Source organism: Lepidochelys kempii, chromosome 23 (genome assembly GCF_965140285.1).
Source record: "Lepidochelys kempii isolate rLepKem1 chromosome 23, rLepKem1.hap1, whole genome shotgun sequence".
NCBI classification, from domain to species: domain Eukaryota; kingdom Metazoa; phylum Chordata; order Testudines; family Cheloniidae; genus Lepidochelys; species Lepidochelys kempii.
This window is the reverse complement of record NC_136402.1, coordinates 10884403-10955084: the sequence shown is the minus strand read 5'-3', so window position 1 is coordinate 10955084 and position 70682 is coordinate 10884403. Positions and strand designations below refer to the sequence as shown.

Genomic DNA, 70682 nt, shown 5'->3' with positions numbered 1-70682 from the left:
GCAACAATTTCCACAGGTTGCCTGTGCATTGTGTGCAGAGATACCTTCTTTTCTTTGCTTTTAACTTGCTGCCTATTAATTTCAGAAAGTGACCCCTAGTTCCCATGTTCTGTGCAGGGGTAAATAACACTTCCCTATTCACTTTCTCTACACCAGTCATGATTTTATAGACCTCTGTCACCTGCGCCGGTGCAGCTATGGCGATAGAGTGGTTTCAGTGTAGACTTGCCCCCAGTCTTTTTAATCTTTCCTCATATGGAAGCTCTTCCATACCCCTAATCATTTTTGTCACCCTTCTCTGCACCTTTTACAATTCTGGTATATCTGTTTTGAGATGGGGCGACCAGAACTACACGCGGTATTCAAGGTGTGGGCGCGCACACTGGATTTGTATCGAGGCATTATGACATTTTTCTGGTTTATTATCTATCCCTTTCCTCATGGTTCCCAACATTCTGTCTGGCTTTTTTAACTGCCACTGCACGGTGAGTGGATGTTTTCAGAGAACTCTTTACGATGACTCCAAAATCTCTTTCTTGAGTGGTAATTTAAACCCCATAATTGTATATGTATTGTTGGGATTTTGGTGTCCAGTTTGCATTTATCAATATTGAATGTCATCTGCCATTTTGTTGCCCAGTCCACCAGTTTTGTGAGGTCCCTTTGTAGCTCTTCGCAGTCTGCTTTGGATTTAACTATCTTGAGTCATTTTGTATCATCTGCAAATTTTGCTACCTCACTGGTTACCCCTTTTTCTGGATCATTGATGACTATGTTGAACTAGACTGGTGTCAACACAGATCCTTGGGGTGCCCCGCTCTTTACCTCTCTCCACTGTGAAAACTGACCATTTATCCCTGTTGTTTGCTTCCTATCTTTTAACCACTGACCCATGAGAGAACCTTCCCTCTTATCCCATGACAGCTTACTTTGGTTAAGAGCCTTTGGTGAGGGACCCTGTCAAAGGCTTTCTGAAAGTCCAAGTACAGTATATCCACTGGATCACCCTTCTCCACATTCTTGTTGACCCCCTTCAGAGAATTCTAGTAGATTGGTGAGGCATGATTTTCCTTTCCAAAAGCCATGTTGACTCTGCCCTAACAAATTGTGTTCACCTATGTGTCTGATAATTCTGTTCTTTCCTATCATTTCAACAATTTGCCTGGTACTGAAGTCAGGCTTGTCAGGGATCACATCTGGAGACTTTTATAAAATTCACTGTCACATTCTCTATCTTGTACAGAGGCCGATTTAAACATTAGCTTACATACCACAGCACTGCACATAAGTTTGTTTGGATGTCTCGTGAGAGCTGCAACCTTTGCACCAGGCAGGCAATTTACCATGCGGTTCTCCCACTCATCACAAACCCAACTGCTTATATGTCTATTGATTGAATCCCCATTACTATTACCTGGCTTTTCTTTGTAACTGGGCTTCCCGCCTCAGGAGGGCAGCCTCAGTGTGAGAGGATATCCTGACTTCATCTGGCAGGTGGGTCCCAACTATGGGATCATCTCCCTCTGCTCCAGCTCGATGTTCTCCTTCCCAGAAACTTTCACCCTCCTCAGCAGCACAGAGGCTGTCAGACTGGGGGTGGGACCACTCTACTGCATCCCTAAAAGTCTCCTCTCTGTACCTCGCTGTCTCCCTTGGCTCCACCAGTTCAGATCCTCTGGCCTCCTGGTCTCCGAGGGCAGTAGCTCCTTGGGCCAAATGCCCAGATGTGCTACCTGCCCACAGGGCTGGGAATCCTACATGCTGCGTTCAGTGCAATCAACTGGAGAGCATCACACTGCTGCTGCACTTCCGCCTGGTTTATTTTTACTCTTCCAGGGGGGTTAGTTTGTTTACTTTTGTTGGGGAGGGAGGGGGAGTTTATTGGCCTGAATTTACAGTATGTTTCTTAGATGTACTTGTCTTTAAACTTCCTTGCAAAACTCCCGTTTCCAAAGCTAACCTCTGATTTATATTGCCTGCTGTCTGTTTCCCCTCCCTGGTTCAGGCACGACGCTGGCAAAGCAGAGTGCAGAGTATCTGCAGGTCTTCAGGGAGTGGCGAGCGGAGAACAGCTTCTGGGTCACCTGGTTCACCAACACCAGCAATATCGCCATGGTAACTACTTTCAATGCTTCCTGGGATTGTTGTGCCCAGAGTTATCAGGAGAGAGAAATTAAGACCCTAGGAGTCAGGGGGAAGGGAGAGACCCAGGCATGTGACTGACCCCATCCAGCTGGGCCGGAGCCCTGCCTATGGCCCACTCCACCTCATAGAATCATAGACCTCAGGAGGTATCTAATCCAACCCCAACTAAATCATCCCAGCCAGGGCTTTGTTAAGCCTGACCTTAAAAATCTCGAAGGATGAATATTCCCCACCTCCCTAGGTAATCCTTTCCAGTGCTTCACCACCCTCCTAGTGAAATAGTGTTTCCTCATATCCAACCTGGACCTCCCGCACTGCAACTTGAGACCATTGATGCTTGTTCTGTCACCTACCACCACTGAGAACAGCCGAGCTCCAGCCTCTTTGGAACCCGCCCCCCCCCAACCCCCGCAGGTAGTTGAAGGCTGCTATCAAATCCCCCCTCACTCTTCTCTTCTGCAGACTAAATAAGCCCAGTTCCCTGGGCATTAGGGCTACCCCAGGAACTGTGTGCAATAGAAACCTCCCCGAGATAACGCGACACAACGGGACCTGTTGGATCCAGGTCACAGCAAAAGAGTTATCCAGCAGGTGGGAAGAGAAGATAAAAGGGGAACAATAAAATCACAGCGGGGACGGGACGGGACCTCAGACTCCCTGCAATAAGATACCTGGAAACACCTGAGAGACAAAGATTGAACCATGAGAAGTGATGGTCCTAGGCTAGAGAGAGAGATTCCTAGCCTGTGCAAGAAAACCTGGGAAATCCAAGCCCAACAAGACAAGGTAACAGGGGCCCAGGCTGGCAGAACAGGCGGGCTCAGTGATAAGCCAGTACATCAGGCCTCAAAGGGGGGCAACCCATCATGCTGGGGACTGGCCAAATCCAGTGGGCAAGGGGCATGGTGCGTGCCTTTTGTAACTCAAGAGAGGATGTTTTTAAGATGCTCTAGTTTAAACAGGAATTATTTGGGGGCAGGTCTCTGGCCTGTGTTATACAGGAGGTCACAGTGGTCCCGTTTGGCCTTAGAATCCATGCCTCATCCGGAGAAGGACGGATACTGCATGTGGACAGGGCAGTAGCTGAGAGATCAGAGGAGGGCTCTTGGTACCTGTTCATTGCCCTTGAGAAAGGTGTTGATGTAGTCTAGGGTCTCTTTCTCCTGCGAGTCTGGCCCCATGAAACAGGAGGCATTCCTAGGTGATGGTGAATCTGATCAAAGACAGAGCAGTGGTAATACCTGGGGCTGCCAAGCTGCAGGCTGGGTGACAGAGATCTTAGCAGAAACCCTTGCCCCCCGCTCCCACCCCAGCAGGGTAGCAGCCCCGATGCACAACAGGGTCTGGCACAGCCATCCCTGGTTTCCCCAACTCTTTGCTGCTCAGCCCAGCAAAGATCCAGTCAGAGCCCTGGTTCCCAGCGGCCACCCCACTTCCCTGCCCGCACCCAGCATGCAGGCTGAGCCTGGGGATTTGGGGAGCGCCACACCTGGAAGGAGGCATGATGTCAGGCTCTGAGTGGTGTCCCCGCTCTCCGGGCCATTGCTGGAGGGGGCAGAGGGACTGGCAGTGAATCGCTCTGCTCCCCGCTGCGGGAGAGGGAGGAGCTACCCAGTCTGCGCGGGATACGGGGACCCAGGGCCTGCCCGTTCTGCTTCCTCTGACTGCCTCTCCTGCCATTGACAGCCACGGGGTGTAACCTGGGCAAGCCCTGGGCTCCCATCATCAACCCCCCCACCCAAATGCCCTGTGCTGTGCCATGCGTCACCCCCCTGCAAAGGAGCCAGCAGATGGGGCTGCAACATCAGGGGGCATCTCATACTTTGGCCGGCGCCCTTCAATCCTAGGCTTAACAACCCACCGTGCACAGAGCATCCCCTTCGACTGGTGGAAAACATCTTCCGACCCTGTGTGTGACGGATCGGGGTGGGCAATTCAGTCAGTCTCCACCTGATGCTTCTGCTGCCGCCCCTAATGCCCCGGTCAGATGTCGGGGCTGCAGCTGCTGCCAGCAGGAGCGGCCATTCCCCCCTGCCTGGGTTTTCCTGTCTCTCCATCTCATGGCAGCCCAGAGTTGTACAAAGGTGATGGAGTCTTCTCCCGCCACTGACACCCTGGTCTTGCAACCCCAACCCCCAGGGGGCAAGCCCCACCGCAAGGCAGGGCCATGGCCCCGGCCATTTTTGCAGCCCCTCCGCCCACCCAGGAGGCACCCACTCACCAGCATGGAAGGGCTGAGGCACACACAGCTCCTGCTGCTGCTGTGGGCTCTTCCGCGGACTCTTCCTTCGAGGAGGTCTCGTCTCCTCCCAGGCACGGATGGGCTTCAAGGGGACCTTGCGGACTTCCTCAGCCATCCTGCAAGAAGCCAGGACAAGGCATTGCTTGTGAGAGGTGAGAGGCGACTGCCCCGTTCAGCATCAGGGCCAGTCCACGTATGGCCGTTCCACCAGTGCCTACAGCTGCCAGCAGGGAAACAAGCCAATGGATGTGCTCAAAGTCACCCAGGCAGTCAGCAGTACAGGCAGGATTAGAACCCAGGTCTCCGGACTCCCAGGCCCATCCCGCAGGCCAAACGGCCTCCCCCGGGTCACTCCCGCCTCTCCTTCTGCTGGTTCACAAACTGCCCAGCAGACAGGCTGCATCCAACCACTCAGGATTCTTCCTGCCCAGGGAAATTACCCTGATCCCTTCCCCCAGGAATATTGGGGCCGTGGCAGGTCCCAGGTGGGGGAGGGAAGCGGTGTGGGGTGCAGGGGCGGTCTGGTGAGCAGCAGGAGTTGCTCTGACACCACCATGAAGGGGAAGGAGCAGAAGGCGGGAGAGCAGCAGGCAGGCAGGCTGTGCCGGGGCAGAGCTTTGTGGTGATTTCGCAGCTCGTCTCTCCAAGGCCTGTGTGGGAGCAGCCACTGCAGAGAATCCCAGGCCTGATTCCCCCCACGCTGGGTCTCCTGAATGACCCCTGCCCTGGGGGGCTCCATTCCTCACCCAGTGTCTCCTGCTGATTCTGCAGCAGCTGCACGGCAGGCGTCCGAAGGCACCTCTCGTCCTCTCCAGAGCTCAGGGGGACTGTCCTGGCATCGGACTGTCCTGGGGAATGGAACAATGGCTCCGGGCAGCCCGAGAATGCCTGTTCCCCCGGCAACCTCAGTGCCATTCCCTCTGGAAGTGATGGTGTCAGCGAAGGTGCTGGAGGTGGTCAGGCCTCGTGGTTGGAGCTGGACTCAGGAGGCCGGGGCGTGGGTGGAGCGAGGCTGGAGCGAGAGCAGAGCTGGAGTAGGACGAGGGGCAGGGCCACCAGCTACCTCCCGGTCTGGGCACTTACCTGGCCCCACCATGCCAGAGGCTGAGCACACGGGTGTTGTGGTATTTAGGCTCTCAACTACCCCGCAGAGCAAGGACCTGCTCTCCCTCGTTAGCTGATGCCCGGAGCGGCGGGGACTCACCTGATCTCACACAGAAGACGTACAGAGGAGTGGGGAACTGAACACAGCTCTCCTGGGTCCCAGCCCAATGCCTCATCTAACCACCTGTGCTGCCTTCCCGTGCCGTGCCACCAGCCCTGACAACCCTCCTCCTTGTCTCCATCCCTTCCGGGCTCGACTGGTGCGACCCCTTCTGTCGAGCCGCCCCAGACTCCCTCCTGTGCGCATGCCGCTGCCCACTTCCTCACTGGCACCAGGCTAGACCGCCGGCACCGGGGCACTTGGCAGACGTGCGCTGCCCAGCCAGGAGCTCGGGGAAGGCTCGGTGTGGTTGGCGATGCAGTGGAAAAGCAGAGGTGGGCAATAGAAGATTCTCCTACCTGGAGTCAGGAGTGGGCACAAACCTGCGCGTAAATGGGCCACCCACTTTCTGCTGCCGGTGGCGGAGCTGGATCTGCTGGATCAGCGTTCCCCAGGGGCACCTGCCAGCTCTCGCTCTGCCAGAGCCAAGCCTGGCAGTGAGGGGATGAGGCTGTGCCAGCCAGCAGGGGCGTGTCACAATGGGCAGGCGAGTCACAGACCAGGCAATGTGTGACTCCCCAGCCATGGGATGCCCCAGCGCAGACTTGCTCTGGCCTCGCCAAGGCTTTAGAGCCTGTCCTTCCCCACCGGGGCCATGGGAGGGACCTTCCGCTCCCCACAGTCACAGACGTTAGGCCGGAAGGGACCACTGGGCTCCTCTAGTCCCAGCTCCTGCAGACCCCAGGCCAGAGCCCCTCCCTGCGTCCATGCCACTGGAGCCAGGGGGTCTCTGGATCCCCGAGTGGGAGAATCAGTTCCATCCCGGTTCCTCCTTCTCGTGACAGTGCAGAACGGGGATCCATGAACTCTCCCCACCCCCGGCTCCCAGCCCACCTGAGTGGCTCTTTCCACTTTCCCAAGCTGCCGGGTGCTTTGTCCATGGGGTGTAAAATGGTCCCATCTTTGCTTCGTCTCCCACCGCTGCAAGGACGCAGAAGCTGCTTTAATAGCAGCACACACACACACACACACACACCCCGCCCAACTGAGTCTCAGACCTTGCTAACTCTCAGAGCCACGGCAGCCCCAGGAGATGATTGCTGCGGGGGTCTCGGCCCGGGGAGAGGCAGTGACTCCTAGAAGCAGGGAGAGCAGCAGCACCATAGATCAGGGAGGTCTGGCACCCCAGGCACTCAGAGCAGATTGTCAAAGGCCAAACCCCTCTCACCACCGGCTCTGTAGTTCTCCCTTGCTTTCGGTCTGTCTTAGGCACCATCCTGGCCCACATCCCCCTGGCATCTGAGCACTACCCAACCTCGAATGCATTTATTCTAACTGCCCCCTTCAGGGCAGGGTCTGGCAGCTACTCCCACTGTAGAGACAGGGAACTACAGCACAGAGGGAAGAAAGGACTTGCTCAAAGACAAACAAAGCATCTGTGGCAGAGCTGGGAAATGAACATGGGTCTCCTGGGTTCCAGGATGGCACCTTCTCTTTTAACCTCCTGCCCCCTTCGTCCCTGGTTCAGTGGGAGCTGTGGGAGCTCTCTGGGGCACAGGAACTGGCTGGTGCCCAGATGGAGCTACATTGCCTTTTGCACAGATCTCGCTTTTGCCGAACATTGAAAATGCTGCTCCAACCATACCAGGGCCCGCCAGGATCCTTGCAGCTGGTCCGTGCTAAATTGTGAACTGTGCCCTGGCCTCCCAGAGTGGGGCAATGGGAGAGGGTGGGGCTGGCCCAAGGCGCTGCTGGATTGCGGCTCATGCGTACGGAGTCCCAGTGCTACAGAGCTCTGTGCCGGGATGGCGCTTTGTGGGGTTTTCTCAGCTCCTGTCTCCAAGGCCTGTGTGGGAGCAGCCGCTGCAGAGAATCCCAGGCCTGATTCCCCCCACGCTGCGTCTCCGGAATGGCCCCTGCCCTGGGGGGCTCCAGTCCTCATCCAATATCTCCTGCTGACTCCAGCAGCTGCAAGGCAGGCATCCTAAAGCACGTCTAGTCCTCTCCAGAGCTCAGGGGGACTGTCCTGCGATCGGACTGTCCTGGTGAATGGAACAATGGCTCCGGGCAGACGGAGAATGCCTGTTCCCCCGGCAACCTCAATGCCATTCCCTCTGGAAGTGATGGTGTCAGCAAAGGTGCTGGAGGTGGTCAGGCCTCGTAGTTGGAGCTGGACTCAGGAGGCCGGGGTGTGGGTGGAGCGAGGCCGAAGCGAGAGCAGGGCTGGAGCAGGACGAGGGGCAGGGCCACCAGCTACCTCCCGGTCTGGGCACTTACCTGGCCCCATCATGCCAGTGGCTGAGCACACGGGTGTTGTGGTATTTAGGTTCTCAACCCCCGCTCCCCACCCGGCAGAGCAGGGACCTGTTCTTCCTAGTTAGCTGATGCCCGGAGCGGCGAGGACTCATCTGATCCCACGCAGAAGACTTACAGAGGAGCGGGGAACTGAACACAGCTCTCCTGGGTCCCAGCCCAATGCCTCATCTAACAACCTGTGCCGCCTTCCCGTGCCGTGCCACCAGCCCTGCCAAACCCTCCTCCTTGTCTCCGTCCCCTCCGGGCTCAACTGGTGCGACCCCTTCTGTCGAGCCGCCCCAGACTCCCTCCTGTGCGCATGCCGCTGCCCACTTCCTCACTGGCACCAGGCTAGACGGCCGGCACCGGGGCACTTGGCAGACGTGCGCCACCCAGCCAGGAGCTCGGGGAAGGCTCGGTGTGGTTGGCGATGCAATGGAAAAGCAGAGGTGGGCAATAGAAGATTCTCCTACCTGGAGTCAGGAGTGGGCAGAAGCCTGCCCGTAAATGGGCCACCCACTTTCTGCTGCCGGTGGCGGAGCTGGATCTGCTGGATCAGCGTTCCCCAGCGGCACCTGCCAGCTCTCGCTCTGCCAGAGCCAAGCCTGGCAGTGAGGGGATGAGGCTGTGCCAGCCAGCAGGGGCGTGTCACAATGGGCAGGCGAGTCACAGACCAGCCAATGTGTGACTCCCCAGCCATGGGATGCCCCAGCCCAGACTTGCTCTGGCCTCGCCGGGGCTTTAGAGCCTGTCCTTCCCCACCGGGGTCATGGGAGGGACCTTCCGCTCTTATACCAATAAAATAAAAACCAACAGAATCTTATTAAAGGGAAAAAGGCAACATACCACATTTATTGTGAATACAGAAAGAATCATAGTAAGCAGTTCGTTATAGCTATAACATTCCATTCAATCTCATATTTATTCACACATTCATTCATACAAACACACACACACAGGTTCTGCAAGGTTGTTATCATTGTTACCAGCCTTAGAGTTGCTCATGCCAAGCCATTGGCAAGGTGGCCTGGACGTGAGGAGAGAGCAGGGCCTTGTCAGATGGTCATCTGATGCTTCTGGAAGTTGGTTTGCAGAATCAGACCCCAAAGTTCTCACTTTTTAGAGTCTATTTTTATAGGAATTTCTTCCTATGCCAGTCTATGGGAATTCCTTCATCATGCTGTTGCTGAATCAATCAGCAGATAGCACATTCCTGAGGGCTCCGAGCTGCTAGATGTTATCTTGTTCTTTGGTTCTCCCATTCTTCAGGCTGTTGGGTGGATTCCAGTCTGCCCTCCGGGGGTCCTCTGATTATTTCCACTTGACGCCTTCTTCAGCCCATGGACACTGGATTCTTAGGCTGGCACCTCCCTGATCATTCAGTTATTATCCACACCAAGTATCCATCCACATACATCCTCTATCTCTATTTTAATCACAATTGTGAATACAACAAAAGGGCGGGGAGTCTCTGGGTGCTGTTTCTGTTGTTCGAGTATTGCTTTGAGTCTCTCTCTCTGTGAATTGCTTTGAGAACAGACTCAGTCTTAGAATGTACGAACACAATTAGCAGCTTGCAGGTTTCACACATAGAGGGAGAGAATCAGCACCAAAAACCAAGAGACCTCTTAATTAGTAATACCCTGGACTTTAAACTATTGGGAATCAAACTCATTTGTGATTTTAATACAGAACTTCTTTAATATGATCCAACACCGCTCCCCACAGTCACAGACGTAAGGCCGGAAGGGACCTCTGGGCTCCACTAGTCCCAGCTCCTGCAGACCCCAGGCCAGAGCCCCACCCTGCGTCCATGCCACTGGAGCCAGGGGGTCTCTGGATCCCCGAGTGGGAGGATCACTTCCATCCCGGTTCCTCCTTCTCGTGACAGTGCAGAACGGGGATTCATGAACTCTCCCCACTCCCAGCTCCCAGCCCACCCGAGCGGTTCTTTCCAGTTTCCCAAGCTGCCGGGTGCTTTGGCCACGGGATGTAAAACGGTCCCGTCTCTGCTTCCTCTCCCACCGCTGCAACGACGCAGCAGCTGCTTTAATAGCAGCCCCCACTCCCCCGCCCCCGTACTGTGTCCCAGGCCTTGCTAACTGTCAGAGCCACGGCAGCCCCAGGAGATGATTGCTGCGGGGGTCTCGGCCCGGGGAGAGGCAGTGACTCCTAGAAGCAGGGAGAGCAGCAGCACCATAGATCAGGGAGGTCTGGCAAAGCGAGTGGCTGTCTGGGGTCTGGCACCTCAGGCACTCAGAGCAGATTGTCAAAGGCCAAACCCCTCTCACCACCGGCTCTGTAGCTCTCCCTTGCTTTCGGTCTGTCTTAGGCACCATCCTGGCCCTCATCCCCCTGGCATCCGAGCACTGCCCAACCTCGATTGCATTTATTCTAACTGCCCCCTTCAGGGCAGGGCCTGGCTGCTACCCCCACTGTACAGACAGGGAACCACTGCAGAGAGAGAATAAGGGACTTGCTCGAAGCCAAACAGAGCATCTGTGGCAGAGCTGAGAAATGAACATGGGTCTCCTGGGTCCCAGGCTGGCACCTTCTCTTCCAACTTCCTGCCCCCTTCGTCCCTGGTTCAGTGGGAGCTGTGGGAGCTCTCTGGGGCATAGGAGCTGGCTGGTGCCCAGATGGAGCTACATTGCCTATTGCACAGATCTTGCTTTTCCCGAACATTGAAAATGCTGCTCCAACCTTACCAGGGCCCGCCAGGATCCTTGCAGCTGGTCAGTGCTAAATTGTGAACTGTGCCCTGGCCTCCCAGAGCGGGGCAATGGGAGAGGGCGAGGCTGGCCCAAGGCCCTGCTGGATTGCGGCTCACACGTACGGGGTCCCAGTGCTACAGAGCTCTGTGCCGGGGCAGCGCTTTGTGGGGGTTTCGCAGCTCCTGTCTCCAAGGCCTGTGTGGGAGCAGCCACTGCAGAGAATCCCAGGCCTGATTCCCCCCACGCTGGGTCTCCTGAATGGCCCCTGCCCTGGGGGGCTCCAATCCTCACCCAGTATCTCCTGCTGACTCTCCAGCAGCTGCACAGCAGGCATCCTAAGGCACCTCTAGTCCTCTCCACAGCTCAGGGGGACTGTCCTGGCATCGGATTGTTGCCGGCACCCAGTGCCGAGAGGCTGAACAACAGCTTGAGTGGTTCGTTTCCCGGTGTGCTACACCCAGTAATCACAGTGGGGTGGAGAAGCAGAAAAGTTTATTTGAAGCTTCAAATAGGTACAGGGAGATTTGAATCTCAAATCCTGTACACAGAGCAGGAAGTTACACAGGCTTTTATACATTCTTTTTCCCAGCATACTTATCCAATAGCAAGCTGCCCCAAGTATCCATATAGCCAGCCAATCCAGTTCCCAGCTAGTTCCCTGATTCTCTGTATCATTTGTTAAACTCTACATAAAGCTGCTTTATTCAGCATTGTTCTTCCATATCTGCCCTGTGTGGCCTTGCTTAGTTTCAGGCAGTCTGACTCCGCAGCATATTGTTGCAGATTCTCAGCATAACCACTGTGTGTGCCTCCAGGCGGGGGTGTGGGGGGTGGGCAAGGACACTTGGGCCTAGTACGCAGAGCTGCTGCGAGTGCCTCCAGGCGGGAGGGGGGGCCAAGGACACCTGGGCCCAGTACGAGGTGGCTTCATCGACACTCGTGGTCTTCCATCCCCTCGAATTACCTTTTGGCCATGCCCCAGTGTCCCCAACAGGACTGTCCTGGTGAATGGAACAATGGCTCCGGGCAGCCCGAGAATGCCTGTTCCCCCGGCAACCTCAGTGCCATTCCCTCTGGAAGTGATGGTGTCAGCGAAGGTGCTGGAGGTGGTCAGGCCTCGTGGTTGGAGCTGGACTCAGGAGGCTGGGGCGTGGGTGGAGCGAGGCTGGAGCGAGAGCAGGGCTGGAGCAGGACGAGGAGCAGGGCTGGAGCAGCCTAAGACTGTTGCCAATGTCAGGCAGGAGCGAGTTCCTGGCCCTGGAGTCGTGTTGAGCAGACTGAGCTGCTGCTGTGAGACTGAAATACTTGCTCCGGGAGTCACGGGCCTGTTCCTGGCTTGTGGATTGGCGGGAGCCCGGCACAGGAGGGACTCAGGGCCTGACACATGGCTCCAGGGGGCGCTTGGCTCCCGGCCCCGCTGGGCACTGACAGGCCAGGTGCAGGGGGCCAGGCGCAGCACCAGGGAGGACATTGGGGAGGCAGGAGCGCTGAGGTGGGGCTGAGTGGGCAGGTGCTGAGGAGCTGCGGCCGGCTGGCCAGCAGGGAGGAGGAGCAGCACCCAGCTGTGGAGGGCCCAGCTGCAGCTCCACACGGGGCGCTGCCAGAGCCTGGCAGGCAGCTGGCTGAAGTGGCACTTTGTGATCTGGCGCAGGCGGGAGCTGGCTGCCCACATCCGAACGCTCTGCAGCGCCGGCGGATTCACATCTAAACCCAGATCTGGCTCCCAATTCACAGCTGGCCCCTCCCCCCGATCTGGAGTGGCTGAGACTCCAGCGCTCTGGGGAAGAGGCCAACAAATGCCAGCTCCTGGGGTGGGCTTCCCCCAGAGACAACCCCGTGCTGGGAAAGGAGGTTCCAAGAGCCGGCAGCTCCACCACTCACACTCCCAGCGTCCTAGGAATGAGCCAGGAGCAGAGTCCCAGTCCCCGTCCCCTGGCATTAATCCAGGGACTCCGCACTGGGGATGTGCACCTGGCAGCATGCAGCCTCCTGAGAACACACAGGCCAGGGTGCAGGGCGAGGGCTCCCAGAGAGAAACGGCAGGAGGGCAATGCTGGGAACCCCCAGGCCGTCTTCAGCTCAAGCATGAGGGCACCCCAGCATCCTGGAGAGCATGAATCTAGCTTCAGCTCAGCCTTTATGTCCCCCCGTTCTCTGTGCTAGATGGGTTGGTCTCCCAGAGAGACGAAAGTGCCCATCAGGGCTTATCCAACGTCAGTTTCCCGCTCTTGTGAAAAAAACGGTGACTTCCCTTACACAGGAGCTGGTCTTCTTCAGGCTGGGCTGGGCCTGTACACGTTCCTCTGTAGGGGTGTGTGCACCCAGGGCCCGTGAGTCACAGACGTTTGCCAATGAACATTTGCCAACACATGTTTGGCCCTGCTCTCCCTGTGTGCTTAGGGACCGCCATCAAAAGGGCACGTCTGCCACCTCCCTCTCAAGTCCTTCGCACCTGCATACTGCCAGGGGAACATCCCCATTTCTACTGAGGCCTCAGGGACAGGGTTTATGATGAAGCAGCTGGAGTTGATCTCCCTCCCCGCCCTCCGTGTTGCACCCCAACGGCTAGCTGGAGATCCAAACTGACACTCCCTGGTTTGAGCCCCTGCCTAGCCAGGCCCTGTTCCCTCCCCCCAGGCAGTTGTTGGCCCTGAACTGCTGCAGGCAGCCATGACACACAGGTGCTTGGGGGCTTGAGAGAAAGGCTATCACCAGCTGAATGACCCCTGCCTGTACGGTGGTGACTGAGGCCACTTTGCCAGCAGGTGCCCCCCAAGTCCTGTGCTATGCTGAGTCTGGGGAGATGGGCAGGTTCAGCCTCATTAGAAGGAATCGGCCAGACAGAAAGGCAGAATCGGGTCCCCGCACGGAGCCCCTCTACTACCTGCCTGTGTCCTAACCACCAGGACAGTGGCCAATCCCACCTTCAGGTCAGGTTCCAGCGTCGGGCCCTGTCCATACCCACAGCGTGTGGCACCCAGCGTGCGCCGATAGACTCCGGTACATGCAGTAAGTTCACAGACACTAGAAACTGTCTAACACCGGGCTGGGTGCTGGGGATGTGTAGGGTACAGAGCACAGCACCCCCTAAGGCCGGGCAGGAGGGCTGCGAAATGCATATGATACAGAGCACAGCGCCCTCTAACACCTGGCAGGGGGGCTGAGAGATGGGGGGTGTAGGGTACAGAGCACAGCGCCCCCTAACGCCGGCCAGGGGGCCTGGAAGCTGGGGGAATATGTAGGATCCAGAGCACAGCATCCCCTAACACCAGGCTGGGGGGCAGGGAGAGGGGGGATATGTGGGGTACAGAGCACAGCACCCCCTCACACCAGGACACGAGGTCTCATCCATCTCAGGGCGGAAATGATCACACTCATCGAATGGGGGATCTGCCACGGGCACTGGCAGGAGCGCGCTGCTTTACATTAAGGTTCTTTGGCTGATGGGCGAATCTCACCCCGCCCTGCGTTTCGAGTGTGAACAGCTGTCGATGGAAACCCAGACGGCAGAGATGGAGCAGGACTAACCGGGGTCACTGGGTCTCGCCCTCACCCCGTGTCTACACTGTATGAGGGTGGGAAATAGCAGGTGCCTTTTCTTGCCCTGATACGATTTTGGAGATGCTGACGCTTGCGACAGCTTTCTCCTTGTGTGGGTTGTGGGATCCAGGGGAGCCGTCTGTGTCCTCTGTACAGGACAAGGTGTGTAGATCGTTTATACCTCAATGTATCACTGTAAATACAGTTATTTAATATATCAAATAAAAGCAGAACAATACATCAAAAAGCATCAAAATGAAACAGAGGATTGCTATGTACAGGGGGGATTGCTATGTACAGGGGGGTTTACACGTGACTAGTTAACTGCTCGAGAGCTTTCATCACCGGGTACTTTCTGACAGATTTCTGTGCCCTGTGTAGGGTTTACGTCCCGCCCTCCGTCCCCGTTTCCGGTCGTGTACGTTTTTGGTGCCGTCGGCCCTTTTGAACATTTCTTTTGTATTGTTTTCTGTGTTTGGCCTGGGGAAGGTTGCGTTCTTGTGTTTTGACATATTTAGAGAAAAAGTATGAACAAGTAGAAAGAAAGGCTGTAAGGGGTTCGCGGCTCCCTCCCCGTCCATCAGGGTGGGAGACCACGCCCCTCGCTACGATACTTCCGGGGTACCTTGGTTCAGGGGAAAATTAGCCCAGTGTTAATGGTTCAGGCCTGCAGTCAGGCCGAGCAATGGTAGAGAGTCTGTTTGCCAGGGGGCCCTCATTCAGGACAGGGCTGCAGTCAAGTAGGGGCTCTGGCCTCCAGTCAGGCAGGCAGAGCAGCAGAAGGTCCATTTGTCTGGCCCTTGATCAGGGCGGGGCAGCAATCAAATAGGGGGGCTCTGGCCTACAGTCCGGCAGAGCCGTCGCCGTCTAGCGGAGCTTAGCTCTCTGGTGGGAGAGTCAGCACAACCGTCTGGCGTCCTGATTCAGGCGGGCGCCAGACCAATCAGGCCTCCTGACAACCAGGTGGGGAACCTGCCACTCCTGACGGTGGCGTGGCGGTGGTAGGGGAACCCAGGCCTTCCCGCTCCACTGCGTCCCCACCCAGGGCCCTAAACAGCAGCGGAGTGGTCCGCCACTGGGTCAGCGGGGAAAATCCAATCACAACACGCTGGCCAGCGTGAACCCGATTCAGCTGCCCTGGGCTCCTTCCTACACACCCATTCCGTGTGTACATGGGTCCCAGGGTTGTTGTTCGCTTCGCTGGGGTAGACGGCTAATGGCAGCCCCACCAGCTCCTTGGAGTCCCCGGCGTCTGGCAGCGCCGGCAACCCCTCTGGCTCTCTGTCAGGATAGCGCTCTCCATTAGGGGAGCAGGGAAGAGACGTTCTGCTCCTCCAGCAGCTCTCTCCCAACTCAGCTGGAGGGGCGGCCTTTTATAGTTCCGCTTCCTGTCCCGCCCCTCTGCTTCCGGCAGGGTGGCATGCGGTGGGAGACAAGCCTGCTTTCTGCAACCCTCCTGCCCCCAACAACCCACTTCAGCGAGTCCCAAAATCAAATCCACTTACCAGGGGCCTCCTCTCCTCTTTGCGCTTCGCCAACATCCGGGGTAGAAAAGAGCTCCTGGCCGCATGCATCTCTGACCTCCGAGTCATCTTCTGCCTCTGGGTCCCCTCCACATCCTCGTCCAAGATTTCCTCCTCCTGGCTCGGTCCACTCTCAACTGACATGCGAGCCACCGAAGTATCCACAGTGGTGTTCGCAATGGAGGTGGGGTCGCCGCGGAGTATCATGTCCAGCTCTTTGGAGAACCGGCAGCTCATAGGCGCAGCACCAGAGTGGCGGTTTGCCTCCCACGCCCTGTGCTCGGCGTTCCGCAGCTCCTTCACTTTGATCCTAAACTGCCGTGTGTCCCGGTCATCGCCCCTTTCTGTCATGCATTGTGAAATCTGCCCGTAGGTGTAATGATGCTGGTTCTGGCGGGACCCAACTGAGAGTGCCAGTTCAGGACAAACTGCTTCAAGCAGGGCAGTTACAGCCGAAGGCTGGGGATTTTCCACCTCCAAGGCAAACCAAACCAGCCAAACAGAGGAGACTTTGGTCTCACCCCACTGGCTCACCACAAGTCACACAAGCAATTCCCTTAGACACTCCAGTTTCCCAGTATCACCAATTGTTATGGGGACAAATGGTTATGAAAACCAATACCTCAGGAAAAGAAAAAAGGCTCTCTTGATCCCAAAGGACCAAGCCCCAGACCCAGGTCAATATACAAATCAGATCTTGTCCCAAATCACACTGTTGCCAATCCTTTCGAATCTAAAATCTAAAGGTTTTGTTCATAAAAGGAAAAAGTTATAGATGAGAGCTAGAATTGGTGAAATGGAATCAATGACATACAGTCATGGCCAAGTTCTTGGTTCAGGCTTGTGGCAGCGACAGAATAAACTGCAGGTTCACATCAAGTCTCTGGAGAACATCCATAGCTGGGATGCGTCTTTCAGTTCTTGGTTCAAAGCTTCAGTGTAGCAAAGTCCCTCCAGAGGGATGAAGCAGGACTGAAGACAAGATGGAGGAGCTGCAGCAGCTTTTTATATTCTCTTGCCATGTGGTCTTTCTTTCTTTGTCCCAAAGACAAGCTGTCCATCACGTGGCCTAGAAAAACCTCCGAGTTCTATCCATAGGCAGGTCCCTGAACACCGTGCTGAGTCCCAAGGCTTGTCTGCCTTCTTTCAATGGATCAATTGTGTAGCTGATGGTCCTTAATCGGTCATCAAGCAGGCTAGGCATTGCATCCGATGAAGTGAGCTGTAGCTCACGAAAGCTTATGCTCAAATAAATTTGTTAGTCTCTAAGGGCCACAAGTCCTCCTTTTCAACTTGTCTGGGGTGTCACCCAGAAGCATAGTACAAGATTGAGCCACAGACAGTATCGAGTCAATACTTATAACTTAAAATACAAAAATGACACAAACATATAGATAGCACAGTCATAACCAGCAAACCGTAACCTTGCCTTAGACACCTTATTGGACCCCCCATTATACAAGATTTGGTGCCACTACAGGACCTTGGTTGCAGCAATGATCTATATGGTCCCAGTTCAAGTCAATAACGTCACAGTAGGTATCATAATTGCTACGTCCGGAGTGCAGCTGGGACTGTACAGCCTCCTCTCCCCAAATGCTGATGGGGTCCAGCAGCTCAGCATAGCTCCGAGCAGGTGGATCGCCTGGTGCGTGGAGCAGGTCTGGCCACCTGGAAAGATGCGCTGCACTCATCACTGAGCAAACAGGAAGAGGACTGTCAAAATGGCAAAGGAGTTTATGGAGTGGGGATGATGGATGGTCATAGAATCATAGAATCATGGAATATCAGGGTTGGAAGGGACCCCTGAAGGTCATCTAGTCCAACCCCCTGCTCGATGCAGGACCAATTTCCAGTTAAATCATCCCAGCCAGGGCTTTGTCAAGCCTGACCTTAAAAACCTCTAAGGAAGGAGATTCTACCACCTCCCTAGGTAACGCATTCCAGTGTTTCACCACCCTCTTAGTGAAAAAGTTTTTCCTAATATCCAATCTAAAACTCCCGCACTGCAACTTGAGACCATTACTCCTCGTTCTGTCATCTGCTACCATTGAGAACAGTCTAGAGCCATCCTCTTTGGAACCCCCTTTCAGGTAGTTGAAAGCAGCTATCAAATCCCCCCTCATTCTTCTCTTCTGCAGGCTCAACAATCCCAGCTCCCTCAGCCTCTCCTCATAAGTCATGTGTTCTAGACCCCTAACCATTTTTGTTGTCCTTCGCTGGACTCTCTCCAATTTATCCACATCCTTCTTGTAGTGTGGGGCCCAAAACTGGACACAGTACTCCCGATGAGGCCTCACCAATGTCGAATAGAGGGGAACGATCACGTCCCTCCATCTGCTGGCAATGCCCCTACTTATACATCCCAAAATGCCATTGGCCTTCTTGGCAACAAGGGCACACTGCTGACTCATATCCAGCTTCTCGTCCACTGTCACCCCTAGGTCCTTTTCCGCAGAACTGCTGCCTAGCCATTCGGTCCCTAGTCTGTAGCGGTGCATGGGATTCTTCCATCCTAAGTGCAGGACCCTGCACTTATCCTTATTGAACCTCATCAGATTTCTTTTGGCCCAATCCTCCAATTTGTCTAGGTCCTTCTGTATCCTATCCCTCCCCTCCAGCGTATCTACCACTCCTCCCAGTTTAGTATCATCCGCAAATTTGCTGAGAGTGCAATCCACACCATCCTCCAGATCATTTATGAAGATATTGAACAAAACCGGCCCCAGGACCGACCCCTGGGGCACTCCACTTGACACCGGCCCTCACCTGAGGGCCGGGCAGTAGAGTTCAAACCGATGACCAGAGAGGCGAGAGCAGGCATTGTGGGACACCTCCCGGAGTTCAATCGCAGCGCCGTTATCGACCTCGGTGTCTACACTGGCACCGCAGCCTGTAGCCCCGGCGCAGAAAGTTTTTTAAACTGTGCAGGGCTTTTTTTAAAGCGCTGCAACTGCCCTGTTTCTGCGCCCTGAGTGGCGTGGCCGTACGTACACCTCACCAGTTGCAGTGCAGAAAGCTGCTTTACCGCGCTGCAACTTGCCAGCGTAGACAGGACCTAAGGAAACAGTGCCATGACGTTAAACCTCCTGTTCACCGGAAAAAAACAAGGCTGTGTTTTGGAGTGGAATAAAAATGCACCTTTTAAAAATGCTGTAACAGTTTTAACACATGATGAAAGTTATATTAAGCTTATTAAACATTTTAGATTTTTGTTGCATTATCAGACTGCTTTTGTTCTCAGATGTTTCCAGCCCAAGGGCAAACACATGCTTCTGTGTTTGTTTTGGGTCTAGAGGCTGTATTAAAAGTAATACTTTATAAAAGCAAAAAGTCTTTTTCATTTGTACTTTGTGTTTCTAAGAAGACAAAAAGCATTTTAGTAATAAGTTTGACAGGGGCATTTTTGAATTAGCCAGTTTGTTTTCCAAAGATGTCTAGTTACCATTAAGCAAAAGCCAGGGCCGTAAAGTTAATTAAAGGAAATAGGCATGTAGATTTCAAAGCCTCCTGGTTACAGAAATGGGAATGGCCATATCACCATTTACAAAATCTTTTCTTAACTGTTTAAATAAACTTACTATATAAAAGAATACAAAAAGAGACCCAAACCAAAACAGCTTTACCTTTAAATTGTAAAGAAAGCTTTAAAAATCAGGGTACAGTTAAAACCCTCATGTTTTTAAGGTTTGGATTTAGACAAAAAAGAAGAAAAAGCAGCTTATGTGAAAAATTCTGACAGAGATAAGGGGCTTGTTCTGTTTCCAACATACACACACATACGTTCTTCTTCTTTTCTCATGTTTTTCTGAAATGTAAACCAGGACATCTGGTTTACATTTAAATCTGCATGAAGCAGGATTTAAAAATAGCTGCCTTCCCCTGTTTAGCTCGCATGTCCTGTGACCAAAGTTGTTTCACTGTAAAGATGGCCAGAACATATATGAATTTAAAACAAACAAGAACCCACAGCAGATTGCTTTTCAGAAGACACCCTTTGAACTTCTTAAGAGTGTAAAATAAAGAAGCATCTCGGAGTTAAAACCACAGGCAGTTTACAAAAGTAATTTGTTAAAGTTAAATTAAGTTTTTATTGACTTAGGGATTTTAGTATGATTTTTTGTTGCATTATCAGACTGTCTTTGTTTCTAAATGTTTGCAGTCCGTGTGCTGAGACCCAGGTACAAGCTCTTTTTTAACTGTTTAAATGGACTTAATATATCAAAGAATGCAAAAAGAGAAAGTTGGGTTTTTTTGGTTAACTTGAAATTGTAAAGAAAGCTTTAAAAATCAGGGTACAGTTAAAAATCTCATGTTTTGAAAGTATGGATTTCTACAAAACACAAGAAAAAGCAGCTTATGTGAATCAGTTAGCTTTTTTTTTTAAACCAGAGATAAGGTATTTGTCGCCCCCCCCCCCCCCCATTTTTCTTTTCTAGTGATTTTTTAAGTGTAAATCAAAGGCGAAATTTGACCTATTTGAAGCAGGCCCTTCTGCTTTTAAATTTTTTTTGCAGGAAAGGCAGAGGATTAAAACTAAATGTAAACCTAAGGGGCTGCCAAGTTTTACTGAACACTAGTAAGATCAACACCTGTTTACGGGAACGTTAATGGTAAAGATAAAGCAATATTACCATTCACAATCTATTTAACACATTTGTAACCCTTGAAATGAACTCTCTTGTTCTGTAGGGAAATAAAGAGGCCCCTTTGTAACACGAACTGGTTTAAGCTCTTAAGAAGGTGTCTACACTGCCCACGTGAAATCGCTGCCGCGACAACGCTTTAAGGTGGCAGTGTCCTCGCGGCTCCAGCTCAGGAGGGTGTTTTTTCACACCCCTGAGCGGGGCAAGTTTCAGCGCTGTAAGTGGCAGTGTAGACAAGCCCTAATTGAACTGTGACATTTTAAAACAGGGAACACTCTCTAAAAACCCCCAAAATTATTTTTGTTGTTTGTCTGTCAGCCCCAGTGGGAAAAGTCCCATAAAATTTAAAAGGCCTTAAAGCCAATGGGGTTATCTATCTATCTATCAATCTAGTGGGAAAGGTGCTTGGGGCCTGTTTTTTTAGATAAGAATAAGGCAGTTAAAGGGGGTGGGTGGTGAGGGGAGCGGCGGGGAGGGGAGGGAGAGGGCTCTTGTTTAAAAATCTTGGGTTGATAGGATTGGTTCAGGAAAATGCATTCTATGATGCAGCTGTAGAACAGTTTCTGATTGGTCTGCCCGAGAGGCAGAGATAACCATGCTGGGGGCTGTGAGCCTTGGGAGCTCCCTCTTTTCCCGGGGGCAGCCGCAAGGGAAGAATTAGTAGGGGAAGCAAAAGTGGATGGGAACCTGGGAGGCAGTGACCATGAGATGGTCGAGTTCAGGATCCTGACACAAGGACGAAAGGAAAGCAGCAGAATATGGACCCTGGACTTGAGAAAAGCAGACTTTGACTCCCTCAGGGAACTGATGGGCAAGATCCCCTGGAAGAATAACATGAGGGGGAAAGGAGTCCAGGAGAGCTGACTGTATTTTAAAGAATCCTTATTGAGGTTACAGGGACAAACCGTCCCGATGTGTAGAAAGAATAGTAAATATGGCAGGCGACCAGCTTGGCTTAACAGTGAAATCCTTGCTAATCTTAAATACAAAAAAGAAGCTTACAAGAAGTGGAAGATTGGACAAATGGCCAGGGAGGATTACAAAAATATTGCTCGGGCATGCAGGAGTGAAATCAGGAAGGCCAAATCACACCTGGAGTTGCAGCTAGCAAGAGATGTCAAGAGGAACAAGAAGGGTTTCTTCAGGTATGTTAGCAACAAGAAGAAAGTCAAGGGAAGTGTGGGCCCCTTACTGAATGAGGGAGGCAACCTAGTGACAGAGGATGTGGAAAAAGCTAATGTACTCAATGCTTTTTTGCCTCTGTCTTCACAAACAAGGTCAGCTCCTAGACTACTGCACTGGGCAGCACAGCATGGGGAGGAGGTGACCAGCCCTCTGTGGAGAAAGAAGTGGTTCGGGACTATTTAGCAAAGCTGGACGAGCACAAGTCCATGGGGCCGGATGCATTGCATCTGAGAGTCCTAAAGGAGTTGGCGGATGTGATTGCAGAGCCATTGGCCATTATCTTTGAAAACTCATGGCGATCGGGGGAAGTCCCGGATGACTGGAAAAAGGCTAATGTAGTGCCCATCTTTAAAAAAGGGAAGAAGGAGGATCCTGGGAACTACAGGCCAGTCAGCCTCACCTCAGTCCCTGGAAAAATCGTGGAGCAGGTCCTCAAGGAATCAATTCTGAAGCACTTAGAGGAGAGGAAAGTGATCAGAAACAGTCAGCATGGATTCACCAAGGGCAAGTCATGCCTAACTAATCTAATTGCTTTCTATGGCGCGATAACTGGCTCTGTGGATGAGGGGAAAGCGGTGGACGTGTTGTTCCTTGACTTTAGCAAAGCTTTTGACACTGTCTCCCACAGTATTCTTGCCAGCAAGTTAAAGAAGTATGGGCTGGATGAATGGACTATAAGGTGGATAGAAAGCTGGCTAGATTGTTGGGCTCAACGGGTAGTGCTCAATGGCTCCATGTCTAGTTGGCAGCCGGTATCAAGCGGAGTGCCCCAAGGGTCGGTCCTGGGGCCGGTTTTGTTCAATATCTTCATAAATGATCTGGAGGATGGTGTGGATTGCACCCTCAGCAAGTTTGCAGATGACACTAAACTGGGAGGAGAGGTAGACACGCTGGAGGGTCGGGATAGGATACAGAGGGCCCTAGACAAATTGGAGGATTGGGCCAAAAGAAATCTGATGAGGTTCAGCAAGGACAAGTGCAGAGTCCTGCACTTAGGATGGAAGAATCCAATGCACCGCTACAGACTAGGGACCGAATGGCTCTGCAGCAGTTCTGCAGAAAAGGACCTAGGGGTTACAGTGGACAAGAAGCTCGATATGAGTCAACAGTGTGCCCTTGTTGCCAAGAAGGCAAATGGCATTTTGGGATGTATAAGTAGGGGCATTGCCAGCAGATGGAGGGACGTGATCGTTCCCCTCTATTCGACACTGGTGAGGCCTCATCTGGAGTACTGTGTCCAGTTTTGGGCCCCACACTACAAGAAGGATGTGGAAACATTGGAAAGAGTCCAGCGGAGGGCAACAAAAATGATTAGGGGACTAGAACGCATGACTTTTGAGGAGAGGCTGAGGGAACTGGGGATGTTTAGTCTACGGAAGAGAAGAATGAGGGGGGAAATGATAGCTGCTTTCAACTACCTGAAAGGGGGTTCCAAAGAGGATGGATCTAGACTGTTGTCAGTGGTAGCAGATGACAGAACAAGGAGTAATGATCTCAAGTTGCAGTGGGGGAGATTTAGGTTGGATATTAGGAAAAACTTTTTCAGTAGGAGGGTGGTGAAACACTGGAATGCGTTACCTAGGGAGGTGGTGGAATCTCCTCCCTTAGAAGTTTTTAAGGTCAGGCTTGACAAAGCCCTGGCTGGGATGATTTAATTGGGGATTGGTCCTGCATTGAGCAGGGGGTTGGACTAGATGACCTCCTGAGGTCCCTTCCAACCCTGATATTCTATGATTCTATGATTCTGGGGTCCTCCTATTTTTCTAGGAATGAGCCTGTGACTCTTCTCTGAGGACCGTCTTCTGGATGCTACAGGAGGGGTTCAGACTCTCACTCCCCAAGCCAGCCAGGGGCCCTGTGGTTAGTGCTCAACAGAACCAGGCAGAGCTCTGGCTTGAAGTCCCAGCTCCTTCCTCTGTCCTTCCAGAAGAAAGGGCCTGACACTGCATTGCACTGACTGCCCTGACCAAGGACGGCCCACTGCTGGCCCAGCTAGGAAGACAGACTGGAAAATGGATCTGAGAGTTTAGGTAAAATTGCCCCCACCCCTCTCATCGGTCTAACCTCCAAGATGTAGTGGAGTCTGTCGGAGCCTGGGAACTCTGCCAGCAGATTCCGCAGCATGGCATCCAGGATGTCTGGCAAGACCCTATGCAGATCCTGCAAAGCAAGGGAGAGTCATGAGTCAGAGTAAGGGAAACTGGGGCTACACGTGCCACAGGATAGGAAGAGGGGGTCTCTGGGAAGCAGTGGTGAGACTCCCAAACACATATCCTGGCCTCTCTCATTCACATCCCACTGCAGGCAATTAGCAAGGATTCGTGGCAGGATGACAACTAGCTCTTCAATCCATGACTTTAGCATGATCTACCTGGACTTGGGTGGCATCCTTCTCCGTGCCCAGTGTGAACACGGCAAGAAGGGCAGCGCGAAGGAGGTGGGTCTCCAGCTCCGGCTCCAGGGCAGGTGTCAGGGCAGGTGTCCAGGGCAGGTGCTGGCAAGAGAGAGTGGAGCAGGTATTAGACTGTGCAGTGCAGGGGTGGGAGTGGCACCAACAGGGACGTGAAACTGCAGGGAAATAGGCAGAGGTTGGAGAGAATGGCAACTGAGGCACCGAGCCAGGGAATGATAAGGCCAAGGTTTCCCAGACAGACAGTGGCAGGGCAGGAATAGCGCCTGTTCCCTGGACCCGGCTGCCCCTCCTGTATCTGATCCTGGGAGTCAGCCTCTCCCCAGAGCCATTGCACTGTCACTGGAGTGAAAAGAACAGCCGAGCCAGGAGAGAGGGAACCTCTGCCAGAGGAGTCACCCTTAGGAGGTGACCTGGGAGTGGGAGGGGCCGTGACTCCCAGTCCTGGGCCTGAGCAGCACCGGGGTTAGGGGAACCGGGCAAGAGGGTCTTGGTACCTGAGGTTGCCCACAGCAATCAGGGAGTTGGCCAGGACGGCGCCAGGTGGAGAGTCATCAGGAAGCTCCTCAATGAGCTCCTGTGAAACCCAAAGGAGACAAAGGAGCGTGTGAGATTCGGGCCTCACTGACACTTCCCAATGAGATTACACAGCCAGCACCCCACCCAGCCACTAGGATCTCTCACACCTGCCTCCCGCTCCTCCGATTCCTGCCCACTATTTCTCCCGTCTCTTCACCCCAATCTTCAGCCCCAGCAATCCCTGCCCTCAGCTGCCCCTCCAGCACCAGCCATCCCCCAACCATCGGCCCGGAGAGACCCCTGCCCCTCCCATGTCTCTGTCCACCCTCCAGCTGCCAGGAGCCATGTGTCGCTCACCACAATCCTCTCCACCATAGCCACCTTGCAGTAGTGCGGCTCCAGCGTGTCCTGCCCTCTCTGGTGTGCAGTGAGACACGCGGAGTAGATGGCGTGCAGGAACGTGAGCTGCTGGGCCTCATCCTGTACCCATCAGGAGTGGCGTTAGGGGAGAGAGAGCCAGTTAGCCAGGGACCTCCCTGCCCCAGCCACACAAGCTGCAGGACTTAGGCCTGAATGGGGGATAGTGGGGACCTGCCCATTGTCCAAATCACCCATGACTCTTACCCAAGCAGGGTCAGGAACTGGGACAGTGCCTGTGAGGGGAGGAGATCCCGGCTGGCGTGTGACAAACACCCCCACCTTGGGAGTCCCAGATCATGGAGGAGAAAGGTCCCCATTAGGGGTGGTGGCTTATGAGGGCCAAGACCCTCTGCAGGGGGTTGGGATGCTGGGAAGGAGCAGGACAATCTCGGTTCCAGCACAGCTGGGGAACGTTTGTACCTTTTCTCGGCCCTGGAGCTGCTCTTGGATGTTTTTGAGAGCAGCCTCCTCTGTGACCATGTCCACCCGTTCCTCCTCCTCCTCCTCCTCCTCCGAGACCCTGGCAGTCCCTGCACCAGAGAGAGAAGGGGACAGCGTCACCCTGCTGCCCCTCAGGGGAAGCACAGGGGCATGGCGGGGCAATGTGCCCCTTCCCACCTCATGGACCTAGAGCAGATCGGCCCCACACTCCCCACCTCAGTGATGCCTTCAGCCCCCAACTCCTTCAGGAGTCCATAGCAAAGAGACCCTCCACACACACACTGTCCTGGTCTCCCTGGGAGGTGCTCCCCACACCACCTTCCACCCAATGGAGCACCAACGACCAAAGTGGCAGCATCTTGTGTCACTGGGGTTCACGTGGCTCAGGCCAGACACCTGGGCTGGGGATCTGCCCCCCATAGGCAGGGGCCTGGGCCCAGAGTGTTCACAGCCCCCTCTTCACCCTGAGCCCAGCCTGGCTCCTCACCTGGAACAAAGCAAAAGCGTCCATTGGCCTGGTTGCTGCTCCAGTCCCAGGCGCTGCTGCTGTCCCATGGTGTGACGAAGTGGGACTGTTCTTGATGTTCCCTCTGGGTGGTGTGGGGGTGCCTCAGTTTCCCCTAGGCAGTTCTTGGGTATCTGGGGGGTGGAGTAAGGGTATATGATCATTGCAGAGCCCTAGAGGGCATGTGTGTGCAGGAGTCTGGACACAGAGAATGGCCAACACCCTGTTTCCTGGCAACTGATGGCCTGGGCCCTTCCCCCCTGCAAGGTGAGAGCTGAAGGGTTGGAGAACAAAGGAATCAGGTGACCTCCTGGCCCGGGAAAGGAACAAAGCCCAGAGGAGGAGGGGCTGGAGGGAGTTTTCAGTTTGGGGCTGGCTGGGACATGGAGTGAAGTGCAGACGTGGTTGTCTGGCTCACTGCCCCCCAAAATGGACCCAGCTGAGGGGTCCCGTTCTCTGCACCTGCAAGCTCTGTTTTAGACCATGTTCCTGTCGTCTAATAAACCTTCTGTTTTACTGGCTGGCTGAGAGTCACGTCTGACTGCGAAGTTGGGGTGCAGGACCCTCTGGCTTCCCCAAGAGCCCCGCCTGAGCGGACTCACTGGGGGGAGGCGCACGGAGGGGCAGAGGATGCTGAATGCTCTGAGGTCAGACCCAGGAAGGTGGAAGCTGTGTGAGCTGTGTGTCCTGAAGACAGGCTGCTCACAGAAAGGCGACTACCCCAGAGTCCTGACTGGCTTCATGGGGAGCAGTTCCAGAGCATCGCCCAGGGACTCCGTGACACATGGGGAGCGGGCTGAGCTGCTGTTGCTGGTGCTGGGACAGGGATCCTCCACCTCCACCTCCTGCCCTGGGGAGGCTGGAAGGACCTCAGTGGCTGGGCAGGGTGATGCTTCGTGCTGGGAATCAGGGCTGGACTCCTGGGGCCGCTGCTGCCCACACAACAAGCCCCAGAGCCACCCTGCCCAGTTCCGCTCCTGGGCTGGGTCCTGCCTGCCCAGCCGCATCCTGGCCCTGCTCCGTTTTGGCCTGGCCACTGCCTCTGCCACCTCAGTGCCTGCACCGGGAGTGGGTTCCCTCTGCCAGAAGGCTGGGCATGTCCACCTCCTGGCCCGGCAGGGAGCTCCTTCCCCGCCAGCAGGGACGGAGGGGCTGCTCTGCTCCTGGGGAAAATGGCAGCTGCTTCCCTCAGGCTCTGGGGCCACCTGCAGAGCCTTCTTCCTGAACACCCTCAGGAGCCTGGCCATCCTGGAACCGAGCGGGACGTAGGCGTGAGTCTGGGGTCAAGGCAGCCTCTCACTAACCAGCCTTTTGGGCCCTGCCCCCCCCCAGGAGTGCAGGGAGTGCAAGCTACACACACTGGCAGGAGTTCATTGCACGATCTGTTCCCAGCTTTCCCCCTCGTCATTCCTGGTGCTGCAATAACTGGGGAGTCTCCTCCTCTCGAGCAGTGGGGTCAGTCACAAAGACCATCGGTCACTTTGGACAAGCGGCTCCCTCTTGCCAACCCAGGCCACACTCCCCTCGCCCCCTGCCCAGGCAAGAGAAGGAACAGAACCCAGGAGTCTGGACTTCTCCTGGGAAACCATTCCCCACTTCAAAGTCCCTAGGTATAGCAAAGTCAGGGCCCCCTCTTTTCCCATTGATTTCCATGCTCAGCAGCTCACAGGGTCTGGCCCAGCTCAGAGACTCTCAGCCTGGGGAACAGTCTCCCACAAGGGAAGGGCTGGGAGCCCCATTGCTGGGACCTTTCCAAACACACTGGAGATGGCTCTGGAGAAGCCACTCTCTGGTCTGAGAGCCAGGGGCTCCTGGGGGCTGTTTGCAAATCCAATCTCCTTTGGGAGAGATTCTCTGCCTCTCTTTCTGCCTCTCCCCAGACAGACAGGGAACGCCACAGAGGAACCCTAATGCCACTCACTTGCTCTAGGTGATGGAGCGATCGATGGCGGATGTTCAGTGTCGTCCCTCACTCTTCTCCTCACTCTCCAAGCCCAAGGCAGGCTGAAGAGGGTAGTGGTGACCTGAGGAGTTACCCTGCCCAGCCAGCAGACAGGGTGATGACACTGGGTGGTCGACTGGCTGTGAAAACAAGAGTCTGTCTTATTGCCAAGGGACGGAGAAACTCGGCCTGCAGCAGGGGGTGCAGAACACTGCCCTAGGGCGGAGGTGACAGCACCTCCAGGATCCTGACATCCCAGCACTTTACACACCTTCCTGGAGCCTCCCAGCCCCCCTGGGCTGTAGGGACTGCGACCCCAACCCGGCTGATGAGAAACAGGCCTGGGGAGGGGAAGCTACTTGCTCAGGGTCACCCCAAGTGTCAGAGCCATGGATGGGACCCAGAAGTCCTTATTTCCTGGCCCCTTCACTAACCACTGCTGCACACTCCCTCCCAGAGCTGGCAATTATAACCAGGCCCTCATGTCCGTTCCCCCTGCCTTTGACAGGGACTGGACCAGGGGATTGGGAGTCAGGATTCCTGAGTTCCAGTGCTGGGTTTCCTATTGGTTCCATTGCTGGTTGTTTTCCTTTTCCTGTGGGACTTTGGGCAAGTTGCTTCCCGCTCTATGACAGGTTTCAGAGTAGCAGCTGTGTTAGTCTGTATTCGCAAAAAGAAAAGGAGGACTTGTGGCATCTTAGAGACTAACCAATTTATTTGAGCATAAGCTTTCGTGAGCTACAGCTCACTTCATCGGATGCTGTAGCTCACAAAAGCTCATGCTCAAATAAATTTGTTAGTGTCTAAGGTGCCACAAGTCCTCCTTTTCTTTCCCCGTTCTATGGCTCTGTCCCCAGCAGTTAAATGGGGATTTAATACTTTCCGCTATTGGAAAGTGCTGGGAGAATTCCCCAGCAAAAGCTGCTCTGACAGTGCTAAGTAGTATCTGACCATTAAAGGTCAGAGCGCACTGCCCGGGAGGAGGAGTGTTTGGCTCTGGGGTTTCACTTCAGCCCAGTCTATAGAGAGGGGCCCAGCCATGGAGTTTGGCTCAAGAAGACCAATTCTCCAATTTGCTAAGGGCTTTTTGAATTCCAATCCTGTGCTCCAAAGTGCTTGGTGTCATTTGCAAATTTTGGAAGCGTACTCTCCGCTCCATTTTCCAAATCATTAATGAAAATATTGAATAGTACACAACTCTGGACTGATCCCTGCTGGACCCACTAGGTACACCCTCTCCGTTGGACAGCCAAACATGGAGAAGGGCTCTTGGAGTATGGGCTTTCAACCAGCTCTGCACCCACATTACACTAATTGCATCTAGACCACATTTCCCTAGTTTGCTTGTGAGAATGTCCTATGGGACTGTCAAAAGCCTTAGTAACACCAAGATAGATCACATCTACTGTTTACTCACCTCCACTAGGCTAAAGAAGGAAATAGGATTGGTTTGGAATGATTTGTTCTTGACAAATCCATGCTCACTAGTCCTAAGAACCAAATTATCCAGTAGGTGCTGACAAAGTGATTGTTTAATAATGTATTCCAGGATCTTTCCAGGGAGGCTAGCTAGTTTGTAAGTCCCAGGGTTCTCTTTATTCCACTTTTAAAGATAGGTCCTGTCTTGTTAATGGATGGGAAGATGTTCTTTTTCAGGGATCTCAGATGAGAACTGGGGCACAGCACCTGGTTTGTTAAGGCCACAAAACTGGAGGCAGGAACCTCTTCTCTCCTGCTGGCAAAGAACCCCAGGTACCTAAAAGACAGGGACTCACATCCCTGAGTAGGCTTTAAAAAAGGCAATGGTTAAAAAATTTGGCCCCAACCATTTCTTGTTTCCGCAGACTAGACATTTTAGCAAACTTTAGAATTCCTTGGTGCGAAACATCGTGAAACTCCCCTTTCTCCTTAACAGAGGGCTTTGATGCCCCTTATCTCACTCAGGCTCTTGACTGCTCAGAGTTCTAGAATTGTCCCTGTTCTCATTGGACAGATGGGGAGGAGCCTGAGGTACAGAGAAGGGAAGTGACCTACCCAAGGGCCTACACAGCAAGGTGGTGGCAGAGCCGGAAAGAGAAGCCATCAGTCCTGACTCCTGTTCTAACCGACAACAAACCCCCCAGAGCCACGGATAGAGCCCAGGAATCGAGATGTGGGGAAATTTCATTGAAACCGTTTCTGTCAGAAAATCCCATTCAGACTAAGCCAGTTTGTTTCTTGAAATCATAACAAGTGGGATGTTTTGTTGCAAAACAGAAGCATCTCCTCTTTGTCACAGTGTCTTAAATTGTCTTGTTGCACACAAAGAGGAGACACTTAAATCTCAAAAATTCGATAAGAAAATCCAAATAAAATAGACTATTTCAGCTATTCTATCATGTCATAATCTGATCTGAGTAAATGTGATAGGACACCTCATATTATGCACTACTCCTTGTGGCACTCTCCAGTGGATCCCCATCTTCCACCCACCATGAGGTAGGTAGGAGTGGACCTTTATTATCTCTACTTGAAAGAGGGAGAAGCTCTTTTCCTTCCACAGGGAGGATGGACGAGAACACCACTTGCGCCTCATACTCCTTTATTCTCCTTCCCAGAGCCACGTAGTCTGCAGTGATCCACTCAAGGTCATTCTTGGCAGTATCATTGGTGCCCACGTGGAAAAGCAGGAAGGGGTAGCGGTCCGAGGGCTTGATGAGTCTCGGCAGACTCTCCGTCACTTCGCGAATCTTAGCCCCTGGCAAGCAGCAGACTTCTCTGTTTTCCCGGTCAGGGTGGCAGATAGATGACTCAGTCCCCCTGAGGAGAGAGTCCCCGACCACCACCACCCGCCTCCTTCTCTTGGGAGTGGTGGTCGTGGAACCCCCAACCTTAGGACAGTGCATCTCATGCCTTTCAACTGGTGGAGTCTCCTTCTGCTCCCTTCCCCCAGACGTATCATCTGGGCCACTCCTCGCAATGGTACCTGTGGAGAGAACATGAAAACGGTTACTTACCTGTATCTGCGTTTCTGGTACCTGGACGTTCCCCCTTCTTCTTCTGGAGGTCACATGTTGCCAGATTTCTTCACTGTCCTCCTGTCCACGCTGGGCAGCCTGCTCTGAATCTTCAGAACCTTGTGCCTGTAGAAGCATATCCTGACGCCTGTCCAGGAAATCTTCAGTTTCTCTTATGCAACGCAGGGTCGATACCTGTTGCTCCAGACCTTGAACTTTCTCTTCCAATATGGAGACCAGCTTGCACTTTGTACACACAAAGTCGCTTCTGTCCTCTGGAAGAAAGACAAACATAGCACATCCAGTGCAGGTCACAACAGTTGAACACTTCCCATCCATATTACCTTCCTACTATGAGCTTCCTCAGGAGATGCAGTAATTACTCAGAGAAGTCGTTAGGGTGTAAGCCTCAGTGGGCTCACTCCAGGCGAACTCCCAGGCAAACTCCTGTTGTTTGCTGCTCTGCTGTCCGCCGCTGCTTAGCTGGTTCCCCGCCACTCAGCTGGTTCGCAGAGCGCTGGCTTTTTTAAACAGCCAGGCTCACTTGAAACAAAACACTCCCAACTCCCGCCCTTTTCAGCCAACCAATCAAGCACTCACTCAAACTTTCAAGCTGCCCTCACTACAAACACTCCGATCCTCTCACCAAACACACACTCAGATACCCAGATACTCACCAGCACAGATCCCTGGCAAACTCCTGCTGTTTGCTGCTCTGCTGTCCTCCGCTGCTCAGCTGGTTCCCCGCCGCTCAGCTGGTTCGTGGAGCGCCGGCTTTTTTAAACAGCCAGGCTCACTGAAACAAAACACTCTCAACCATAGGATCCATAGGGAAGGAATGTTCTCTGAAGGAATCAACTGTTTCTCTCTTTGCCACATGAAATTTTGGATCCAAATGGTAAAGAATAATTGTTCACAATCTAACCATGGCATCCTTTGTGACTGTAATTAATGCCAATGAACTAGGGAGTGGTTCTAAAAACAGTTTTACCTGGGCCATAGTTCACCATAGTTTCCTTGTCTGGGGTGTAAACCAACAACTAGGTTCCTGCTATTTCTACCTGAGTTCTTGCCAAATTTTTGGCCTTGTTCAGGGTAAACTTACACTTCTCTGAAATAGAATCCTTTACCAAGCCACCCAAATGGTCAGCAGTGGTAGTGAGGAATGGCTTCTACAAACATTCCTGGTTTATTTCTTTAATTGGGTGGCACAGGTCTAAATTAGGAACTGGACACAGGCCTGGATCAGAAGGTCTAGAAGCTCCCAGAGGTGGAGTTTCTATTCAAAAATTGTTATTTTTCTGCAGCTATCTCATTCAACACATTTCATTTTATACACATTTACAGCAACTACAAAGGGTGAGTTCAAAAACACAACTCTTCTATTTCCTCCACATATGCATAGTTAGGGGCAGCATTCTCCAAATCATAGGATTAGCTAAGCGATATCTTCAGCAGTAACCTGCAGTAGGCCCAGAGCCACAACCTCTTTGGAAATGAAACATATGGGCATCTTGCCTAGTTCAAAGTCTGAAATGAAGAAAATATAAAGAAGAGATGTATGAGTAAGCAAATGATAATAGTATTTAATAATGAAATGCCTAGTAATGAAATATTCTTGTATTTTAAAATATTACATGTGAACTACTTAAGTTATTAAAAATAAAAAGTGTAATATATTCATGTTGAAGTATACAATGCAACAAGCAATATTTTAAAGAATATTTAAGTACATTATTACTAATTAGGTAGTAATTTCCAAATGGCTTCTTGATCTTCTCCATAATCTTTGGTGTTGGATACATGAACTCTGGTATCTAATGTGGATCGATGACTTCTCATCCATGCTTTAACATATGGTATTGGGTTCCAGGAACTTAGTGGTTTTCCCAACAAATTGATGGTCATAAAGCTTGAGATATGTGTAATTGTTAAATTCGCCCTTTTATTACTATAAATAATATTCATCAACGGAAAAGCTCTTTCTGCTTCTGCAGAACTAATTGCAATTGTGTTCATAATTTGCTTTGCTTTCTTTATTGTTTCCAGATCAGGAAGATGTTCTGATTGAATGTTATTCTCTACATAGTCACGAAAATCATTGAAATCGACTACAAATTTTATGAATTTGTTTAATTCATGCACTTTTTCTTCTCCTGATTTCCAAGGTAACCTGACTTCTTCAATATTCCATGAAGTGGGATCCATAACATTGAATATTCAACTATTTTAGGTGTATTACTAGAATGACCTAAATTATCTTCTTTATATTTAATGTGATTTTCGTTTAATAATCTTCCCTTCATTTTTTCAATAATACACTCTATTACTTTGTCTCGTGGCAGTGATTTAAACCTTACTTTACCTTCAGACTCTATGCATTTAAAAGCATCACTTTCTATCATTTCATTAATTTTATTTTCATGTATACCAAACTATCTTTTAATTGTATGAAAAAATCAATCATTCGTTTGATTAGCTTATCTGCCTTTGTTAAACTCAATTGTCTCGCTTGCAGTGCATTTGATAATAATGCAAGTTCATCCAAAATGTCAATCATTAATGCCAAGTCTTTTAAAAATTCTTTGTTTTTCAATCTTTTTTCCAGGCCAGAAAATTTCTTATTTTTGGAAAAATAAATATAAAGAGCTGGATAAGCTCTCCAGACCGCTTTGACAGCTCTAAGGCTACAAGAAGCCAATCGAGGACCAAAAACACGGCCTATTTTGATTATTTCAATATATAGTTCTTCAGAAACTTGTTTAAGTTCAAACTGAGTCTTATTTGACTGATGAAAAATTGCATAAATCTTGTCCAAAAAAATCTTGAAATGGCTTATTTCATTGATATCATTTATAGCATCATCTAAAGCCAGTTGTAGCCGATGATTCAAACAGTGCCAAATTATAATGTTTGGAAAATCTTGAATGAGTCTTGTAGCAGCTCCAGATTTATGTCCAAGCATGCTGCTCGCGCCATCAGAACAGAATCCGATTAAATTTTTCTTTAAATATTCTGTGTCAAATCCTGTATCAGTTAACATATTTCTCAAAGCATTATAAATATTTTCTGCTTTTGTTGATTCTAATTCCACTAAATCGAGAAAAATTGTTGGTGAAGAATCTTGTAATTCACATTTTATAAGAATTACAAGCACAGTTCTACTTGAAATTGTAGAAGCTTCATCAATAATAATAATACAAATCTTTGAATTGTTTTAAATGATTTTACTAAAAATTTGTTTTCTTATTAATTCAGCAATATGCTCTACGATTCTGATGGCCGAAAATCGAGAATGTAGGCAGTTCCCTAAATCAGTTTCATTCTTAATTTGTAGCTCTACTTCATCCTCCATATCTGACATTGGTCGGTTTCTTTTTACTAAGCTGTAAACTATGTTGAAATTTTTGCTCCTTATTGCAAGATTTTTTTCAGTAACTTTATTTTTTTCAGTAACTCACTGTAGTGAGAGGGTTTTTTTTAGATTCATTTAAAATATTTATAACTATCAAATGAGAGCTTGATTCGAAATGTTCCTTCATTTTTCTTCTTAGTGAAGCTTGCTGAACTTTTTTATCAGCTCCAGAGGCTTGAATAGTACACTTCCGCCATGCCGAAGAAATGTGTCAAGATTTTCCGCCAAGGACCCCCAAATGTGACGTATTTGCACAGTGGGGACAGCCACATTTTTTGCCTTCCATTATCAACCCATTATATTTCTTTTAAAAATATTGTGCCTGCTCGGAAGTCCAACCATCGGGTGCTACCTTTTCTCAATCATGTAAATCCTCTTCCATTGCGGACACATTTTCAGATGATTCAACATTTAAGATATTTTCATCACCAAAATTATTGTCGTCAGCGTTTTCAGTATTTAAATCATTATTTTCACAATGAGAACTTCTGACTAATGATTTTGTCATTTTCGTGGAAAACCAGTCACTAATGCTTTTCTGGCGTTTCATTATGAAGGGTAAATAATATTGACTAGAAAACTTTAATCTTCGAATAACAGTCCAGTTAGCATTACACACCGAAATATCACATGCACTTAACTAGAAACCGACAGACCAACTATGACTCACTGGTCATGTTGAATTGTATAGAAAACAGTTGAGCAAGTGCACGAACGAGGCAAGTGCAACCCCTATTAATAAAATAATAAACGAGACGTTTGTCTTGCGTCAGGACAAACTTGGATGCGACCGAGTCGCAGCCTGCGACGACATTACATGCGCACGCGCATAGCAACATAAATCTTGACCTATCTGTTGTAGAAATGGCTCTTTAACTGCTAGAATTCTGTGTCCCTTTGCATTTGAAGTTTATTTTGTACACCGTATTACAAGTCTTCATTAATTTAAGGTTTCCCACGTGCCAGTTATAAATTTACACTTACATGAGCCCCTGATGCAACCCCAGAATGACAGCAGGCTAAGTGGGGGCCAATGGCCGGGACCCCGTCTGGCAAGGGGCCAGCGGCCGGAACCCCAGTCCGGCGGTGGGCTGAGAGGGATGGCGGACAAAACCCCAGACAGGCAGCGGCTCACCCACCGCTGGTCTGGGGTTCCGGCCGCCGGCTCCTGCTAGCCAGGGTCCCGGCTACCGGCCCCGCTCAGTTCCGTTCACCCAGGCAGGCAGCGGGCTGAGTGGGGCCAGCAGACCCCAGCCGGCAGCAGCGTGCCAGTAAAAATCGGCTCGCGTGCTGCCTTTGGCAGGTGTGCTGCAGGTTGCCGACCTCTGCCCTATTATTTTCTACACCATTTTATAAGATTAAGATTATTCATTTTAAGATCATTTTATAACATTTTTTTCCTAACAATTTTTAACAACCGGTTCTAAAACTGCTTCAAAATTTAGCAGCCGGTTCCCGCGGGTCCAGCTCACCACTGCCTATGACTACATTATATGATGCTTGGGAGGTGGAAGGTAGGATGTGAAGAAAATAAACTCCACATGCCTCCGACAGAAGGTAACACTGCTGTGGTGATGGGGAAGGCAGGGATCTCCTTCAGGTGTCACTGAGACTGAAACTACACTTTTCTTCCTGCCTCTGTTCCTGCTCTTTGTTATATTTTAAAAGATTTTAAATTATAAAAAGGGTATACAGAAGAATTTCTGTTCAGCTCCAGGCAGTGCAAGTGGGAATGAGACAACCTGTCCCAAGAGGGGAACTTGGTGACTCGAAAGCAATGGGAGGAACAGTAGAAATGAGATACGATGGGTTTCTTTAGACTAGGAAAATGATGGAGGTTAGGTTGGGTCATGAGGAAACATGCTAGGTACCCCAGCCACTATAAATGGGCTATGCCTTTATTGCAGGAAGTTGTGGGTTTTTACAACGGGATATCTAACTCAAACCAGCTACAGTTGCGGAAAATCCTTGTGGAGACCCATGTAGTTAGTTGAGGTCATCCTTATCTCTCCCACCTGTGGCTGATGGACATTCCTGATAGGACTCATAGGACAAAGGAGTTGATAGAAAGGACCATGGGATTCACCCCAGGGAAGGGGAAGCTGCAAAAGGCAACAGTGGGCAAATTATCTGGGGGACCCGAGAGTGACACAAATGGTGCAAACAGCCTTAAAGGTCACTATGTGGCACTGAGCAAATGTACTGAAGCAAAACAATCTTTTGTCAGCTCTAGACAAGTTTTTGGGGTATTTATCTTCCTGATGGACTCTCTGCTGACAAAGAGCTGGGCTTTCATGGACGCTTTTCCCACACTAGAAGCACCTACATGTTCTCTGTCCTGTGTGGCTCTTCTGATATGCGATAAGGAGTAAGCGCAGAGGGAAGGTTTCACTGCATGCCCAGCATTCATAGGTGCTCATTCCTTGTGGATTTTCTGATGTGTAAAAAGGTTTGCGCTCGGACTGAAGGTTTTACAACATGCCCAGCATTCATAGGGGCTCTCTCCTGTGTGGAGTCTCTCCAGTCCAATAAGGCCATTGTGGCAACTGAAGGTTTCCCCGTACTCAATGCATGTGTTGTTTGTCTCTCCTCTGGGGATCCTCTGCTGGGCTGTGCTTTCCTTGAGGCCCTTTTGACTTCCCTGACAATTACTGGATTTATCCACTTTCTCCCCTGCTTGGTTTCCCAGCTGTCTTCCTGGCCTGTGCTGACTTTCACAGGGTCTTTCCCTGCCCCTGGCTCCTGGACACATTCCCTTTAGATCTTTGTGATAATGTTTTGTGTAGTTCCATTTGCTCAGCATCTTCCTGCTGAGAATTCTGTTCTGCATCCTCGCTCACCATCCCATCACCTGCTGGGAAACAGAGAGAGAAAAGCCTCAGAAGCAGGGATGGAAAAGGGGAGAACCAAAATAAGGGAGGGATAGTTCAGTGATTTGCGCATTGGCCTGCTAAACCCAGGGTTGTGAGTTCAATCCTTGAGGGGGCCATTTAGAGATCTGGGGCAAAAATTGGGGATCGGTCCTGCTTTGAGCAGGGCGTTGGACTAGATGACCTCCTGAGGTCCCTTCCAATCCTGATATTCTAAGAGCTTGAGAGCTGAGGAAATAAATCAGGAACTGATCTGAGAGCAAGAGGAAGACCCAGAAAAAACAATTAATAGGAAATGTGGAAATGCTGGAAGTGCTAAATGCCTTTTTTGTTTCAGTTTTCATGAAAGGAGTTTTCATGGAGGAGTTCTGTTGACATAGCACTGTCAAAGAGTTGGGTTGGTATAACTGTGTCACTCAGGGGTGTGGATATTTCACACTCCTGAGCAATGTAGTTATACTGATAACTGTAGTGTAGACCAGACCAGAGTGCCAGTCTATAGAAACAAGAATAAGGACAATCCAGGGAATTACAGACAATCAGTTTAACTTCAGTACCTGGAAAGAAAATGGAGCAAATAATCAAGCAATCAATTTGCAAACACCTAGAAGATAATAAGGTGATAAGTAACAGTCAGCATGGATTTGTCAAGAACAGATCATGTCAAACCAATTTAATAGCTTTCCTTGACCGGGTAACAGGCCTTGTGGATGTGGGGAAAGCAGTAGCTGTGGTATATCTTGACTTTAATAAGGCTTTTGATATTGTTTTGCATGACCTTCTCATAAACAAACAAGGGAAATATAGCCTAGATGGAACTACTATGAGGTGGGTGCATAACTGTTTAGAAAACTTTTTCCAGAGAGTAGATATGAGGGGTTCACAGTCAAGCCAGAAGGGCATATCTAGTGGGGTCCTGCAGGGATCAGTCCTGGTTCTGGTTCTGTTCAGTATCTTCATCAATGGTTTAGATAATGGTATAGAGCATACATTTGACAGGGTAACAAGCCTTGTGGATGGGGGTGGAGAAGCGGTAGATGTAGTATATCTTGACTTTAGTAAAGCTTTTGATACTGTCTCACATGATCTTCTCATACAAAAACTAGGGAAAAGCAACCTAGAAGGAGCTACTATAAGGTGGGTGCAAAACTGGTTGGGAAACCTTTCCTAGCGAGTACTTATCAGTGGTTCACAGTCATGCTGGAAGGGCATAACGAGTGGGGTCCCACAGGGATCAGTTCTGGGTCCAGTTCTGTTCAATATCTTCTTTAATGATTTAGATAATGGCATAGAGAGTACATTTATAAAGTTTGCGGGCAATACCAAGCTGGGAGGGGTTGCAAGTGCTTTGGAGGATAGGATTAAAATTCAAAATGATCTGGACAAACTGGAGAAATGGTCTGAAGTAATTAGGATGAAATTTAATACAGACAAAGTACTCCACTTAGGAAGGAACAATCCGTTGCACACATACAAACTAGGAAATGACTGCCTAGGAAGGAGTACTGCGGAAAGGGATGTGGGTTTCATAGTGGATCATAAGCTAAATATGAGTCAACAGTGTAACACTGTTGCAAAAAAAGCAAACATCGTTCTGTGATGTATTAGCAGGAGTGCTGAAAGCAAGACATGAGAAGTAATTCTCCTGCTCTACTCCATGCTGATAAGGCCTCACCTGGAGTACTGTGTCCAGTTCTGGGCGCCACATTTCAGGAAAGATGTGGACAGACTGGAAAAAGTCCAAAGAAGAGCAACAAAAATTATTAAAAGTCTAGAAAACACGACTTATGGGGGAAGGTTGAAAAAAATTGGGTTTGTTTAGTCTGGAGAAGAGAAGACTGAGGGGACATGATAACAGTTTTCAAGTTCATAAAAGTTGTTACAAGGAGGAGGGTGAAAAAATGTTATCCTGAATCTCTGAGGCTAGGACAAGAAGCAATGGGCTTAAATTGCAGCAAGGGGGTGTCACACTATGCCCCATATTCTTCATAGAGATATTGTTGTGATATGACTATGGCATTACTAAGTTGTATTTTATGCAAGATGGGTCATGTGATGTATCATTGGAAAGGTTATGATTTACTGAATGTGATTATCCTATTTGTATGCATTTATCATTTCTGTATCTGAAGTTAGGAATATTGACTATGTAACAATTTCAAGTGGGTTTGCACCTGGGGAATGCCCACCAGACAAAATGCAATCAGTCTGGCTGGTTAGACAATGGGTCGTTAGGGAGAACAATAGGACTTTGAAGATGCTAATCTCCCACGTTCCTAGGAGCTTCCTGGGATGCTGCTTTGACACTGCAGGGTCATGTGATCATGTCACCTGGTACTGGACTTCATCTTGGACTGCTAATATTTTTCCACTAGTAGGGGGTGGGGATCAAACTGGGAAACAAAGGATTCCCGCCATATGTAAATCCTATTTAAGGCTGGGGAGTGAGTTAATCAGGGTCAGTTCTTCACTGAATCCCCACCCAAGGTGACTGCTAAAAACACCTCAGACTGATCTGGGGAAGAAAGGACTGGATCCAGGCTAGAAGGTATCTGGCCTGTGAAAGGAATATCTGGAGTTTTAAACGGCAAGCAAGATCAGTTTGTCTAAAAGAAATTTTGCAACCTGCTTAAAACAATATTTAAGGTGAGAAATCACTACTTGCAGCCAGTTTCTTTAGCGTGTTCAGCTTAGTTTGTGTGTTTGCTTTATTTGCTCAATATCTACTTTGATCCGTTATAATCACTTAAAATCTATCCTCTGTAGTTAGTAAACTTGTTTTTGTTTTCTATATACCAGTTTGTGGAATTCATAATGGGCGGGGGGCGGGCAAAAAGCTGTGCATATCTTCCTCCACATAGTGGGAGGGAGTGAATTTCATGAGCTTACGCTGTAGTTTTCTGTGCAGTGCAAGACAATATAATTTTGGGTTTACACTCCAGAGGGGGTGTGCACTTGAGTGCTTTAGGGCAATTCATAGAATATCAGGGTTGGAAGGGACCCCAGAAGGTCATCTAGTCCAATTCCTGAGCTGAGTCTTTCCACGCACAGCTGATTTCAGTGTCTGTGTCTTTCTGCAGCTGGGTGTGGCCCTGCCTGCACGTGTGCTGGAGGAGGCTTGACGGCCCGGCTCGCCAGGTCAGTGTAAGGGAACCCAGACTGGTGGAACCAGCGGGCTCAGTGGTACTCCAGTACATCAGGTGGCACCCAGGGGAGGGGGGACAACCTGTCACAGGCGGGTTGAGGTTGGACATTAGGAAAATCTTCCTGTCAGGGCAGTTAAGCACTGGAACAAATTACCTAGGCAGGTTGTGGAATCTCCGTCATTGGAGGTGTTTAAGAGCAGGTTAGACAAACACCTTTCAGGGTTGCTCTAGATAATACTTAGTCCTGCCATGAATGCAGGGGACTGGACTAGATGACTGACTGAGGGCCCTTCCAGTCCTACACTTCTATGATTCCCTCAAACTCTTCCAACTAAGGGAGAGAAGAGGGGAGCAATTTTCCCTCCACATCCCATGCAAACACTCAGGATGAAGGCAGGTGAGGGAGGGAGCTACTGACATAAGTCAGTCGGGGTGAATGATTCCGCTCCTGTGCTTCTGCCCCTCAGGGTCTCTCTTTCTCCTGAGCCCTGGAGATCTGGGACCCATTCCTCCTCCTCCCATTCCAGCTGGGAGATCACATCAAGTTTGGAAACTGGAAATCCTGCCCAGGGGAAAGAAAACAAGGGAGATCAAGTGAACTCTTGAGATATTTGTCACAAAAATGTTCCATTATTTTAACCCCAGTCCATTGTAAAGCCATAAAATCCCAGGGACAGATGCCCAGGCACTGAAAGCTCTCTGCTTATGAGGGATTTAACTATCCTCATCTGTGCTGGGAACACACACAGCCAGACACTCCCCCTCAAAGAGGCTCCTAAGACACAGAGAAGGTAACTCTCTGGGCCAGAAGGTGAGGACGTTAGTAAGAGGAAAATCACCCTGGAACTGCTTCTGACTGAGACAGAAAGAGGCCAAGAGACAAAGGGTGAGGCATAGGTAAGGGTATGGCTCTGTCACAGAGGTCACAGAATCCATGACTTTCTGGGACCTCTTCTGCAGAGGCAGGGCTGGAGCAGCTTCTGGGATTGGTAAGCCCCTCTGGAACTGGTGGGGCTGGAGCAGCTGCTGGCAGTCAGCCCCAAGGCCACCACAGCAGAGACCCCTGGGCCTCTGGAGCAGCTGGCCAGCAGTCAGCCCCGGGGTCGCTGGAGCAGCTTGCCAGTGGTCAGCCCCAGGGCCACCTGAGAAGCTGGCTGGTGGGCTGACTGTAGCCAGACAGCCAGCCCCCCCCCCCCCACCCACCCTCAGACCAGCATTGCTGGAAACACAGGAGGAAGCAGGAACAGGGCACTTAACATATATTCCAGCACAGCCTTTGAAGCTGTGAAAGCACAGGTGTGCTGCTACAATGTGCCTCTGGGAACAGATACGACGATTAAGCTCACAGCAGGCAGAGGCCCTGTGACAGACATGGCTCTTAGCCCCAACTAAATAGCGTGATGCACACACACCAACATCCTAGGTGGGAAAATATTTACCCTCATAAAAGAAATGTCCAGTAGTCGACACTTATTGTTTCTCTCCTTTGCAAGTGTAAACTACTCTTGCGAAAGCTGGCGTCACCCCGACAGACCAGCCTCAATTTGGCATAAGAAAGGAGAAAGAGAATAAAGGAGTACAGAGGTATAAGTAGGGGACCTACAGCACCATGATTTTTGAGTGCTTTTCACTATCTATCTGCTGGTCAGATAAGTGACAGCCTCCCAAGGCTTCTGCAGCTAAGAGGGTCCCTACGCCTTGTCCCTTATTCGTCTTTCCGCGGAATTGAGTGACCGATCCTGGCTTGGCACCGCTGGAATCGAGAGATGCAAGGAGGGTAAGAAGCACCCACACCTGATCTCCTATCTTTAGTGTACACATATTTTGAAATAGAGCTCTATACTTTGTTTTCTTTCTTTGGGATTGTGGCTTCAGTTTTGTAACTTGTTTGTGTGTGTAACATCTCTACATTTAAATAAGTAGGCACTAGCAATTTTGTAACCACATGATTAGAATCTAGCTTAATAAATTTTGGTAACCATTTATGCATAAGCCTGACTTGTTTTCTCTGGTTTACTGTAAAGCAGCCAACACAATTAAAGAACCTCAGCCGTTTTGGCTCTAAAGCCTGGCCATTAGGTGAGAGTACTAAGAGCTAGCGTTGAGTTGTGCCGCCTCCACGGGGCAAACTCTTGGGGCACCTGTCAGTCAATCCTGGCTGCCCGCTGCGAAGGAGCTCTGAGCTCTAGCAGTTAAAGTCACGGGTGTGGAGAGGCTCTTAGTGCTGCCATTGGGGCACCTGTCAGTCAGTATTGACTGCCCGCTGCGAAGGAGCTCTGAGGTCTAGCAGTTAAAGTCACGGGTGGTTAGGACCTTGGGGCATCCGTCAGCCTAGCCCGGGCTGCCCGCCGCGAAGGGACAGTGCGTCCTAGCGGTTAAAGTCATGGATGGTATAAACGGGCATAGCTGGCACCTCACCAAACATCCTTGGCCGTCGGCTAACACTGACCACTGGAGTAGTGGCCACAGGGTTGAAGCAGCAACCGGAGTTGGGTCAGCCCCTGCTGCAGGAGCAGCGGTGGGGTTGGAGCAATTGCCAGAGGTCAGCCCTCAGCAGTGCTCCAACTCTTAGTCCCTGTCCCCCCTCCCCCAGGGTATTTTTAGTTAAAAGTCAAGGACAGGTCATGGGCTTCCGTGAATGTTCGTTTATTGCCCACGACTTGTCCCTGACTTTTACAAAAACTACCCGGGACAGAATTTGAACCTTAGTCCCAGGGAAGCACATGAAAAGATGGGAGTTGCCTTACCAAGTGGGGGGTCAGTGCTAATGAGGCCAATTCAATTAGGGTGGATGTGGCCCATTTTCCAGCAGTTGCCACATCCACCCTAATTGAATTGGCCTCATTAGCACTGACCCCCCCCACACACTTGGGAGTTGCTTTACCATCTTTTCCTGTGCTGTATATTTATACCTGCCTGCTTTTTTTCACTCCATGCATCTGATGAAGTGGGTTCTAGCCCATGAAAGCTTATGCCTAAATAAATGTGTTAGTCTCTAAGGTGCCACAAGGACTCCTTATTGTTTTAACTGTGGTATGTAACCTATTGCTTAAACTAGCCTTTGTATCAGATGACTGGAAGATAGCTAAATAATGCTGATTTTTTAAAAAAGGCTCCAGAGGCGATCCTGGCAATTACCACCGGGTCAGTCTAACTTCAGCACCAGGCAAATTGGTTGAAACTATAGTAAAGAACAGAATTATCAGACACATAGAAGAACATTGTATATTGGGGAAGAGTCAACACAATTCTTGTAAAGAGAAATCACCCCTCATCAATCTATTAGAATGATCTGAGGTTATCAGCAAGCATGTGGACAAGGGTGATACAGTGTACCTGGACTTTCACAAAGCCTTTGACAAGCTCCCACTCCAAGCTAGCTGGACCATTGGTCTGACCCAACATGGCCATTCTTATGAAGAAGACTGTCACTGTACATCACTGATCCCAGACTCCCAAAGGTGTCTGCACTCAGCAAAGTGAGCAGTCATGGAATAAGAGGGAATGTCCACTCCTGGCTCAGTAACTGGATAGGAAACAAAGGGTTGGAATAAATGGTCAATTTTTAGAGTGGAGAGAGGTAAACACCGGGGTCTCCCAAGGATCTGTACTAGGACCTTCTGTTCAACATATTCATTAATGATCTCACATAGGGGTGAACAGTGAGGTAGCAAAATTTGCAGATAATGCAAAATTACTCAAGATAGTTAAGTCCAAAGAAGTCTGTGAAGAGTTACAAAGGGATCTCACAAAACTGTGTGACAAAATGGCAGATGAAATTCAATATTGATAAGTGCAAAGTAATGCAGACTGGAAAAAATAATCCCAATGATTCAACAAAATGAAGTGGATCTAAATTAATTGTTACCTGTCAAAAAAAAGAGATCTTGGAGTCATCATGGATAGTTCTCTGAAAACATCTGCACTACATGTGCAGTGACAGTCAAAAAAAGCTAACTGAATGTTAGGAACAATCAGAAAAGGGAAGATAATAAAATAGAAATATCATAAAGCCACCATATGAATCCATGGTACACCCACACTCTGAATACTACATACAGTTCTAGTCACCCCATCTCAAAACAGATATACTGGAATCAGAAAAGGCAAACAGAAGGGGAATGAAAATGATTAGGGGTATAGAACAGTTTCTGTAGGAGGAAAAATGTTAAAGACTGGGACTGTTCAGCTTAGAAGAGAGACGACAATGGGAGGGATATGACAGAGGTCTTTACAATCATCAATGATGTGGAAACGTGACTAGGGAAGTGTTATTTAATTTCACATAACAGAAGAACCAGGGGTCACCCCATGAAATTAATAGGCAGCAGGTTTAAAACAAACATAAGGAAGTACTTCACAAAGCATACAGTCAACCTGTGGAACTCCTTGCCAGAGGATGTTGTGAAGGTCAAAAGAATAACTAGGTTCAAAAATGAATTTAGATGAGTATTGATGGACCTGTCCTCCATGAACCTATTTGACAAGATGCAACCAAGGCTGTGGGCTTCCCTAAACCTCCAACTGCCAGAAGCTGGGGCTGGACAACAGGGGATGGATCACTCAGTAATTGCCCTGTTTTGTTCATCCCCTCTGAAGCATCTGGCATTGGCTACTCTCAGAAGACAGGATACTGGGCTACCATTGGTCTGACCCAAATGGTCATTCTTATGAAGAAGGCTGCACTGTACAACACTGATCCAGACTCCCAAAGGTGTCTGCAGTCAGCCTGACCTGCTGAGTAAGCATGGTTGTAAGTAAGCATGGCATTGTACCCAGGGCCTGGTCTAGGATGTGGGAAATTGTGTAATTCCACTCCAGGAGATGGAAAGACCAGAGGCCGAACACCTTGGGCGGGGGCGGGGAGCTCATAGAGAACAGGAAGGGGATAAAGATACAGCTAGCCCTGTCACTCACTCTGACACCCAATTCCCTTTCCCTGCTGTTGTCAGCTCTCCCCAGCTCCTGGGGCCCCAGGAACACCCACTTCTTGTGTTCTCTCCTCCACTCCTATTGTCCTCAGTGCTTCTCTCTACCAGTTCCCTCACATTTCCTGCTCCCCAACCACTTTCCACCCCACCTTCCCACTGTCCCAAGTGTTCCTTGCTCCTGAGTCCCAGGAGCTCCTGCCAAAAAAAGTGTCCCTTCTCCCCTCCCCTTGCTAGCACCCCATTTCCTGGAGCAGCTGCCACCCTCTCCTTACTCTCACTATCACCAACCCTCTCAGCTTCTTGAGGTTCTGGTCCAGCACTGTCCCATTGCTCCCGGCACCCCACTGCACCCCAACTCCTTATAGCACCTACTCCATGGAACCCCCCCTTCCCACTGTCCCCAGATATCTTGGCTCACTGGTGCTGTTTGCCCCAATCCTCCCCCCACCCCAGCTTGCCACCATCCAGCCCCTCCCCAGTAGCCTGAGAGATCAGGCCTCCTGGTGGCAACACCCATTTTTCTCATTGTGGCTCTCCAGGGAGTCCACATGATTTCAGATTCCTGTTGGACACTCTCCCTCTTCAGGAGATGTAACCAGTAGGTACTGGCAGCATCACAAGAAGAACCTGGCCTTTATTAAACAACTGGAATACAGAACGGAAGAGTCATTAGGTTAGTCTGATGAAACAAAACAAATCAAAATGTATGTTGGCAGAATCTTCTGCCCAGCTTTTCCAAATTGTCCTCAAGTTCCTGTCTCTCTCTCCTTCCCTCTCCCCTGTTCCAGTCCCTGTGCCCTCCTGGGCAGCCGCAAAGTCCTGTTCACACCCAGTCCCTTTGTCCCAGGTTCCACTTCCTTAGGGTTCCCATGTTCTGCTTCCCTGGTCTCCTAGTCATTACGTATTCGTGTCCAGTTGTTGGTACTGCACCTGTATTCCCTGCCTATGATCCATTAAGGGCCCCCACTCTCCGGCTTTGAGTTCCCCCGCCGTCACCTCTCTTGGGCAGTGACACATGTCTCACTGCCTCCTGACAAGGGTCTTTCCAGGCTGCACTATCCCCTGCCTCGGCTCTGAATTCCCCAGCAAGACGTACTGTCTATGCAGGCCTGCCTTGCCTTCTCTTCAGAGATGGTAAACAGTGTAATTGCCCACAGGTTAGTGTAATTGCACCCAGCTCTGTCTAAGCAAGCACATTAATTCTTAAGGAGAAAGCAGTACAGAGAAAGTATTTATTGAAACAGTAAAAGAATTTACATGCCTGCTAATAAGCTCACCAAAGAGCAATCGCTGCAACTCCAACAAGCTCTATGGCTGGTGAGCATTTCTTCATCCACCCCAAGGGTTTATCCTGGGGTGGGCAAACTACAGCCCATGGGCCGCATCCGGCCCATCAGCCGTTTTAATCCGGACCTCGAGCTCCCACTCTGGCCCTCCAGCTGGGGAGCAGGGTCGGAGGCCGCTTAGTGCGGCTTACGGAAGCAGCAGCATGTCCCCCTCTGGCTCCTACACGTAGAGGCAGCCAGGGGGCACCACTCCACACGCTGTCCTTGCCCCAAGTGCCTCCCACCATTGACTGGGAACTATGGCCAATGAGAGCTGTGGGGGTGGTGCCTGCAGACGGGGCAGTGCGCACCAGAGCTGCCTGGCTGCGCCTCCATGTAAGAGCTGGAGGGGGGACATGCCGCTGCTTCTGGAAGCTGCTTAAGGTAAGCGCTGCCCCAAGCCTGCACCCCTGAGCCACCTGCCCCACGCCCCAACCCCCTGCCCAACGCTTGATCCCCCTCCTGCCCTCCAAACCCCTTGGTTCCCACCCGGAGCACCCTCCTGCACCCGAAACTCCTCATCCCCAGCCCCACCCCAGAGCCCGCACCCACATCTGGAACCCTCACCCCCCCTGCACTCCACCCACCCCAGCCCAGAGCCCCCTCCTGCACCCTGAACTCCTCATTTCTGGCCCCACCCCAGAACCCGCACCCCCAGCTGGAGCCCTCACACCCCGTCCCCTGCACTCCACCCCCCCGCCTTAGCCCGAAGCCCCCTCCTGCACCTTGAACTCCTCATTTCTGGCCCCACCCTGGAGCCCGCACTCCCAGCCAGAGCCCTCACCCCTCCCACACCTCAGCCCCAATTTTGTAAGCATTCATGGCCCACCATACAATTTCTGTACCCAGATGTGGTCCTCGGGCCAAAAGTTTACCCACCCCTGGTTTATCCTGTGATTACAAACTCAGAAGACGCACACTCAGTTTTATGGGGCCATAGGTGCTGGAACCAGGGATGCTGCCACACCTCCTGGCTTGCAATGGTTTCCATCATATGTAGGGTTTACAGTTTGGTTTTGTCATAAATATAAAGGGAAGGGTAAACCCCTTTAAAATCCCTCCTGGCCAGAGGAAAAATCCTCTCACCTGTAAAGGGTTAAGAAGCTCAAGGTAACCTCGCTGGCACCTGACCAAAATGACCAATGAGGAGACAAGATACTTTCAAAAGCTGGGAGGAGGGAGAAAAACAAAGGGTCTGTGTCTGTCTGGGTGGTGCTTTTACCAGGGACAGAATGGGAATGGAGTCTTAGAATTTAGTAAGTAATCTAGCTAGATATGCGTTAGATTATGATTTCTTTAAATGGCTGAGAAAATAGCTGTGCTGAATAGAATGAATATTTCTGTCTGTGTGTCTTTTTTGTAACTTAAGATTTTGCCTAGAGGGATTCTCTATGTTTTGAATCTAATTACCCTGTAAGGTATTCACCATCCTGATTTTACAGAGGTGATTCCTTTTTTACTTCTATTAAAAGTCTTCTTGTAAGGAAACTGAATGCTTTTTCATTGTTCTAAGATCCAAGAGTTTGGGTCTGTAGTCACCTATGCAAATTGGTGAGGATTTTTACCAAACCTTCCCCAGGAAGTGGGGTGCAAGGGTTGGGAGGATTTTGGGGGGAAAGACGTTTCCAAACTACGTTTTTTCAGAAACCCAGATAAAGTTTGGTGGTGGCAGTGGAAGTCCAAGGGCAAAGGGTAAAATAGTTTGTACCTTGGGGAAGTTTTAACCTAAGCTGGTAAAAGTAAGCGTAGGAGGTTTTCATGCAGGTCCCCACATCTGTACCCTAGAGTTCAGAGTGGGGAAGGAACCTTGACAGGTTTGATGACTCTCAGCACCCCCACTACATAAATTGTTCCAGCACCCCTGTACAGGGCCTCAGGAGGCCAAAGTCTCTCCGACCCTTCCCTAAGGATTGGGCCCCTCTTGGACCAGAATTCCTGTGTTCTTGATGAGAAGGAAGGGCATGAGTCAGTTTAAATTCAGGCTATTGATCCAAAAATCCTTTCTGTATCTGTTGGTCTTTGGAGAACCCAGTTTGCATTGGTGTATGCGAGGCTCTGCAGGTCGTGGTGCTTTTCTGGCGGTGTTACAACATGAATAAATTTGCCTAAGCAATGTTCACTGCTCTCAGTTCCTGAAGGAACTACCCTTCCCCATGGCAATACATGCAGGCCCTGTTCCGCATGGATGCATAAACAATTCATACAATGGACTCCAAAGACATTGAATTTCATTCAATAAGGTGTGACCAGGATATTGCAGGAAATTGCCGTGCCTGTCACAGCTAGGTCTTCAGGCGCTCCATTCGTATGTAGACAGTTCTTGATAATGTATCCATGCCAATCTAGACAAGCCTACATTACTGGGAGAGTCATCACTTCCCCTGTCCCAGAAGTGGAATTAACTCCTTCACACCCAGAGCATGACAATGCAAAGTGAAGGTGGAAACAGAGTCATGCATATTTTCATAAAAAAAATACTACCAAAACGTCCCACTTTCTCCACAGGGAGATGTGGTCAAAGCAAAGGGCTTGAATAATGAATCATAAAATCCTAGAAACATAGGCTTGGGAAGGACCTCCAGAGGTCATCTAGTGTACCCACAACAGCCTTGAGGCAAGACCAAGTATAGCTAGAATATCCTTGACAGGTGTTTGTCTAACCTGTCCTTAAAAATCTCCATTGATGAAGATTCCACTGTTTCTTGGTAATCTTCTGCAGTGCATATCTATCCTTAACGTTAGAAAGCTTTTTCTAATATCCAACCTAAACCTCCCCTGCTACAGATCAAGCCACTTACTTTATGTGATATCCTGGTGGGCACAACGAAATATGGGTCACCATCCTCTGTATAATAGGCCGGGACATATTTGAAGACGGTTATCAGGTCTCCCATACACTAAATATGCCCATTTCTTTCAACCTTTCCTCATAGATCATGTGTGAGGATAAGGAGGTAGCTTTGTCGTTTCACTTCTGAATGGCGATTTGTAGCAAATGAAAGAGATTGACATCACCTGGAGGTGAGTGTGATGCTGGCAGATCAGGTGCCAGCTCCCGCCAAGGCTGCTAAGCCTCAGCTGAACACCGCCAACCCCATCCCTGGAACCAGTCTGGTTCACCTGTGTGTGAGGTTACAATAGGTATTAGAGTTATAAAAATGTTTAGTGTTAAGACTTATTCAACACTTGTAGGAAGATGCATGTATTAATCTCACTTATAACATCTGTATCCTGGGTTCTAGAGTGACATTAAGCATTTACACTGTAATCCTCTGTAACTAAGTCATCAAACAGGGAAGAAGCACTGATTAATGTAAAATGCTGGCTTCTGACAGAAGGTGTTTGGTCCTGCCCACCAAGAAGGCCCAATGAAACCAAATGAGCCATTATGAAACATCAAAGAACAAAGATTTTGTAATTGCATTCCTCCCCTCCCTGCATGTAGTGGAGACATGCATGTGAACTCATCCCATCAGCTTGAATTTGCGGGGGAGAAGGGTATAAAAATCCCTAACAAAAAGATACTGGATTTCTATGCTGCTTGGACTTTGGGAGGGAAGATTTCTAAGCATAAGCAAGGGATCTGCAGCTGCTTAGACTGGGTTAGCCCTAAAGGACATATAGAGCTTGCACATTAGTGGCTTCTATCACCTTTTGGAACTTAAGACTGTCACTTATTTGTGTGTATGTTTTCCTGCTTTAACCTTTGTTACTTCTTATTCTTAGTTAATACATTTGTAAATAGTTTATTACAGGATTGGCTACCAGACTTGTTCTTGGTGTCAGATCTAAAGTGCCATTGATCTGGGATGAGTGATTGGTCCTTTGGGACTGGGAGTAACCTGAAAATTATTGTGATTTTTTTGTTGTTGTTGTTGTAATGGACCAAACAAAGGCAAGCTTGCCTGGATGGCAAAATAGACCAGAGTACTCAGGGGGACTGTCATAGCGCCTGAGGAATTTGTACTTGGTTGGTGAAATCTAAGTATAGAACTCACAGCCAGTTTGGGGCGTGTGCCCTGCTTCTAGTCTGCCCTGACCCAGCAACTCATGCTCATAAGCCACTCCAGACAGCTTGACCATCAGGACCTAGAGCAGGGATCTCAAACTCAAATGACCAAGAGGGTCACATGAGGATTAATGTATTGGCCTGAGGGCTGCATCACTAACACTCCACCCCTTCCATGAGGCCCTGCCCCCACTCCAACCCCTTCCCCAAAGTCCCCACCCCAACTCCGCCCCCTCCCCGCCCCTATTCCAACCCCTTCCCCAAATCCCTGCCTCTTCTCTCCCTCCTCCCCTGTGCGCGTGGCTTCCTGCTCCTCCCTCCTGGAAACAGCTAAGCTGCCAAACAGCTGTTTGGCAGCAGGAACTGCCTGGAGGTATGTAGAGGAGTGGCGAGCAGCGCACGCACGGGAGGGGACGGGGAGCTTAGCGGCCACAGGAAATAACTCGGGGTGGGGGCGGGGGTGAGGGGAGTTTGGCGGCCACAGGAAGTAACTCCGGGGAGTGGGGGTGCACGGGGAGCTTGGCAGGCCGCAGCAAAGAACTCCGCGGGCCGCATGTTTGAGACCCCTGACCTAGAGAGAGGGCCATGCTGAAGATATTGCTCAGCTTGTGGGCCTGAGTGGCTGTGGTGTTGTCCGCAGTGACAGAGAAAGGTGGTGATGGGATGGCTCAGGGGAATAGTAAGAGTCTGTTTTTAGCCAATTAGCTTGAGCTGGTGGCCAGACATCCACAAGGAAATGTTAGAGAGACAGTCTGAGATTTTAGTTTGGTCAGAAGGAGACAGGTCTGGAGTAGAGAGGTAGACCTGTGAGTCATCTGCCTAGAGATGGTAGCTGAATTTGTGTTTGTGGATGAGATTCCCAAGAGATAAGTTACAGAGGAAGAAGAGAAGGGGACCAAGGACAGAGTGGGGATGTGGAGGATCCTCCTTAGGACATGCTGAAGGAGAGAATAGAGAAGTAGCAGGAGAATCAGGGGAGGAAAAGGGAAGGCAAGATTTCATGAAGAAGAGTATGTTCATCGTATCAAAGGCTGCTGACAGGTCAAGGAGGATGAGTGTTCCTCATTCCCGGGTAACCCGGATCTCCAACTCAATCCTTCCCCACCAACAGCACCACTGTTGAGCCCTTCCCCTGCTTTTCTCCATTAGAACATAAGAACAGCCATATTGGGGCAGACAAAAGGTCCATCCAGCCTAGTGTCCTGTCTTCTGACAGTGGCCAATGCCAGGTGCCCCAGAGGGAATGAACAGAACAGGTCATCATCAAGTGATCCATCCCCTGTCACCCATTCCCAGCTTCTGGCAAACAGAGGCTAGGGACACCATCTCTGCCCATCCTGGCTAATAGCCACAGTGGTTCTAATCGTCTCCTTGATGGATCTCAGTCGCTTGGCATCCATCACACCCACTGCCTCTTTGGGGAAGCTAAAAACTGCAGAGATTGGAACTTCAGGTGATGATGAGCCAAACTGATGAGTTCAACAGACCGAAATGCACACGTCCAGCAAATCTAAGGCTCTGTTAACCCCCAAAGAGTTTCCAGCAATCAGCTCTCAAAGCCATTCATTGACTGAAGAGGACACGCTGTGGCCATTGAACCTGAGCTACCCCCATGCATTTTAGCCTGAGCCCAACTTGGGACAGCTTTCAGACAGTGCATGTGATGAGGTTTTCTTGCATTCTGCATGAATTTGCCTTGGAGGTTTCGCACGGATACCAGAATTTCTGGGTTAACAGCCGTATTTTAAAGTGCTCTCAAATCCACATGCAAATTCTGGCTCGGCCCCACCCCCTGAGCCGGGAGCTGGCAATAGCAACTTGGAATAGGTCAGTAAAGGCAATGCAAAGGGAAGGGGCAGATTCTCCACCTCTGGAAGTCTTCACGCCAAGACTGGATGTCTTCCTGGAAGATAATTTAGTCAAGCACAAGGTATTCAGATCAATTGTCAGAACCATGGGCCTTGAAGCCAGGGCCACGGGAGCAGCCACGCTTCAACCTTCCACTTGGCAGCTAACTGCTGACCAGGATCCCGGAAGCCGAGACCCAATCTGAGGCTTTGCTCCTGACAGCCAATTGGCAGAGTCCCAGAGCTGCCAATTGGGCTGCTGACCCTACTTAAACCAGCAACGGGAACAGGAAGCTGTCTGAATAACTGGGATCCACCCTACTCTGGATTGTGTACCTTGTGGCTCTCATGGCCAATCCTTTGGCTTGACTTCTGGGGGCCCTGACCTGGTTTGGCTCCTGGCATCTGAGCTGTGGTTCTTTCTGATTTGTCGCCTGCCTTTGACCCCCTGGTATCCTGACTTCGACTGACTCTGGTTACCAACTTGTGGTTCTGAACTCTGGTTTGTCTCCTGCCTCTGATCTCCCCAGATCCTGACCCAGCTGGCTCTTGACTCCTGACTGTGGACCCCAGCTCTGACCACTGGATCTGGTTGTCCATGACCTAGCCCTGACATCAACCCAACAATAACTGGATGAAGTTCTATAGCCTAACAGTCCCTCCTGGCCTTGGAATCTGTAAATCTATAAGAGCTATCGGAATGCCAGCATTTCTCCGCATGCCCTCCAGCTGTGTGCACTGTGTCAGTGGCAACTGTAATTAAATGGTGGAGGGATTAGTGGAGCAGCTTGGCAGAGTTGTGACTGGGATAAAAGACCGGTGTATGTCGACCCTGAGGGAACAGGTATGCCTCACGTAAGTGCTGGTTATTGTCGGTTGTGTCAGTAAAGGTGCACAAGGGTGTGTCCTTGCCACAGGGATTGACAGCAGCGTGGTGGTGTACACGCAAAGGTGAAGGAGTGACAATAGTTTGCAAGTCTGAGCTGGTTTGTGTGGATTGGGCTTGCCGGTTCAGGGCAGGAAACTTCCATTCGCTACACCAGACCTGAACCCAAGTTTGACCTTTGCAAAGAGAAGGTGTGAGACTTTGTGCCATGCTGCTCCTGTGCTCTGCTCCCAGAGTGCTCTGTGGCGTGGAGGGCAGAGTGCTTTTGTATGTGTCATTGGTACGTGGGGACGTTGCTAAAACAGGGCAGAGCTGGAGTGGCCCTGTGTGGGTGGTGTGAACCTTAACTCTTCATTTCTCCTTCTAAGAACCGAGGGGTCAGGAATCCTTACCCAATGAGGTCACATTCTCATAGTTCTCCTGCATGACGTCTCTGTAGAGGGCTCTCTGAGTGGGGTCCAGCAGAGCCCACTCTTCCCTGGTGAAATACACAGCCACCTCCTCAAAGGTCACCAGCTGCTGAAAGAGCAAGAGCCCCCTACTCAGTGCTTGCCCCCCATCACAGGAGAAAAGGGCCAGCCCTACCCCACTCACAGCAGACAGGAGACTTGGCGGGGGGGGGGAGACCTCTCCCCACTCCCAGAAGAAAGAGGGGGTGGGGGTCTTTGCATTCATCACCAGAGGCAGATCAGAGGAGCCAACTTTCTAATTTCCCCCAGGGGGCTCGATCCCTGCTTTACTCCAGGCCCTGGCCCCACCCCCACCTCGCCTCTTCCCACCCTGCCCCTTCCTGGGCCTGCTTCACCCCGCCCCGTTCCACCCCCTCCCCAGAGCATGCCCTGCCCTTGCTCTGCCTCTTCCTGCCCCAGCTCCTCCCTGCCAGCGCCTCCTGTACGCCACTGACCAGCTGATCCTTGGGGGCGTGGGAGGTGCTGGGAGGGGGGGAGGAGCTGATCACAGGGGCTGCTGGTGGGTGCTGAGCACCCACTAGTTTTTTCCCTGTGGGTGCGCCAGTCCCGGAGCACCCACGAAGTCGCTGCCTATGAGGCAGATACAGGAAACAGAGCTGCTAGCATGGTGCAGGGACAGCTCCCTGGTAGGAATCCCAACACCCTTCCCATTGCCATCAGCTGGATGTGAGGGGATGGGTTATCTCCCCTACACCTCACTGGGTGGGGGGGTCCCCTTCATATCTCACAGCAGCCCCTGGTTAGTAGATTCACACTCCAGTACTTAGAGGCTGGGGAGTTTTCCCAGTGCAGTCCAGGGGGTTGTTTCCTGTTCCACAGTTCAGGGCTTTTATACCCCCAAACAGAGGTGCTGGAACAATTGTTATAGTGGGGGAGGCTGAGAGCCATTGCACCAAACTGTAAACCCTGTATACGATGGAAACCACTTCAAGCCCGCACCCCCTAGTTCCAGCCCCCCCTGCCCCCAAACCTCCTGGGCCTGTTCCTACAACCCAGCCCCTCCCTTTCTCCACCTCCTCCACCTCCAGGCCGAACTGCCCAGCAGATCCCGTCTCCTCTCTCACACAGGAGCCCACCAGCATCCCTACCTGAACTGGCTCCACGGCAGCCATTTCCCTGCCCTGTCGCCGGGGGAGAGGGGATGAGCAGGAGCGAAACAGGGATGTTCTTCTGCAGCCTGCCAGGACAAAAAGGGCAAGTGGGCAGATTGCAGAAAAGGCTTTATTTTAATTTACCTCCTGATTCCCCACAGGCTCTTTCCCGGCAGAGCTGTTCTCGACTCTGCCATGCAGAGGAAACGCCTGGTCTCCTCATTGCAGAGCAGACCTGGCCCCTCTCACCAGCACTAAACCCATGCAGACATTTTTAAACCCTCCCCAGGAACGAAGTCTCTGAATCAAATACTAACCATATGCTGATGCCTATGTTACTCTGGAGTCACTCCTTGTCCTTCCCTCCAGTGACTGGATTAACACTAGTTTCAGTGAAACAAGAAACATGGCTTTGGAGAGATGAGGACAGAATCTGTTTCAACAGGTCACATCTGGGATAAGGCCTCAGGGCAATAGTTTTCCCTCCAAAATGTGAAGTTCCTGCAGTACTGAAGGGGCCAGTGCAGCAAAAGTTGGGGTGATTGTGACAGATCTGGCAATTTCCTTGGTAAGTGTTACGGAATGAAGTAAATATCTTTGGAGACCATTGTAGAAAATGCAGAGATTTTGTATTATTGTGGGCCAGGTAGACCAAAGGACTATATTGAACAAGGTGACCGACAAGAATGGTCTTTTGGGACAAGATGTGGGAACTGGATTTCCTGGGAAATATCTTGAATGCAAATCCCCCACCCCAGTTTATGCAAATTCCAGGCCTTCTGAAGCTATGCCCTGAGGAGTGGGCCTTTGTCTGCTGGCCACCTGTTATCTGAGGCCAACATCAAAGGCCAAATCTGTATAGAGGCAAGGCTGAACTATTTATGGTTGTTCTGGTTCTAGTTAAGACTGTTATGAACTTGTAACAACAGAAAAAAAGCTGAGTGGAGTTTGAGGGCCTGGCTCCTTTTAGAGCCCCTGCTGGAGCTGGGGGCTGATTTCTGGTAAGCTTATGAGCATGCATGTAGGGTTTTTATTGTTTTTACACTGCTGATAGCCTCTGGAGACAATGCAAAGTGCAGACTCTGGCCTGTTTACGCAGCGTGGCTTGCTGGGATATCACAATGTAGGCAGGGAGCTGTGCAGCCAGGAAACACTCTGGACAGGAGGAAGAGAAACACTGGACACTGCATTAGAGAGGTGCTGGCCAGGAGCCAGAAGCCTAAAAGTGGGTGCCCTTGGTGGACCATGCAGTGGAGATACATGTGCAGTTGCCCTGAACTGTGAAAGTGATTTCCTATCAGTATTTGCTAAAAGGAGAGAACATTAGCTCACCACCTGCTGGCCACTCACACAGGGAGCACTGAGTGATGCTTTTTTAACCAGAGAATGGCGGGTGTGAAATTTCCATGCCGTCACTGGCTAACAGCAGCCACTGATCCACCCCAGAGGCGGCTGCATCTCAGCCCCGGGGAAAGCAAACCCTCATGGAGACCATTTGTCATAAAGTTTGGGGATACTTCTGGTTAGGATTGTGTTTAAGGCCAGAAGGGATCAGCAGATCATCTGGTCTGACCCCCTGTATATCACAGATTACCAGCACCATGCAGCGTCATCACACTAACCCAGAGACTGAAATTAGACCCCACCATATCAGCCCATGGGAAAATCAACTATTATGTTCCACAGGGAGAGACTAGGAGAGAGTGAGGACCACCGATGTCTGAGCCCTCTACAATGGCAGGGAGATGATTCAATGAGATACACAAAGACAATCCTAGTGACTGACCAGCACCCAACACTGGAGAGGAAGGTGAAACCCCCAGGGTCACTGCCTGTCTGTCCTGGGGGAAATTCCTTCCTGACCCTATCCACTCAGAGCCTGAGCAGGTGAACAAGAACTAGCCAGCCAAGCACTTGAGAGAGAGAGTGCTCAGTGCCACCTCAGAGGCTTGGGCCTCCCATCCAACATCCCATCTCCAAACATGGCTGTCTCTTACAAAAATCAAATCCCATGGGGAAAAAAACAGAACGAAACATTAACTGTGGCAAGTCACAGGAAGTATAATTAGGCAGGGAGGCCAAAAACAAATCTGAAGAACAATTAGCAAAAGACACACAAACTAAGAGCAATTGTTTTTAAAGTACATCAGAAGCAGGAAGTGGCTAGTCAGTGTGGCCACTGGACTATCAAGGTGCTACAGGAGCACTCAAGAAAGACAAGAAGTTAAATGAATTATTTGCATAGGACTTTACTGCAGAGAATGTGAGGGAGATTTTCACACCTGAGACATTCTTTTTAGGTGGCAAATCTGAGGAACTGCCCCAGACTGAGGTGTCAATAGGAGGTTTTGGAAGAAATTGATAAATTAAACAGTAATAAATCACCAGGCCCAGATTATATTCAATCTAGAGTTTTGAAGGAACTCAAATGAAATTTCAAAACCACTAACTGTGGTATGTTTCAGAGTAACAGCCGTGTTAGTATGTCTTCGCAAAAAGAAAAGGCGTACTTGTGGCACCTTAGAGACTAACCAATTTATTTGAGCATAAGCTTTCGTGAGCTACAGCTCACTTCATCGGATGCATTCAGTCTCTAAGGTGCCACAAGTACTCCTTTTCATTGTACCAGATGAGTGGAGGATTGCTAATGTAATGCTGATTTTTAAAAAAAGGCTCCAGAAAGGATCCTGGGAATTACAGGCCACTAAACCTTACTTTACTACCAAACAAATTGGTTGAAACTATAGTAAAGAACAGAATTATCAGACAAATAGAAGAATATGTTAGGAAAGAGTCAACATGGCTTTTTGTAAAGCGAAATCATGCCTCACCAATCTACTAGAATTGAGGGCGTCAACAAACGTGTGGATGGGGTGATCCAGTGCATCTAGTATACTTGGACTTTCAGAAAGCCTTTGACAGGGTCCCTCACGAAAGGGCCTTAAGCAAAGTAGGCTGTTCTGGGACAAGCAGGAAGGTCCTCTCCCGGATCAGTAATTGGTTAAAAGATGTGGGGGAGGGGGAGAAGGAAAGGTAGGAATAAATGTTCAGTTTTCAAAGTGGAGTAAGGTAAATAGTGGGGTCCTCCAATGATATGTACTGGGTCCTGTGCTGTTCAACAGATTAATAAGTGATCTGGAAAAAGGGGTAAAGAGTGAGGTGGCAAAGTTTGCAGATGACACAAAATTACTCAAGATGTTGACTGTGAAGAGACACAAGTATCTCACAAAAGTGGATGAATGGGCAACACAATGGCAGATGAAATTCAATGTTGATAAATTCAAAGTAAGGCATATTGGAAAACATAATTCCAACTATACATGTAAAATGATGGGGTCTAAATTAGCTGTTACCACTCAAGAAAGAGATTGTGGAGTCCTTGTGGATAGTTCTCTGAAAACCTCCATTCAGTGTGCAGCAGCAGTCAAAAAAGCAAACAGAATGTTAGGAATCATTAGGAAATGCAAGTAGGTTTTCCCTTTAGGAAAGGGATAGATAAGACAGTAAATACCATAATGGCACTATATAAATCCACGGTATGTCCGCATCTTGAATACTGTGTGTACTTCTGGTCACTCCATCTCAAAAAAAGAAATATTAGAATTGGAAAAGTACAGAGAAAGACAAGAAAAATGATTCAGGGGATGGAACAAGCTTCTGTATGAGGAGAGAATAAAAAGACAGGGACGGTTCATCTTAGAAAAGAGATGACAAAGGTCTATAAAATTATGAATGGTGTGGAGAAAGTGAATAAGGAAGTGTTATATACTCCTTCACATAACATAAGAACCAGGGGAACCTAACGAAATTAATAGACAGCAGGTTTAAAACAACATACAGCAGTACATCTTCACAAAGCACACAGTCAACCGATGGAACACATTGCCAGAGGGTGCTGTGAAGGCCAGAAGTATGAATGGGCAGGGGCAGCAGGTTTGTAGAAATTTTGGTGGTGCCCAGAACGGCCAGAGCCTGCCGCCCCCCAAACTCTGCCCCCCCACCTGCCTAAGGGTCGGGGAGGGGGGAGGAGGTCCGGGCTGCAGGCCCTGGGCTGGGGCAGGGGATTGGGGTGCAGGATGAGTGAGAGGTTGGGCTCTGGGAGGGAGCTTGGGTGTGGGAGGGGGTCTGGGATGCAGGCTGTGGGATGGCATTTGGGTGTAGTCTCTGGGCTGGGGCAAGGGTTGCAGGCTCTGGGAGGGAGTGCAGAGGGCTGGGGTACAGGCTCCGGCAGGAAATTGGGGGCAGGAGGGGGCGTGTGGGAAGGGGGTGGGGGTGCAGGCTCTGGGATGGAGTTTGGGTGCAGGCTCCAGGCTAGGGCAGGGGGTGGGTGTGCAGGAGGGGGTGAGGGGTGCAGGCTCTGGGAGGGAGTTTGGGGGTGCAGGCTCTGGGAGGGAGTTTGGGGCCAGAGGGTGGGGGTGCAGGCTCTGGGAGGGGGTGCAGCGCTCACCAAGGGCTCCTAGGCAGGGCAGGCCGGGGGTCCCCACGTGCTGCTACCCCCAGGCACTCCCCCTGCAGCTTCCCATTGGAAGGCAGGGCACTTGGGGTGGGAAACAGATCCCCCCCTGCCCACGTGGAGTGAGCAGGCAGGAAGCCACTCAGCTCTGCTGCGCTGCCAGTGGTGAGTGGGGACCCTGGGCTGTTTTAAATGGCCTGGGGGATGCACGGGGGGGGGGGGGGGGCGGAGGCAGAAGGCGGGGCTGAGGGAGAGAGCCGGCCTCAAACAGTGCTGGAGCCGGGTATGTTAATTGTATGTTAATAGTTCATAATAGGAATAGAAGCAAAAATTGAATGAATTTCTTATCAGTATTTCATCAAAAGAGAGAAAAACCCCCAACATTTGATATGCAATCCTTGCAATATTCAAGAATTTGAGGAAAGGGCAAAATCTGAGGAGATTTTAATGTTAACATTTTATAATGAGAGAGAGATGGAAATATCGCAGGGGATATTAAATTAGTAATAGATAACTAGAGAGAAAATGGGGCAAGACTTAGGGTATTTTATATCAGTCTTGGGGAGTTTTATATCAGAATTGGGAGGAAGAATTTTGTGGGTCAAAAACTAAATATTTGATAATAGAGAGAAACAGTAAAATCTGAGGGCATTTTACATCCATATTCAATAATGAGAGAGAAAAGTGGGAACACTTGAAAGGATTTCATATGGCTGTTTGTAACCAAACAACCCCCCTGCCCAATTCACATGATGAGCAGGGAGTCCTTTGAAAAGCTGCTTTAAGAGGACAAGGCAGGGGAATACGGAGCCGGAGGGTGATGGGCAGGCAACTGGTGAGAGCTGCATCAGGCAGTTGTGGGGGGCAGTATCTGGGACTGGGTAACCTGAGTCTGGGTGGGCAGTCTCCACTGGGGACTCTAGTTCCTCCCTTCTCCTCCTCTGCATCTTCCATGCCCGACGGCTTGCAGAGAATGGCCACCCCATCCCATCCCACCCCACAGGCAGCCAGGGCACAAGGCTCTCCCAAGCAGCACCCTCTAACCCCCTCCCCATCTAACCCCCTTCCTATCTGGGGAATGACTCAGGACAACAATTTCCTGCCTAAACAAGGACAATCTACTGCAGAGAAAATAGGCAGGGAAATATCCAAAATCTGAGGAGATCTGAAATTGATAGTGGAGAATTAGAGAGAAAATGGGGCAAAATCTGAGAATAGAAAAGGGGTCAGTAATTTGAGGGGAAAAAAAGTGTGTGGGGGGAAATCTACATGGATTTTACCTCCATATTCAATAATTAGAGAGAAATGGGGGAGAATTGAAGAAAATTTTATCAGTATTTGGGAGTATTTGGGAAATCGTCAATTCTGAGGTGATTTCATCCTCCCTTGTCCCTGCGATTCTATTCTATGTTCTCTTCTCATCTCGCTGTAATTTCCTGGCTACACAGAGATAGTTAAATCTACACTTCACGCTGTCTCTCTCCCCTCTCCCTTTAATCTCTTTTATTTTGTCTCTCTTCCCTTTCTCACATCTCTATCCCCGAACACAAAGGGGAAAACCCACTGGAGACAGGTCTCCTTGCTCCCCCCCACAATCCCAGTTTTGCTCCTGGGGCAGATCCTGGCAAGAGCTGAGAGCAACAGTGTCACTGTTGTTAACAGAGCTCCAGTGACTCCCGCAGGAGCATTAGCAACAAGGGAGCAGATTCCGAGGCCGTGAGATGTGACATTCCAGGAGCATTCGTGCCTGTCCAGTCCCCAGCACTTTCACTGAGGTTTCTCTCCATCACCTGGTGTCCCCGGCTCAGGGGTTGAAGTCAGCAGAGCCGGGAGCTGTCCTAGGGGGCTGGTTCCAGCCAGAGAAAGTCCCCACCTACTGCTGGGCTGAGGGTACGTTGCTGAGGCATCATGCCGTGGTGTGGGAGAGGCAGCAGGGGCCTGTGCTCTTGCAGCCATTATAGACAGGAGTTGCTGGACCAGTTCTCTCTGTTGGGCTCTGTCCTCCTCCCTTAGCTGCCGTTCCTGTTCCAGGAACTGCTTTGCAAGTGCCTGCTCCCTGGCTGAAACGCTTGCCTCCAGCTGGATGGCGAGCCTCAGCCTCTCCACCTGCCTCTCAGCACGCCGTTGTTCCAGTCTTTCATCCCTCTGCTCCTGGTACTGCACCTGCTGCTCTACCCTCTGAAGAACATGGAGCATAACTTCATCACGGAAACGCTTTCTTTTGGAACGGTCCGCGAGGGTACGCTGGGTCAGGGATGGAGTTCCTGAAGAACAGCAGGCCGTGTAGCCTGAAGGTCCTGAAACAGGACAAGAAAGAGAGGGTTAGCGTCTAAACTAGCTCAGCGGAGGAGACAAGATCAGTAACTGAGGAATCCCAAGGACATAAAACGTAACAGTTCTGAAGTGAACCTACACATATTGTGAAGGGGACGCTTCAGTCCACATGCTGTTTCTTGACACAGCCTTGTTAATCACAGTGACAGATGTGCAAAAGCAATGGTAAGTTTAAAATTAAAACCTTTACTCTGCTTCATAAAAACCTCGTAACTTATTGTCATATGGGGGAGGGGTGTATAGCACCCTGGCTGCAAAAGGCTTTTTCTGTCATTTCAGATCTTTTTCCTATTTCAGAAGGCATAACTGTCCTTGTGGTGCCCTAGTGACAGAGAGAGAGGTTATTCCAAGCTACTGGAGGGAAACCCACAGTGTAAGCAGCAGAAGTATTCAAATGTATAGTGACTGGAGGGGGCCTGGAAAATTTGCTCTTCCATGCAATCTATCTAGAGTTCCTGCTTCAGGAGAAGTTTGCAGCTATCAGCAGCTAGGCTTGGGTCAGAATCCATGAGGGAATTAACATGATGCTGTGTTAGCTCACACATGGCTTATCCCGTTATTACTGTATGCAACATTTTCTGAAATCTGCAACTTTACTCCACCCTTGCATGGATTATCTCTAACTGAAATGGACTAGATTTGGACATATAGAATACTGTTTCCAAAATACACACACCAGTTCACTGTTTACAGGCAGCTGCATAGACCTAGGAGTGATTGTAGAGTGGCAAATTTCTAATTACTGAAAGGAAAACAAGAATGACCATAGCAAATCACTGTGTCTTAATACTTAAAATAACCATTACAGCTGTGTACGGAAGTTTGAAATTCCAAGTCACCCTGCGAACTCCACGCTGGGACAGGGGAAGTGGGGGCGCCTAGGGACTGTGATACAACCCGCCATTACTAGCCAAACGCTGGTAGCCAGGGGTAGCTTACTGGTTTTGCATTGCTTCTTAAAGCAGAAATCGCTCCCATTACTGTAATAATCCACTTTTAATTGGAATCATACACTTACCGGCGGGTTCTAGGGCTGCTTCTGGCTCCACCGGGTTCTCAGCAGACTTGGCAGAGGGCTGTTCTTTAGAGGCAGGAGGATCAAACAGCTCTTCTGAGTAGGGACTGAGAATTTGCTCTTGATCCTGATCCACAGCCTGCTCTGGAACTGGTTGCATTAAAAATGTCACTTCATGATCCTGGCTGGGAGCCGGCTGCCGCCTGCAATCAGACCCCAGGCTGGATTCGGGGGCCAGCAGGGCACCGTCCGGGCTCACCAGGTCATCATGAAGCACGGTTGGCTCTGTGCTGGGCACAGTGCTCAGGACCCGGTCAAAGTCATCATAAAATGGGCATGTCATTGGTGAGTTGCCCGAGAAGCGATTCTTATCCCTGGTCTTCCTGTATTCTCTCTTTAGCCTCTTAATTCGCTCCCTGCACTGATCACTTGTCCGGAAAATCTGCAGAGCGGCCAGCTTTTTAGAGATTTGCTGGTACAGGTGGTCATTCCTGGTGCTTTTGCTGAAATCCACAGTTTTACTGGCCTCACACCACAGATTCACCAAAATCTGGCTGTGCTCAAGTGACCAGGAAGCAGCTCGCTTTACAAAAGGCTTGAATGGATCAGTCTCCATTGCAAACCCTGGAGGATTTCTCACCGTGTGCTTGCAGAGCGGTGCTCAGAAGACAATGGGTTAACGCTGACTTGCTGCCATTCGGAAGGGGGGCTTCCGTTTGCAGTAGAGTGCATTGCAGATTGCTGGCATAGAGAGGACTAAGGAAGTTGTCCCAATGACCTCTGGGATACATCCGGCAGACTCCCAAGACCTGAATCAAGCCAAGGTCATGTCTACACTGCAAAGCAATAGGGCTCAGACCTCCAACCCTTAAGGGTCCTGGGACCCTGGGTTCAAGCCCAGGGTTAGCACAATTGCAGTGTGGAAGCTAGTGGGGTTTGCATTGAGCCTGAGTTTACATTGCAGTGTAGAGATAGCCCTGGTCACTTTCCTGTTCCCAGGGCATTCACTCTCCTGTAGCTGGATTGGCTCCTACAAGGGCTAACAGGAGCGAAAGCCGTGTGTGTGTGTGTGAGAGAGAGAGTGTGTAACGCAGCAGCTCTGGGACTCACAGATGCAGGAGGAAGAGCAGAGATGGGGGCTAGTTCCCTCTGGAGAAAGTCCCTGTCCCAGTGTGTGTGGCAGGCTGCAGGCCAGGTTGGAATTGAAGGAGACAGGAGGGGCTGGCAGGAAGGAAGCACAAAGAACGAGACACTGGGCAGCTCCTGGCTGTAGGTGCTCTGTGAAACACAAGATGCTGCTACCTCCAGTGTGACTGGGGAGCCCTGGCTGAGCAGCTGCTGCTTTCCCAGCCTGGTCTGTGCTGAGGAGAAATCTTCGTTAAAGTTCTTCCTGTGCTCAGCTGAGGTGGGGATTTTCTCCAGCTGGACCCCGCCACGGGCTCTGCCACCCCCCGCCCCCGCCACGGGCTCTGCCACCCCCCGCCCCGCTACGGGCTCTGCCATCAGCAGCCCCTGAGTCGGAGACACCAGCTAATTGAGAGAGACCTTGGAGAAAGGGCTGGGGATGGGCAGGAAAGAGTCTTTCAGAGCTCACAGCCCCTGGGAACAGGATGGGTAAGGAGGAAGGGAGACTGCCCAGCCCAAGGTTACCCATTCTGAGTTGCTGTCCCCCCCGATCTGCCCAACACAGCTCCCATGTGCTGCAGGTTACCTGTCCACCTCTGCTGCTGCGCCCTCCCTGCTGCAAGGGAGTCTGCTTCTTCCATACCCCCCTCTGAAAGCAGCTCCCCAAAGGGCTGCCCGCTGCCCATGTGAATGGCAGTGGTGGTGAGAAACTATCACTGTCTGCTTGTTTATTGAATGTTCATGTACAATCCCTTCTAACTTTCCCACGTATTTAATATTGAGATCAAATCCCTTCACAGCATGGTGTTTTTCTCTCATATGATCAAATATTTTATTTGTATCCTATTTTCTCCCCATGTCTCAAGGATTGTTATAAACTGTCCTAAAATTTTTCCCTGCTTTCTCTCTGCCTCTCTATTCCTTATTTAAGTGTCCTGAGATTTTCTCCGTCTCTGTTATAAAATATTAACATAAAATCTCAGAATTTTCCCTTTTCTCAAATTCTTGAATATTGATAGAAAATCTTTCCAAATGTTGCCCCATTTCTTTCTATTTATGAAATAATTATCAGAAATTCACTCAAATTTTAATTCTTTACCTATTATTGACTCAAAGTATTAAATCCCTCAGATTTTTCCACTTTCTTTTCTAATTTATGAAAATTGATCCAAAATTCTTTAGATATCCACCCTTCTGTCTGTAACGACTGAACACTGATATCAGCTGTCAGAGTTTGAACCTCCCCCTCCCCCCACAGTGACATAAGTCACATCAACTTTCAGGGCTGTCTACACTGTGCGATGTCAGCGAGAGCGTCTGCGGCTGACATCACATGTTTTCACCAGATGCGCTACATCGATGCAGCTGCATCCATGGGTGGCATGTGGCTCCAGCATTTGGAGGCTGGCCCAAGTGCCAGAAGCTCCACCGGTGCCCAGATGGTGGCCCCAAGGCCCTGCCCCACCCCCATGTGGCCTTCTCCCCTGAGGCCCTGCCCATGCTCAACCTCCGCTCCACCCCAGGCCCCGCTCCCGCTCAGCCTTCTCTCCCAAGGCCCCCCTGCCCACCCACCGAGTCCATCCTCGCCTCCTTCCCTGAGACCCCACCGAGTCCCGAGACACCCACCACTCTCTGTAACCCCCACACCTCCTGGGTGTGGTGTTCTGTGCCATCTAGTGGCACAAAGACCACGTAGAGAGAGAGATGAAATGAGTTTGCTCTATAGCCTTAGCTAACAACCAGTTGGCTTTTAGCTCATGCGGTAGAGGCTCATGCACTAAGCTCCAGAGGCCCCAGGTTCGATCCCCCCTGCCCGACGACCAGGGTCTGTTGGTGTTACACCTCCTTCCCCATGTCCCCTCTGCTGCCACTCGCCGAGTCCCTCCTCTCCTCCACCCCTGTCCCCAAGGCCCCCCTGCCCACCTCTCGCTGAGTCCGTCCCCCCCCACCCTCAAGACCCCGCTGCTCGGGGGAGGAGGCCAGGGGGTTGAGGGTGGAGCAGAGGAGGAAGTCGGGACTCAGCGAGCGTTGTGGTAAGTGGGGGGGTCACAGGAGAGGAGAGTGGAGGAGGGGAGAGACTGGGTGAATGGCAGCATGGGGGGCCTCGCGGGAGGGGCGGAGCAGGGACGGGAAGAGGTGGAGCGCTTGGGGGACCACCGGAGGAAAAGCGGGAGGGGGCCTTGGGGACAGAGCACAGGCTGGGCCACCACAGCCCAGGTGTCTGCTCGCTCAAAGGCAGCAGCAGATCGGTGGCTATGCCGCAGGGAGTCTTAGCATCCCCTGGCCTATTATACCCATTGCCTATGACTGCACTGATGTAATGTAGCAGTGAAGATAAGCCCTGGGTTTTTGCTGCCTCAGGCACTCCCCAGAGTGGGTGACAATCTCCATGCTACTGTATTAACCCCTCACTTTCCCATCACCACGTTCACTGGAAGTGTCTCAAATCCCCATGACTAATGAGCTCCATGACATGTTGCTTCTCCCAGCACTGAAATGGAGCCACCTCTGGGGTGGGCCCCTTGTGGCCTTTATTTGCCAGGGATAGGGCATGTGACCAAGTCACCTGGTACTGGACACCATCATAGAATACCATACACATCACTCCTGACCCGCAGCCTCAGCAGACGATGCGCCTCACTCCTGACCCGCAGCCCCTCACTCCATTGATGCGTATCGTTCCTGACTCACAGCATCCCCAACTCCTGACCAGCATCCCCAACAAACAATGCACTTCATTCCCAATTCGCAGTTCCCCTGCCAATGCCCTTCACTCCTGACCCGCAGCCCCCCCACTCGAACAATGCACCTCACTCCCAACTTGCAGTCCCCCATCGTGATGATGCATCTCACTCCTGACCTGCAGGCCCCCACCACAATGATGCACCTCACTCCTGACTCACAGCCCCCCACCTGTACGATACGCCTCATTCCATGACTGCAACCCGCTCCCCAACAATGCACCTCACTCCTGCCCCAAAATGCCCCCAGATGATGCACCTCATTCCTCTTGACCTGCTGCTCACAAACAGGGAAGAATTGGTAGGCGAAGGAGAATTGGGTGGCAACCTGGGCAGCAGTGACCATGAGATGGTCGAGTTTAGGATCCTCACAAAAGGAAGAAAGGAGAGTAGCAAAATACGGACCCTGGACTACAGAAAAGCAGACTTTGATTCCCTCAGGGAACTGATGGGCAGGATCCCCTGGGAGAATAACATGGGGGGGCAAGGAGTCCAGGAACGCTGGCTGTATTTCAAAGAATCCTTATTGAGGGTGCAAGAACAAACCATCCTGATGTGCAGAAAGAATAGCAAATATGGCAGGCGACCAGCTTGGCTTAACAGAGAAATCTTCGGTGAGCTTAAACACAAAAAGGAAGCTTACAAGAAGTAGAAACTTGGACAGATGACTAGGGAGGAATATAAAAATATTGCTCAAGCATGCAGGGATGTAATCAGGAAGGCCAAAGCACAGCTGGAGTTGCAGCTAGCAAGGGATGTAAAGGGTAACAAGAAGGGTTTCTACAGGTATGTTAGCAACAAGAAAAAGGTCAGGGAAAGTGTGGGACCCTTACCGAATGAGGGAGGCAACCTAGTGACATGATGTGGAAAAAGCTGAAGTACTCAATGCTTTTTTTGCCTCTCTCTTCACAGGCAAGGTCAGCTCCCAGACTGCTGCACTGGGCAGCACAGTACGGGGAGGAGGTGAGCAGCCCTCAGTGGTGAAAGAACAGGTTAAGGACTATTTAGAAAAGCTGGGCATACACAAGTCCATGGGGCCGGATGCAATGCATCCGAGGGTGCTGAGGGAGTTGGCTAATGTGATTGCAGAGCCATTGGCCATTATCTTTGAAAACTCGTGGCGATTGGGGGAGGTCCCGGATGATTAGAAAAAGGCAAATATAGTGCCCATCTTTTAAAAGGGGAAGAAGGAAAATCCTCACCTCAGTCCCCAGAAAAATTATGGAGCAGGTCCTCAAGGAATCCATTTTGAAGCACTTGGAGGAGAGGAAGGTGATCAGGAACAGTCAACATGGATTCACCAAGGGCAAGTCATGTCTGACCCATCTGATTGCCTTCTATGATGAGATAACTGGCTCTGTGGATATGGGGAAAGTGGTGGATGTGATATATCTTGACTTTAGCAAAGCTTTTGATACGGTCTTCCACAGTATACTTGCCAGCAAGCTAAAGAAGTATGGATTGGATGAATGGACTGTAAGGTGGATAGAAAGCTGGTTAGATAGTCGGGTTCCATGGGTAGTGATCAACAGGTCAGTGTCTAGTAGGCAGTTGATATCAAGGGGTCGGTCCTGGGGCCAGTTTTGTTCAAGATCTTAGTTAATGATCTGGATGATGGGATTCCTTGCACCCTCAGAAAGTTCGCGTCTGACACTAAGCTGGGGGGAAAGGTAGATATGCTGGAGGGTAGGGATAGGGTCCAGAGTGTCCTAGGCAAATTGGAAGATTGGGCCAAAAGAAATCTGATGAGGTTCAACAAGGACAAGTGCGGAGTCCTGCACTTAGGATGGAAGAATCCCAGGCATTGCCACAGGCTGGGGTCCGACTGGCTAAGCAGCAGTTCTGTAGAAAAGGACCTGGAGATTACAATGGACAAGAAGTTGGATATGAGTCAGCAGTGTGCCCTTGTTGCCAAGAAGGCTAACGGCATATTGGGCTGTATGAGTAGGAGCATTGCCAGCAGATCGAGGGAAGTGATTATTCCCCTCTGTTCAGCACTGGTGAGGCCACATCTGGAGTACTGCGTCCAGTTTTGGGCCCCCACTACAGAAAGGATGTGGACAAATTGGAGAGAATCTAGTGGAGGGCAATGAAAGTAGGGGACTGGGGCAAATCACTTATGAGGAGAGGCTGAGGGCACTGGGCTTATTTAGCCTGCAGAAGAGAAGACGGGGGATTTGATAGCAGCCTTCAACTACCTGAAGGGGGGTTCCAAAGAGGATGGAGCTTGGCTGTTCTCAGTGGTGGCAGATGGGCTCAAGTTGCAGTGGGGGAGGTCTGGGTTGGAAATTAGGAAAAACTATTTCACTAGGAGGGTGGTGAAGCACCGGAATAGGTTACCTAGGGAGGTGGTGGAATCTCCTTCCTAAGAGATTTTTAAGGCCTGGCTTGACAAAGCCCTGGCTGGGATGATTTAGTTGAGGTTGGTCCTGCTTTGAGCAGGGGGTTGGACTAGATGACCTCCTGAGGTCTCTTCCAACCCTAATCTTTTATGAGTCTATGATTTATGAGGTGGCGGGGGAGACTTACTAGGGTTTCCATGGGCAGGAGGAGGGGGTGCCGTTATCCGATGACAGATGCTCACACAGGATCCCCAGTGACGGGCTCTCAGCTGAGTCTCTCCAAAACCCTCCTCATAGCATTAGCCCAGCCCCTCCCCTGGCCACACTGACCCTGTGGGGAGGGGACGGAGCAGGATGGGGAGGGCAGGCTGGCAGCCTCCAATTCCTGTCTGTGCCAATGGCAGCTGCTGATCTGGGCCAGAGGGGGAGCTCTGGGACTGGGGTGTGCATGGTTTGCTGCAGAGCTTGGCACCAGCTCTGAATATGGACCTGTTTCCCGAACTGGCCTGGCCATGCCACCTGAGGCCCTGGGGAGACGCAGGATACTGGTGCTGATGGCCCAGGCTCAGTGTTGTGGAGACCACAGGCCTGGCCCTGTGGAACCGTGTCAGGCTTTGAGGCCTGACCCAATAATGGGGTCACACCTGGAGGACCAGTAAGAGGCTGGGCATGGACCAGACCCTGTGGCTCCAGGACACCCAGCCAGGCCCGGGGCAGGACAGACCAGCAGAGCCATAGCGTGATGGTGGCACAGAGCCTGGCAGGGCTGCGATTGGGCGGGGAGTCACCTAGGAGGGGCTCAGCTAAAGGGCAGAGGGGAGAGGGGGCGAGGCCTAGGGGCTGGGGGAGATTGCAGCTGAGGTGAAGACACTGCCATGCCAGGGGGTGGGGGAGGGATGGGGCCCAGCAACCAACCAGCACTAGGCCCAGATCGTTTGCACCTCGGGCTAGACTGGCTAGAGGGCCAAAAAAGGTCCTAGCTTTGGGTGCTCCCTGCCTCCCAGGGAACCCTCTGGCTGGTTCCTCTCTGCAGACCCCATGGCTGGGGGGAGGGAGGGTCCCAGTACCCCCAAAGTGGAGGCAGAGGCACCATTTCAGATTGGGGGGGAGGGCAACTTTAACCATGATTCCAGGGGCTCCTTTCTACTGCATCAATAGTCCCCAGTCACTTAAAGACTAGTTCAAAAGTAACTCTATTTATTTCAACAATTGTTTTTATTAACACTATGGTCTGTACCTTTAAAAAGAGTCACTATCTAGAGCAGGGGTCTCAAACTCCCAGCCTGCAGGCCATCTGCGGCCCAAGAACCTCCCCAATGTGGCCCACGGGGCTCAAGCACTTTTGAGGCTGGGTGTCTCCCTTGGCCCCACCTGCCGCCTCCAGGTGCTCCCCCTGGGTGATTTACAGCAGTGCACGGAGGCCCCCCGGCCCACCCCACCTTGGAGCCCCAAGTAAGCACAACACCCCCTGACCCCTTCCCAGAGCTTGCATCCCCACCCCCTCCCCACATACCCCCTCCTGCCGCCAAACGCCCTCCCAGAGCCTGCACCCCCACCCCTAGAGCCTGCAACCCCACCGCCTCCTCCTGCACCCCCACCCCCTGCCCCAGCCCAGAGCCTGCACCCAGCACCCAAACTCCAGCCCAGAGCCTGCACCCCAGACCTCCTCCCCCACCCAAACTCCCTCCCAGAGCCTTAGGCAGGTGGGGGGCAGAGTTTGGGGGGGCAGAGTTTGGGGGGGGCAGGTTCTAGGTGGCACGAGTGACAAGATTGGCCTGCTGGGAGGATTTGAGGACTGGGACTGGCCCTAAGGTAAATTGAGTTTGAGACCCCTGATCTAGAGTGTAATTAAATGATGGATGTTAGCAGCATAGATCTGTAACGAACACATTTTGTCAGCCAAATCGTACAAATTGTTCAGACTGGCTGGGGGTTCTGTTCACTGAAGGGTTTAT

At 50.7% G+C, this 70682-nt stretch overlaps 1 protein-coding gene and 1 pseudogene across 6 annotated transcripts; both read right to left on the bottom strand.

Annotated features, from left to right (window-relative positions):
- Positions 1-30936: 30936 nt before the first annotated feature.
- Positions 30937-63259, bottom strand: LOC140902050 (uncharacterized). Of its 6 annotated transcripts, none has more exons than XR_012155990.2 (8): positions 62523-63259; positions 60961-61467; positions 54715-54803; positions 53549-53675; positions 40577-40720; positions 36469-36996; positions 31405-32257; positions 30937-31002 (listed from the first exon to the last, which is right to left on the bottom strand). XR_012155990.2 is itself a non-coding variant. In XM_073321672.1 (6 exons), exons 1-6 carry the CDS (start codon positions 63133-63135, stop codon positions 36857-36859), a joined length of 1620 nt encoding a protein of 539 aa, XP_073177773.1. In that variant the 5' UTR covers positions 63136-63259; the 3' UTR covers positions 34636-36856. The 6 variants fall into 6 exon arrangements, 1 of the variants encoding a protein (XP_073177773.1); XR_012155992.2 differs by having other exon boundaries at positions 36469-36993; XR_012155991.2 differs by having other exon boundaries at positions 53549-53672.
- On the bottom strand, positions 32468-34819 carry LOC140901843 (E3 SUMO-protein ligase KIAA1586-like; annotated as a pseudogene).
- Positions 63260-70682: the final 7423 nt, after the last annotated feature.

Bases quoted from the DNA above. Each gene is read 5' to 3' on its own strand.
- LOC140902050 (XM_073321672.1), bottom strand. From the start codon at position 63,135: ATGGAGACTGATCCATTCAAGCCTTTTGTAAAGCGAGCTGCTTCCTGG. The intron at 54,804-60,960 runs GTGATGGAGAGA...TTGTCCTGGCAG, and splicing joins CCCTGAGCCGGGGACACCAG to GCTGCAGAAGAACATCCCTG. The intron at 40,721-53,548 runs GTAAGGATTCCT...TCCCCTGGGCAG, and splicing joins TGAGAATGTGACCTCATTGG to GATTTCCAGTTTCCAAACTT.